At 32.7% G+C, this 72,089-nt stretch overlaps 5 protein-coding genes and 3 pseudogenes across 5 annotated transcripts; all 8 read right to left on the bottom strand.

Moving 5' to 3' along the window:
- Positions 1-2,783: 2,783 nt before the first annotated feature.
- On the bottom strand, positions 2,784-3,305 carry LOC113175337 (olfactory receptor 10AG1-like). The gene has a single exon (XM_026379609.2). The coding sequence runs from the start codon at positions 3,303-3,305 to the stop codon at positions 2,784-2,786; it is 522 nt and encodes a 173-aa protein (XP_026235394.2).
- Positions 3,306-20,167: 16,862 nt separating this feature from the next.
- On the bottom strand, positions 20,168-21,133 carry LOC113175327 (olfactory receptor 10AG1-like). Its single transcript, XM_077797543.1, has one exon. The coding sequence runs from the start codon at positions 21,131-21,133 to the stop codon at positions 20,168-20,170; it is 966 nt and encodes a 321-aa protein (XP_077653669.1).
- A 7,975-nt stretch (positions 21,134-29,108) lies between these two features.
- Positions 29,109-30,080, bottom strand: LOC144254210 (olfactory receptor 10AG1-like; annotated as a pseudogene).
- An 8,482-nt stretch (positions 30,081-38,562) lies between these two features.
- LOC113175336 (olfactory receptor 10AG1-like) lies at positions 38,563-39,528 on the bottom strand. Its single transcript, XM_026379608.2, has one exon. It carries the CDS (start codon positions 39,526-39,528, stop codon positions 38,563-38,565), a length of 966 nt encoding a protein of 321 aa, XP_026235393.2.
- Positions 39,529-47,777: 8,249 nt separating this feature from the next.
- Positions 47,778-48,503, bottom strand: LOC144254209 (olfactory receptor 10AG1-like; annotated as a pseudogene).
- Positions 48,504-54,559: 6,056 nt separating this feature from the next.
- On the bottom strand, positions 54,560-55,525 carry LOC144254393 (olfactory receptor 10AG1-like). Its single transcript, XM_077797544.1, has one exon. The coding sequence runs from the start codon at positions 55,523-55,525 to the stop codon at positions 54,560-54,562; it is 966 nt and encodes a 321-aa protein (XP_077653670.1).
- A 7,877-nt stretch (positions 55,526-63,402) lies between these two features.
- LOC144254208 (olfactory receptor 10AG1-like) lies at positions 63,403-64,128 on the bottom strand (annotated as a pseudogene).
- Positions 64,129-69,981: 5,853 nt separating this feature from the next.
- On the bottom strand, positions 69,982-70,926 carry LOC144254391 (olfactory receptor 10AG1-like). Its single transcript, XM_077797540.1, has one exon. The coding sequence runs from the start codon at positions 70,921-70,923 to the stop codon at positions 69,982-69,984; it is 942 nt and encodes a 313-aa protein (XP_077653666.1). The 5' UTR covers positions 70,924-70,926.
- Positions 70,927-72,089: the final 1,163 nt, after the last annotated feature.

The following is a 72,089-nucleotide window of genomic DNA, read 5'->3' as shown; positions in this document are numbered from 1 at the left end:
GTCCATGTTAATTGTACTACACTCCCAGCCTTTATATCTAAAAAACATTTTTTAAAAATTTGTTCTAATTAGTAATACTTCACAGTAGTATGCATTTTGACACATCATACATAAATGGCATATGACTTCCCAAAATTCTCCCTGTTGTACATGATGTAGAATTACACTGGTCATGGAATAATACATGGACACAAAGTAATGATGTCTGACTCGTTCTACTATATTTCCTACACTTATACACCCTCCTCTTCCTTTCTCTCCCCTCTAAAACATATTAATGGGGTACCACAGTATGTTTTGATACATGTTCACATTGTGTAATATTTAAGTCATGTTACATATTTATTTCCCAAAGCAATATTCCTTATTGTGAAAATTTTCATGATCATTCATTCATATTTTTGTAAATATAGAATACATTTTTATGTGGCTATTTCACATCTCCATATCCTCCCATCACTTGATTTTAACATAAATGCCTTAACATAATTCATAATTACATGAATTTGGAAAAAAAAAGAGAATATTTTATTGAAAAAAAGGAAAAAAAATGTATCCTTCAGTAGGATAGTAAGTGGGAACAATTGGAGGATTATATTTAGTATTGCAGCATAGATCTAGATAGAATCATTTAAGAATGTACTGAAGTAAACCAAGGTGGTCAGTGAGGTATGCAACAGTGCATAAGTGTGTGGCACAAGTGAAAAAAATATATTGTCCACTAAAGTAAACTCCATGTTCATGATGCCACACAAGTCTTTGCTGTTCCATGAATAAAAATAAAATAAAGCCAACAGAACCCCCCAAACAAACCAAAGAACTCTACAAACTTTTCTATTTTCATGTTTTGGGAAATTAACATATTGAGACTCAATAAGAATAGGCAATTTTTTAATTTTCTCATTGAAAAATTTTTTATTGAAATTGGGTTTGAATACTAACTCAACTATTTATTTTCTGTGATATATGAAAAAGCTATTTAACATTTCTAAGTTACCTTACTGGGGACAAGTAAATGATATACTATTGGCAAAATATCCCTTTTGAAGAATTGTCATCTATTTATGGTTCTATACATATAATTGTGTAGAATATAGATATTTTTATTAGGCTAATATATCATTAGCCCCTTGGTTGGTAACACATTGCTTAGAAAATTTTATTTTCATAGTGTTATCTGCTTACTTTTTATGTACTTTGTCCCATTCTTATTTTTTTTTCTTTTGTGTCAGAATGATGGAAAGTTGCAGTTGACTCTTTGATAAAATATTAAAGAAGGGCTCACTCATTCTTAGGAGGCATTTAGTAAGTGTACAATTCTGAAAGTGAAGGCTACTTTAGATATTGCACCCAAGGTTTCTGGATTTTTACTAATCCCAGCTTTGTTATCATCCCTCCAAACCTGGTGCTTTGGACTTGGTCCCCCCCCCAACAGTAGGGACAGAGTCCTACCAAGATGAACTGGAATTGAATTACAGATACTTTTCCTGCTGGCTGTGAGATTCATACAAATTACTGTATTCCCTGTGTCACAGGAATAAAAAAAAAAATACAAACTAACAAACAAAAGCCAAACAAACAAAACAGTAGACTAAGAATTGTTCCCAGATTTAGAATTAGTATGTAGATTACTGATCTTAATAGCTGTAAGAGGTTATGGCATTTATGCAAATCTACATAAATGCTATTTATTAATATTCTTTTAAGTTTATTGGCTGTTTCAAGCAAATATTTTTCAAGGAAAAATATTCTATAAATCATTTTTTTTCTTTATATGATATGTTTATTGTAAGAATAGAGAGATCTTATAGCAATCTTATAAAGTTATGCAATTCCCAAAGTCTCAAGATGAAATATCCAGAAGTTCTCTGTCACATTTTGTTTATATTCTCATCTTTATTATGTGGTTCTAATATGCAAAATACAAATCACTCCTCAGCCCAGTGTGTTGAAATTTGGCCTAATCTTTCTATAGTGCTCAGTAATTTTTTGGAAATTATTCCAAGTAAGAAATACTATTAAAATTATTCCTCCAAAGGGAAAAAAAAAACAAGACAATAATTTACACTTTATGTATTTTTATGGTGAATGGCAATATTTAAAAATTAATTGTACTATTAAAATAATTTTCAGTGATACATAAAATGTAATTGAATATAATACAAAACCAACATTTTGTTTTGAAATAATTAGTACATACAAAAAATAAATATTATTTTACTCAAAGGGAGCAAGGTAGAAAGAGAAGAAATGTCCTCAATATCTTCAAATAAGATTTTATTTATTTATTTATTTTGGCAAATGTTTGTTTTTCTTAACCAAAAGAAAAATGTTCTGATTTTTCTATTTTAAATTCAAGTTCTTATATTCTCAAAAAATCCAAAAGATTAAAGTATTATGTAATAATGTTTAAGTTCACAGAACTATTACATGCTACCTAAGATTTTCTCTGTGTGTGTATTTCTTGTATATTAACAACTTAAACCTTAAACTAAAATTTAAAAAAAATTTTGATCCTATGAAATTTTATATCATAAATTATTATTTTAAAAATTATACATCTACAGTACTATTTATTGTATTTCTCAATGATTATAAGTTTTTTTCATAGATTCTTTTACCTCACTGTAAAGCTTAACTCTTTTGATATTTAAATTGCTTAAAATGTCATCATATATATTCCTTCTGCTTTTAAGATAATTGTTCTTTACAAAATGCTTTTTAAATATCAGCTGTTTTGTCTACCCCAAGGACTTCTTCCACCTACACATTTAAATTTCTAATTAAGAGTAGCTCTTAGGCTTCTGCTTATTTGTTTGCCCTATCTGGACTGGCACTCCCCCAAACCAGGAGCCAGCTGCCAGGTGATGACACTTCTTTGGGTTCATGACTAGAGGATAGTACAGAGGGTTACAGATGGCCACATAGCGGTCATAAGACATCACAGCCAGGAGGAAACATTCTGTTGCTCCAAACATTAGGAAGAAATACATTTGTGTGGCACAGCTCAGTAGGGAGATGCTCCTATCCTGAGTCCAAATGCTGACCAGAATCCTCGGGAGAGTGACTGAGACATAACAGATTTCCAGTGAAGAAAAATGTGCCAAGAAAAAGTACATGGGTTTGTGCAGTGCAGGGTCCAGCCTGGTTATTATGATTATGAGGAAGTTCCCAATGAGGATAACCATGTAAATGATGGAGAACACCCCAGGTAGGAAACCTTGGATGTTTGGAAATTCAGAAAATCCCAGCAAGACAAACCGTACCACTGTGGAGACATTGTCTTCTATCTCTTCATGCTTCATCTATGGGGAAGAGTCAATCAGAAGTAGAAAATTAACTACATTTTCCTTTGGTTTTCTTATGTGTATACTGAAGATGGCCTGAATTCAAATTTCCCAGTTACCTTTAAGATAAAGACCTATGTCTTCTATTTGGTCTGGAATTGTCATAAATATTTTTTAAAATTATTCCTAAGTATATCTACATGTAAGTTGTAGTATTTTTTTTTTCTGTTGAAGGTTATTGCACATTTTTTTTCTGTTTCTGTGATGAAGCATGCCACATTAATTCTCATTTGAACAGTCAGAAAATCTAAGTGTGAGTCTAGGCTCAAGTAGAGCAAATTCTACTCTTTTAGTTTATATTTTTCTGCTCTCCCAACATTGTTTTGTGTACAATGATCAATTCAAAATTACCTTAAATTTATGAGAATATGTTCTTTAAGACATTTCTAATACTTTTAGAGAAGAGTGTATTTCATCTTTGAAATTGATTTTTGTATATTTCCCATGATCATTTTAGCATTGATATTCTGTAAAATCCATTAAAAAATAATGATTAACTGTCCATGAAATATAATGCAATACTATTTAATCTTTAAAATTGTGTATTCATTTAACTGTAAGTTTATGAAATCAGAAGTCACAGATTTTGTTCAGATTTTCTAGTACAATTGAAATTCAGAAGGATACTGAGGATGAGGGACACTTAACATGTTTTTCCTATAGAAGGAAGCTCAATAGTCAAGAAGCAATCTCATTTACATCTGCAGTCAGGAAACAGGTCCTAGCTACATTATGCACCTCTTTATTCTGAATTCAGATCTATGCATAAAAAAGACATTTAGCACATCTCTTCTCCTGGACATTTTCCTAGATCACTCATATCCTCAGGAATGACTGCTATTCTATAACTGAGTTCATTTGCTCCATTGAGTCTATTCCCTTGCTTTTATGTGTGGGTTCATGCATGAGTGTGTTTGTATGCTATTATTTATTTACATTATGAATGAATTCCTTTTATTTTTAGACCTATGAAATATATCATATTTGATATTATAAACACTATTTTATATGTGGTATAGCATAGTTTTCCAAACATTTTCATTGGCCAAATTTTTGCATAAATTAAAATGAGTCAAATAATTGAAGTAATGCCCAAGACTTAAGTACATGTTCCCTAATTTCTGAGTTTCTATGCATGCCTTGTATGTGTGTGTGTGTGTGTGTGTGTGCACGCATGTGTGTTTGTGTGTGTGTGTGTGTACATATGTTTGTGGTTTTGGTGGTTATATGTGAATTATTATACCTCATTAACTCTTTTAGAAGAGGTCTATCATCTCATTATTTGCTAAGTAATTTCCATATAAGTAATAAATAATTTAAATGCAAAGAGACTATATGCAACAATGATGAATACCTCTAATCTTATTATAAGATTGTTAAGTTTGCACAGTTGTTAAGATTTCAACTTCAAATACAGTTGCAAATGGGGAAAGATCAACAGTTCATGCTGAACTTGGGCATCCTGTGGACTTCATAATTGACCATGGCAACGTTACATAAGTATTTCTTGCTACATCTCCAATATTATACCAAATATTAAAGTGCTAAAGGTACTTCAAACTTCTTCAATAATTATAAAATTACTCTAAATGAAAATTTGATATTCCAGTGTAAAAAGTTAGAACTGAGACTCAAAGTGGCTCTAGTGCAATTATAAGGATATGAAACTTTTACACAAAGTATTTTATTTTTCAACATAAAAATATTTTAAGCAGTTATTCTTGTATCTAATTAACCTGAGAACTCAATAAATTGACTCTTATAAAAACCATTGATCGAATCTACAATTTATTGGGGACTTTCATATATTTGAGCCCACATTTGATTATCTAATGTTAACCTTTAGAAATTGCCACCTTCTTCTATCTGTTTGCTATACCAGTTCACTAACTTTTTATGCTTTTTACACACTGTAATCTCCTTTTGCTCTCATTTCCCTCAGTTCAAGTTGGAGGGTACTTTTATAAAGCAATTTACAACTGAGCTTTCAAAATGTAATAAAGAACAAAAATCATTCTGAACACAACTTGTGCTCTATCTATACCTACTGAAATGTAAACTTTCTTTTCCATTTATTTTCTTTTCTTTTCTTTTTCCTAGGTGAGGGAGTCTTAAATTTCCATTTATAAAATGAACCAACAATTTTATGAATATTTAATGTAATTCTTTGTGTCCAACTCTATATAAAGGAAATAATATTATAATCCCTGCTACTCAGAGGGCTGAATTGGGAGGAGGAAAATTTTGAGATCAGCCTGGGCAAATTAGCAACACTTTTCTCAAAATAGAAAGGAATAAATCCCTGGGTGTGAAGCTCAGTGGCTGGGTACCCCTGGATTCAATACTCAATACCTAAAAAGAGAGAAATGTTATAATTACTTATAATTATTCAAATTGTTCTTAAATTCTAGACAGAATTGGGCATACCAAGCTTACTGAAATCACTCAACATTCTTGCTTATTTCTCAGACTCTGGGAAATCTTTAGAAATTTCTATTTATACTACTGAGAGAGAAAATGACTAGTAATTCAGTTAGATGTAGCTACCTGTTGTTTTTTTTTTTTCAGAAACTTCTAGTTTATTTAACAGCTATTCCCTTTGAACAATGAAACAATGATTTCATTTTGTATAAATATTGTGGAATTAATCAGAGCTTCTCTCATACATATAATATTCTTAGCAAGTTGATGGAACCACTTTAAAAATAAGATATAAAAGGAGATATGAATTTTCAGAAGTCAGAATGATGTCCTTCTGCCAGAAATCTCTGAAAATAAAAATATATAAAAAAGCCAATATTTCTCCAGCAGTTTTAGATTCATTTATCATGGATTTGACCCTTCAAACAGGAACCTCTTTTAGTAGCAGAATGCAGAGCCATTTTATTACTCTGTATTGACTATTTTGCTCACCTAGTATATATAATTTGGTTTGAAACAGATAAGAAGTCCAGGTCTTGTTGATGTAAAATAGTTAAAAACATGCTTATCACATAATTATTTAGCAAATATTAGCACATAAGAAGATGATGAAAATACTTTAAGGATGTCTCTTTTTATTGAAAAGAATTTTCATTTTGCTTTCAGTTCACCTAAAAATGGCAAAAATCACAATAATACAAATGTAATCTGAAAGACATCTTGGAATTGAAAAAGTAAGCAACAACAAATGGTTCCTTTAAATTTTAAATATTTCTTCTTGCTCAGGTTCTTAAAAGTAGACATGAAAATACATGCTATATTTGTCAAAGTACTCCATGCTTATCTATTTTAGGATTGGGTTAGACATAATGCTTACCTTTAGTGATTCCAGAAGACCGAAATAATAAACAAGTGTGTCCTTTTGAAAGTTTAGAAATTTACCTGCATAAATATCAAAGGGTAAGCCTTGTCTAATATATATTCAATACCAGGAAAAAAAAAAAAAAAAAGCAGTGCTCCTGAGGTAGGAAATAGTGTCTGCCTTGGGGATAAGTCTTTTCCCACGTAACTTCCTAATTGAGGAAAACATTTCATGATATTCAAGGAGTTTAGTATAACACACTAAAACATGCCTGGTTATACCACCCCTCATATTCTCAGTTTCTCTTCCTTTTTGTGCTTATTAATAAATATGAAGATTGGAAAATCTACAGTTAATAATTGCATATTAGTTATGATTCAAACAAAAATATTTTTATCAAAACTGCAAATGGTCAGTGCCTTCGATTAGAATTAAATTTTATGTGCCATTAAATGTTTTCAAGAGGGATGGGGATATAGTTCAGTGGGTAGAGAGAGTGCTTGCATCCCAAGCATAAAACATCACAAATAAATAAATAAATAAATAAAGGTTTTTAAGAGGTTCAAGTCTCTTCAGACATTCCTGTCATCGTCAACACAAGTCTGCCTCCTATAAATCCACGTTGGACAGTTAGACCTCATCATCCCCCACACAAACAAAAAAGGAGAAGTAGAATTAATGCTAGTATTCACTTTATCTTTTCAGGTGCACAAACTGAAAAAGTCATGCAGACTTTCCAGAAGTAATCCCCAATGTAAAAATTTAGTGACAGGACTATAGCAACCTGGAAAAGAGGCTGTAAAATGTAACTTCTAGTGAGATTGCCAAGTAACCAACTATTTACTATTTTATCATTAATTGCCCTATTTTGACAAAATATAGAATTTTAAGAAGTTATTGCTAATTTTTGATTCAATGAGCTCCTCCAATTGAGTGTTAAGTAATAAGATAGGTTTTTATAACTTGCCCAATCATCCACAAAAGCACACTTAGACACACTCACAGGTTCAAGGGAGACAATAAAAGATGAAGTCACAGGAACCTGGAATATATGTATATAAACATAAGGAATAATGAATACATAAATGGAAAATATACTTTAGAACATATGTGTTTCTCATTTCCAAATGTTGAAAGCTATAACTGTTATGCACCTACCTATTTTTGAGTGATAATATTTGTGATTAATTTAAATTTAACATTAAAATTTACATGCAGATCCACCTCCACTGTCCATCTGCTTGTTAGACCAGGCCCAAGGTAGGCTCGAGTCTGCCACCCCTCTCCACCAGGGAGCCCAGGCCTAAAACACTTCCATCTTGGGATACTGCAGCCATTGCCATAGCTGTCCCTCTGCAGTAGTCTCTACCTTGCCACAACAGACAGGGCCTAGAAGCAGCTACATCTTGGAGCAGGCATACCAAAGTCAATGTAAGGTTCACCTTTTCAGCTCCATCTCTGAGAGAGACTGCATTCATCTTGGAGCACCTGCACTGCTATCTCAAGTTACTACCACTATTGCCAAAACCACCTTTAGTTGCGGTAGCATCCATTGTGGGACACCTGCGGAGTCTGGAAGCCCAATATCAAGGCGATACATATAATCTGTGTGGATACTACAATGTTATAGGGTAGAAACTGTAATATCTCAGATCCATAATGCAAGAAAGAAAGACACATAGACAACATGAAAAAAAAAAAACAAGGGAGGAAATTGCGCCAAACAAACTGGTATACTACAATAACAATCCATGGGCAGTACATTTACAGAAAAGGAGGTCAAAATGTTCATAATATGATCAGTGAACTAAATAATGACCTAAATGATCAAATACAGGCAAAAATTGATCACTCCAACAAAGGGATAAAAGAGCAAATGCAGGTAACAAAAGATTACTTCAAGAAAAAGATAGAGACTCTTACAAAAAACAGTCAAAAATCCTTGAAATGAAGAAAAAATAAAGCAAATAAAAAACTCATTAGAAAGCATCACCAACAGGCTAGATTACTTGGAAGAAAGAACATCAGATAATGAAGACAATGTATACAATCTGGAAGATGTTGACCACACAGTGAAGAAAGTTAGAAACTTTTATAAAGAGAATATTCAAGAAATATGGGACAGCATCAAAAGACCAAATATAAGAGTTATTGTGATAGAAGAAGGAACAGAGTTTCAAACCAAAGGAATATACAATCTTTTCAATGAGATAACATCAGTGAATTTCCCAAACATTAAATGAATTAGAAAATCAAATAGAAAAGACTAATAGGACACCAAATGTACAAAATTACAATAGCTTTACACAAAGGCACATTATAATGAAAGGATGAAATCTTAAAGACCTCAAGAGATCAGACGAGATCGGGCGCGTTCAGGGTGGTATGGCCGTACATGGAAATGGTAGGAGACCTACAATGATACACAAAATTATAAGAGGTTATGAGGGGCAAGGGGGAGGGGAAAAAAGGGAGAGAATTGAACAACAGCAGAGGAGGTAGAGAGGGAAGATGGGAGGGGAGGGGAGGGGAGGGGGGATAGTAGGGGATAGGAAAGGTAGCAGAATACAACAGTCACTAATATGCCATTATGTAAAAATGTGAGTATGTAACAGATGTGATTCTGCAATCTGTATTTGGGGTAAAAAAGAGAGTTCAAAACCCAATTGAGTCAAATGTATGAAAGATGATATATCATGAGCTCTGTAATGTTTTGAACAATCAATAAAAAAAAATGTTTATTGAAAGATAGTTTCTAATTCCTTACTTTACATAATTATTTTGAGGCCTTCTTCTGTCAGCAAGTACATGCCTGTAGTCCTAGTAACTCCTCAGACTGATACACGAAGATTGCAAGTTAGAGGCCAGCCTCAGCAAATTAGAGAGACAGTTCAGCAATTTTGGAAATTACTATCTCAAAATAAAAAACAAAAAAGAACTGGGCAAGTAGCTCAGTGGTAAAGTGTCCCTAGGTTAAAGCACTGTGGATAGAGAGAGAGTGAGGGAGAGAGGGAGGGAGGGAGGGAGGGAGGGAGAGAGAGAGAGAGAGAGAGAGAACCTTTTATATATGTCCATTTCTGCACCCATTCAATTTGTATAAGTATGGACTTGTGAATCCATCTTTTACTGTATAATGTACACTACACTAGAATGATTATTACTTTTGATGCTAAATAAACTGAAATTTGAGCATAAAAAAATACTTAGCTATATCATCTCTGTGCTGTGATATCTCATGCAAGTTATTTGAAGTCTGTGTCTCAGTCTTCTCTTTTATAATTTAATTCTGTGATAATAAGTCTTCAGTAACTACTATCCACTAACATTGTTACGAGAGCAAGTAAAAACATATGAAGTTACCTATGATTCCTTTTCTCATATTTTCTTGTAAACATTTTAATTGTTCATTATGGTTGCAAGAATTCAGAAAAAGACTGGCAAACAATGGATTTCTTCACACATCCATCCTAAATTTAAACTGAGCTTCTGGAACAGTTTTCTAGTACTGAATAGTTTTCTGTGATAACTAATGCATTAAATTCTATTGAGCATTTGAACTATAAAAAAAAAAAAGACCTCAAGAGAGATGAATCAGATTACATATAGGGGAACCAAGTCTTATCTCAGCAGATATTTCAACCCAGACACTCAAAGCAAGGAGATCATGGAACAACATGATATGAAAGAAAATAAAAGCTCTGAAAGAAAATGGATGCCAAACAAAAATATTCTATCCAGCCAAATTAAGCATTAGAATTGATGATGAAATAAAAACATTTTTTGGTAAACAAAAGTTAAAAAAAATTACAACTAGAAAGCCCACACTACAAAACCTACAAAACATCATTGGTAAAATATTCCGTGAAGAGAAAATTAAAAAAAAAAAAAAAACAATGATGAAAATCAGCAGAGAGAGGTATTACACTAAAGGAAAAATTAAACAGAGAAGAAACAAAGTCAATTTATGCCAAAGTCTCGGCTTGGCACTGAATCACGAGCCACTCACAGCTTTGTAGATTCAAACAGCAATTCTTTATTCCTGAAACTCACACCGGCCTCTACACAAACACGTTCTGGGGAGATCCAAGTTCTGCCCGCCCAATTCACCTACTCCACAAGGCTTTTTTCCAAATCCCATTTGAATCTCAGGAGAACACAGCAGGAACTCAGGCAACAGGCATGCCCTACTCCCAGCAGGAATAACCTTCAACCTGCAACTTCCCTAAACCCGGATTATCTTAAACCAGGAACGCCCTAAACTTGTCTTAAACCAGGAATGCCCTAGACCCAAATTGTCTTAAACCCGGATACTTCCTAAAACCTGCAGGATACACCCTAATCCTGGATCCACCCTGGTCCTTGATCAGGGTCACCTTTCTCAAAGACACATGCAATGTCCAAGGCAAGTCCATTTAACATGGGGTATGCTGGCAAGGAAATATCCATGCATCATTCCTACTTGGCAATGGCCCTCAGCAAATTTAAATACCAAAAATAAACAACAATAGCTGGGAATACAATCATGTCTCAATAATAACTCTGAAAGTTAATGGCCTAAACTCACCAATCAAAAGACATACACTAGCAGATTGGATTTAAAAAGACTCAATGATATGCTGCCACCAAGAGATTCATTTCATAGGAAAAGATATCCAGAGACTGAAGGTGAAAGGTTCAGAAAAATCATACCACTCTAATGGACTGCAGAGACAATCAGGGGTTTCCATCTTCATTTCAAATAAAGTGGACTTCAAGCTAAAGTTAATCAAAAGGGATAAAAAAGAACACCTCAAATTTTTCAAGGGAACCATACACCAACAAGACATAAAAACTATAAACATATAGGCCCCAAACAATGGAGCATCTATGTTCATCAAACAAACTCTTCTCAAGTTCAAGAGTCAAATAGACCACAACAAAATAATTCTGGGTGACTTTCACACACCTCTTTTACCACTGGATAGATATTCCAAACAAAAGCTGAACAAAGAAACTATAGAACTCAATAATACAATTAATAACTTTGACTTAACTGACATATATACAATATTTCACCCTTTAATGAGTGAATACACTTTCTTATCAGTAGCACATGAATCCTTCTCTAAAATAGACTATGTATTATGCCAGAAAGCAAATCTTAGCAAACATAAAAAAGTAGAGACACTACCCTTCATTCTATCAAATCATAATGGAATGAAATTAGAAATCAACGATAAAATAAGAGATAAAAGCTACTCTAACATCTGGAGACTAAGTAATATGCTACTGGTTGAACAATGTGTTGTAAAAGATATCAAATCAAGGAGGAAGTTTAAGAAATTTAAGAGGTGAATGAGAACATTGCTATAAATATCAAAATCTCTGGGACACTATGAAGGCAGTACTAAGAGGAAAATTCATTGCATAGAATTCATTCCTTAAAAGAAAAAGTCAACAAATAAATGACTTAACTCTACATATCGAAGCCCTAGAAAAAAAGAACAAATCAACACCAAAAGCAGCAAAAGACAAAAAAATAATTGAAACCAGGGCTGAAATCAATGAAGTTGAAACAAAAGAAAGAATTGAAAAAAGTTGACAGAACAAAATGTTGGTTCTTTAAAAAAATAAATAAAACAAACCCTTAGTCATGTTAATGAAGAGAAGAAGACAGAAAACTCAAATTACTAAAATATGTGATGAAAAAGGCATCATCATGACAGACACTACAGAAATACAGAAGATAATTAGAAATTATTTTGAAAACCTGTACTCCAATAAAACAGAAATATTGAAGGCATCAACAAATTTCTAGAGTCATATAATTTGCCCATTTTTGTTTAAATCAGGATGATACACACAATTTAAACGGATCAATTCCAAGTGATGAAATAGAAGACACCATCAGAAGCCTATTAACAAAGAATGGGGATGGATACACAGCTGAATTCTACATGGCCTATTAAATAACTAATACCAATACTGCTCAAATTATTTTGTGAAATAGAAAAAGAGGAAACACTTCCAACGTAATTCTATGAGGACCGTATTACCCTGATTCCAAAACCAGGCAATGACACATCAAAGGAAGAAAACTTGAGATCCTTATCTCTAATGAACATACATACAAAAATTCTTAATAGCATTCTAGCAAATTGAATACAGGAACATATGAAAAAGATAGTACAGCAAGATCAAGTGGGGTTCATGCCAGAAATGAAAGGTTGGTTCAACATATGGAAATCAATAAATGTAATTCATCACATCAATAGACTTAAAGATAAGAATCATCTCAATAGGTAAAGAAAAACTTTCAACAAAATACAGCACCCCTTTAAGTTAAAAACACTAGAGTAACTCAGGATAACAGGAATGTATCCCAACACTGTGACAGCTATCTATTCTAAACTACAGGCCAACATCATTTTAAAAACATTAAACATCATTTAATGTTTTTAATTAAAAACATTACCTCTAAAAAATGGAACAAGACAGGGATGCCCTCTTTCATCACTTCTATTTAACATAGTTCTTGAAAAATGAGCCAGAGCAACTAGAAAGATGACAGAAATTAAAAGGATATGGATAAGAAAAGAAGAACTCAAATTCGCCCTATTTGCTGGTGATATCATTCTACATCTAGAAGACCCAAAATTTTCACCAGAAAACCTCTAGAACTAATAAATCAATTCAGCAAAATAGCAGGATATAAAATCAAAAACACCCATAAATTAAAAGAATTTTTGTATATCAGTGACAAATCCGCTGAAAGGGAAACAAGGAAAGCCACCCCATTTATAATACCCTCAAAAAATAAAATACTTGGAATCAACAATGAAAAAGGTGAAAGACCTCTATAATAAAAACTATAGAATGCTAAAGAAATAAATTAAAGAAGACCTTAGAAATGGAAAGTTCTCCCTTGTTCTTAGATAGGCAGAATTAATATTGTCAAAATGATCATACTACCAAAAGCACTATATAGATTTAATGCAATTCCACTCAAAATCCTTATGACATTCCTCATAGAATTAGAAAAAGCAGTCATGAAATTCATCTGGAAAAATAAGAGACCCAGAATAGCTAAAGCAATCTTTAACAGGAAGAGTGAAGCAAGTGGCATCACTATACCATACTTTAAACTACACTACAGAGCAATAGTAACAAAAAAGAGCATGGTATTGGCACCAAAATATACTGCAGACCAATGGTATAGATTACAGGACACAGAGAAAAACCCATATACCTACAGTTATCTTATATTAGATAAAGTAGCCAAAAACATACACTGGAGAAAAGATAGCCTCTTCAACAAATGGTACTGGGAAAACTGAAAATACATATGCAACAAAATGAAATTAAACCTTTATCTCTCACCATGCACAAAACTCAATTCAAAGTGGATGAAGAACCTTCGAATTAAACCAGAAACACTATGTCTATTAGAAGAAAAAGTAGGCCCAAATCTCCATCATGTGGAATTAGGCCCTGACTTCTTTAAAAAGACTCCTATAGTGCAAGAGTTAAAATAAAGAATCAATAAATGGGATGGATTCAAACTAAAAAGTTTCTTCTCAGCAAAAGAAACAATCAATGAGGTGCATTAAAAGCCTACATTTTTGGAGCAAATTTTTATTACACACACCAGATTGAGCACTAATCTCTTGGATATATAAAGAATTCAAACATCTTAACACTACATAAATAAATAAAGAAAGAAAGAAAGAAAGAAAGAAAGAAAGAAAGAAAAAAAGAAATAAAATAACCCAATTAATAATTAGGCCAAGGAACTGAACATATACTTATCAGAAGATGGTATACAATCAATCAACAAATATATGAAAAAATGTTCAGCATATCTAGCAATTAGAGAAATGCAAATAAAAACTACTTAATTCTCACTCCAGTCAGAATTAAGAATACAAACAACAATAACTGTTGCCTAGTATGTGGGGAAAAAGGCACATCCATACACTGCTGGTGGGACTAAAAAAGTGGTGCAGTCAATATGGAAAACAGTATGGAGATTCCTTGGAAAACTGGGAATGAAACCACCATTTGACCCAGCTATACCACTCCTTGGTGTATACCCAAAGGTCTTAAAAACAGCATACTACAGGGACACAGACACCTCAATGTTTATAGCAGCCCAATTCATAATAGCTAAACTGTGGAAGCATTCCAGATGTCCTTCAGTAGATAAATGGATAAAGAAAATGTGGTATATATACAAAATGGAATATTATTCAGCATTAAAAGAGAATAAAATCATGACACTTGTAGATAAATGGATGGAATTGGAGAATATAATGCTAAGTGAATTTAGCCAATCCCACAAAAGCAAATGCCAAATGTTTTCTCTGACATAAGGATGTTGATTCATAATGGGTTTGGCGGGGAGCATGTGAGGATTAATAGAACTCTAGATAGAGAAAAGGAGAGGGAGGTAAAGGGAAGGAGCATGGGTGTAGATAAGATAGTAGAATGAGATGGACATCATTACCCTAAGTACATGTATGAAGAGACATGATGGTGTGACTCTACTTTGTGTACAACCAGACTTATGCAAAATTGCCCTCTATATGTCTGATATTAATTGAAATGAATTCTGCTGTCATATATAACAAATCAGAATTTTTAAAATGCAGTATTAATTTTTGTCTTAAATTTCACTTGACTCTTATACATTGTTTAATTAGGCCATGCCTTTCTCATACTGTTCAGTTACACAGATCTTCATGTATTTTATGTATATTTCCTTTGAGAGATATGTGCTTTGCCAATATTTTCCTGAGACTGTAGCCTATATTTTTATTTTCCTGACAATGTTGACACTAAACAAAATATTTAATATCGATGAAGTATGATTTATAAAGATTTTCCTATAAGGTTTGTGCTTTTGGTAACATTTATTGATATATGGTTATACAGGGTCATGCATATTTTCTGAAACATATTCTTCCAACCACTCTGAATTTTTAGCATTATATATGGCTAAGTAAATAATAATGAGTCAATAATTTCTTAAGACAAGAATTTTAGTTTTAGGGTTTTCTGCATAGAAGTTCAAATTTTTTTTCAAGAAAAGTCTTTGTATCCTTCTGAACTATGTTTCAATAATAAAATGCTTATAAAAATTAAACCAAACTAAATAAGAATAGTAAAAATTCACTGTGTTTTGTATGAGACAGTTTCCATTACCACTTTCAGTTACATGGAATGGAAGATCTACCTGGACACTGTATGCCAGATAGGTTAGCAGCTCTCTAATCTTCAGAGGTAGGTTCCTGTGATTTCAAGTAGCATATTGGAAAGAAATTTCCAGAATTATTACAAATGCTGTCAAATTAAATAGGAAGTCATTGTCCCGGTGGGGCCAAGATTATAGCTCTGCTTGAGTGTGCACAGACTTTGGTACAGATTAGCCAACAATTTAATAGGAGTTTCTGGTGAATGAGAAAATAAAATGGGTACTATTGAAATACTAATCATTGTAGTGATTTGAATGACTGGATGCAAGTGCAAGGCCACACATACACTCATGGCTGTCCCAAGAGGGATCCCAGTGAATGGGACCATGTAAATGCAGGGAGTATAATCCATCAAAAACTTGCATAGTTCCTGAAATTTTAATACATTTTCCAAGTTTCCAAGCCAGCCACAAGTTCATCTATAAATAAATGTTGTTGGAAGTCTTCCTGGCAGGGCTATTAAAATATATAATAATTATCATTGGCTGGTCACTAAGCTATACTGACCAATGAGAAAAACTTAGGAATTCAGGCACTGGAATAACAACAACAACAACAACAACAACAACAACAACAACCAGATTTTACCAGTAGTTTCACAGCATAAATTGATTTCACAAAATTAGCCCAGGCAAGAGACTAAACAAACAAATAAACAAACAACAACAACACCCCTTTCTAAATGGTACTAAAGTCTGGAGTTGCTGAAGTATCAAAAATCAATTTTTCAGTGTTAGCCAGACTTTATAAGATATGTAATGAAACAAAAAAGTATGACTTGTACAAAGAAACAAAATCAATAACATTGAAAATAGCAGGTTGGTGCTAGGAGTCCTGTGATCTGAGGAATATGAAATAAAGTCGTTGAGTTGACAGGAAGTGACACCATAGATCAAGTCAAAATTATAAAAAAAAAGTGAGAGCCTTTGTGAAGCTAATTATACCAGTGATTATAAAGCATGGCATTTGCATATTTTTTATTTTCCCTTAAAAAACTTTAAGTAGTTTTTAAAACAACAATCTAAATCTATGATTTTGTATATATTAGAAATGATTTTGAAAGTATTAAAATTATTGTAAAAGATAATATGAACAATTTTATAGAAAACAATCAGTCAGACAAATCAACTTCAAGAATGACATCACATCCAAAATGATGGGCAATAATATGAAATCAAATATTTACATAAAGTTCTAATGAGCAATTGAATTAAAAATCAATAAATCTCTACACAAAAAAAGACAAATACAAGAGGGCTTCACTAATGATTGTATTTTTCTTTTCACATTCACTTTTGTATTTCACCAATTTTAATGCTTTTTTTACTGAATTATAGTAATACATAATAGTTGGTTTTATTTTGATATACTCATACTAGCATCAATTTAATTCCATCCATTTGAATTCCTAGTGCCTCCTCTTTCCCTCACCTCCTCCATTATGTATTAGGCTTCCTTTAATCTATTGTTCTTTATTCTACATATTTTTTAACATACATACATGTGGAAACTTAGAGAAAGAAAGATAATCAAAACAAAAAAAATATATAAGTATATTTTTTATGACATACAGTAATATATATGAATGTATATTATGATTGATAAAGTTAAAACGAGACAAATCCCAAATGTAGATATGAGGATCAGAAGGAAATTTTACATGGAAACTCATAGACATTATTGAAATACTAATAGAAATATTCCTAATAACTTTCAAACTAAAAATATGCCAATTAGATAAAAATGATTCCTTAAAATCCACAAAATGTGGATCCTTTCTCAAGATGAAATAGAAAATTTGTATAGTATACCTAACTAGCAGAAAAATTGAACATTATTTTTTTAATCTAAAAGGCTGGTCACTAAGTATCATATGGAAGTGGTGTATAATGACTTCAACAGGTCCAGTTGACACAAGTAATTTACTTGAGAAAAAAGTCCAAATTCTCAGGGTCCTTTTTCCTTCTACATTTTTTTCTCCCTAATTCTGTATTAATGACCTCATGAAAGCTGACTTAACAAAATAAAAAAATAGGCCTAGTTTACCTGTTTCTGTGTGACATTTTGAAGCCATCCCAAAACTCACCTATGCAACACTGTAGCCACTTCCTGGGACATCTCTGAAGGATACTGGTGCAGAGATATGTCCCCAGGGGGGAGAACTCGGAGCAGAATTTCTGGTTGTTCATTTAGTTCTGAAGGAAAATAGCCAGATGTCTTATTGGGTACCTATCCATTGGTTAAAGTTAATGGTTTGAGGGAACAATGAGGAATTTGGAAAAAGTAAAATTTAAAAATTTTATCATTAAGAGGTCTTCAGAAAAGATACATGAATAGACTTCTCCAAATGACCCAAAAAAGTAAAGATATTTGTGATCAATGTGAATGTTTATCAAAGGTTGAACTCAGCTGAGGAAGTTTTGGGTAATCAAATGGGTAAGGAAACCTATTCTGTGGTTTCTTCTCAGCCTCTTTCCTCAGTTATCATTAGCATTATCCAATGGGCTGCTGTGCCAAGAGACCACTCAGACATAGGGAGAGGCTATGCATGGACACAGCAGCGTGCACTTCCAGTTAACATCATCAATCTGATTAGAGTCACTGATGAATATCTAATCTGTCAGGAGAAGTGATTAATTTGAAATTCCTGGCATGCCATCATTTTCTGGGATGTCCTCCAACACCCTAGTGGCAGACGAATTACACTGTACCTGTTCCATCACAAAAAGAGACGCACTGTGTTCTTACTAAGAGATTGTTTCTTCCAAAACTGTTTTCTCTCAAACAATATTTTTTTCTATATTTCACAGGAGGGAGGGTGAGAAAAAAAAAGGACTCAATTTCTGTCTCAAATCATTTTAAATGCAATAACTTGTGATTTTCTAATTTCTGCCTGTAAATTATTTTCCTGGAATTAGACTTACTATATTTTTCTTTCTTTTGCCATTCTTCTATTACCCATATTTATGTTTGATTTAATAACTTCTTATTGAGGCTTTATGTAAAATTATTGGTGATTTATTCATGCTTTTCTTTGATCTCAGCTAGGGTAGATTTTGGGAGCATGTCATTTGACTTGTTAACACGTATTCTGATATCTTCTACTAGTCAGAAAGTAGTACCACATTTTGTCTTTACTTTGTTTTAGGTATCTCCATGTAAATGTGATAAAGACAGACATTATTCACTGAAGACAAGTGTTCTTAAGAGAAGTTACAAACATTACAAAATTCTTATTTAATCATAAATCTGGTGACAGATCAGATGTCTCAGAAATGTTATTTTTGTATATAATAACAATGATGTTTAACTATATCAATAGGAATGAGATAATAGCACAAGAAACTGTTTAGATTTTTCTTATTCACAAGGCATATAATTTACCACTTGCTTTTATCTTTTTTACATAAATAACCAAGGCAATAAACTCAATGTAATGCATTCCATTGTCATTTATTTTAAAAAATCAATTAAAAAATAAAAATTATTCTGAGATAGCTACATTGAACATCAATTACATTTTAATTCATCATTTTCAGTGACTACAGTGTAAAAGTATGTGTGATATATTTGTGAGTCAATTCAAAAACATGATTTTAGAAAATATTATATCTTCTTCCCTAATTCTACTATAGCTTTTATCTCCCCAAGAAAATTTATACTTTGAAAAATAACTTGTTGATATTCAATATAAAACTTGTCAGTTATTCACAAATTTTTTTCCAGTTCTCCATTTTACTTGCGTACATTTTAATAATATTTATTATACTATGATACAATAACCATATAGGAATATTAACTTTTAAAGGTAAATAAGCAAGGCATAATATTCCCCAACATCATTTATGAAACTACACATTTTTTCTCTAAAGTTTTCTCTGTATAGTCATTATTTAGGTCAAAATACATGTGTATGTGTGTGTGTCAGTGCTTTTGTTCTTCAGTTAATGTCCATTTTCTACCTTTTTTTTAAAAATAGCCTGTCACAAATCTATGGATGTCAATGGCATAATAAGTGATACAACAGAGACTGCAATATTACAAATTCAATTAAAATTATTGCTGTCAATAGTGTGTAGCTAGTAAGTGTTGCACACGCACACAAATATAAATATCAATAAAATGATTTGGAATATTGTGGCACATATAGAGCTTAAAACAGAAGAAACTGTCTACATCAGAAATAAAATTTAATTTAAAAATAGTTATTCAAGAGAAACATAAGTCGCAGAGCTAAAGAAACATACCACTGGATACAGGAAAAATAAATAAGTCCTACAAATGCAAATTGCATTGATTTTCAATTATTTTCCTAATAGTTTTCCCAATGCCATTATAACATCCTTATTCCTTAGGCTATATATCATGGGGTTGAACATGGGAGTCACAACAGTATAGAAAAGAGAAAGCACTTTGTCAGTTTCTGCTGAATGACTAGCCTCAGGTCTTAAATATGTAATAATAGCTGATCCAAAGAATAACACCACCACTGTAAGATGAGAGGAGCAGGTGGAGAAGGCTTTGGCTCTGCTTGTGGCTGATGGCAATTTAAGGACTGTGGAGATGATTTTGATATAGGAGATGAGTATTAACAGGAATGGGGCCGAAACAAACAGCAGAGCAGCCACATAGACCATCAGTTCTTTGGTGAAGGTTTCCCCACAGGCCAGCTTAAGTATTGGGGGGATGTCACAGAAGAAGTGGTTGATTACATTGGAAGAGCAAAATGATAGAGAGAAAATCTGGAAGGTCAGCCCTACCTGCACAGGAATTCCACTGATCCAGGAGGCAACCACCAGCTGGACACAGACCTTGTGGTTCATGAACAGAGGGTACTGCAGAGGGTTACAAATGGCCACATAGTGGTCATAGGCCATCACTGCCAGAAGGAAGCATTCTGTGGCTCCCAGTACAAGAATGAAGCACATTTGTGTAGCACAGGCAACCAAAGAGATGGTCCTTCTCTGGGTCCCGAGATTCACGAGCATTCTGGGGAGAGTAACTGAAACATAGCAGATCTCCAAAAAGGAAAAATTGCCAAGGAAAAAATACATGGGGGTCTGGAGAGCAGGCTCTACTTTTGTTATTACCAAAATGGTTCCATTGCCCAGCAGGATAATCATGTAGATGACCAAGAACAGTCCAAACAGAAACCACTGGAGCTGGGGCACCTCAGCAAACCCCAAAAGGACAAATTCCTTCCATGCAGTTAGGTTTCCTTCTGGGGGTTTTCCATGGTGTTTCATCTGTGGAAAGCAAAAACTGATCATGTGCTTCTCAGAGACCTTCAGGGACAGGTGTGGGCTATCTAAGTGAATCTGGTCATCCACATCAATACTCAGGACCACTGCAATTGTTTGCACTGTAAGAATGTGATATTCCTTGCACATTCCACCTTTTTTTTTTTTTTTTAACCTTAGATCCTATACATGGTCACTCACACATTTCCCTAAGATTATTCAGAATAATCCCATGGTATCTCCTGTCAAAGCCCAGCATAATCCAAATTATTCACAGGCACCTGGACATTTGGCAACTTCTGAAGATAAATCCACAGCTCTGCCATGGCATATCAGGTTTAATTAATTACATTTAATTACGTTTAATTAATTCAACTTTTTGAAAATCCTATTCTTGGGTTTCTCTGAACTTTCTGAAGCATTTTGAATAACACTCTTTCATAGATTTTCTTCTCTCACACTTTTGAAATTTTCATTTATTTATTTTTTTTAGTGGTGCTTGGGCTCAAGCCCAGGTTAATTGTGTTAAGCCCCCAGCCCTCATTTTAAAAACATTTTTATTTGTTCTAATTACATATAGGTGACAGTAGTAATGCATTTTGATATCCTACATAAATGGCATATTATTTCTCATTATTATGGTTGTACATGATGTAGAGTTACACTGGTTGTGTAATCATATATGCACATGGGATAATAACATCTGAGTCATTCTACTTTCTTCCTACCCTTTTAGCCCCTCCCTTCCCGTTTACTCACCTCAAAAGCATAAATGGTACATATCAATGGGACACCACATTATGTTTTGACACTTGAATACATTGCATAATATTTAAATCATGGTACATATTTATTTCCCCAAACATTATTTCCTAATGGTGAAATTTTCATGATCCTTTATTCTAGCTTTTTGAAATAGAGAGCACATTTTTGTGGCTATTTAAACTCTTCATATCTTCCCATCACTTAATTTTAACATAAATGCCTTTATTACATAATTCATAATTATAGAAAGTTGGAAAATGGAGAATATTTTATTGACAAATGGAAAAATGTATCCATCCATAGGATATGAAGTGGGACATATTAGAGGATTTTCCTTAATATGGGAACATGGATCAAGATAGAATTAATTAAGAATTTACTGAGGGAAACCAAGGTGGCCTGTGAGGTATATGATCATATGTATGTATGGGGTGGAAGTGAAAAAAACAAATTTTGCCACTGGGTTAAACTCCATGTGCAGTGTGCCCCACCACAGACTTTGCTGTTCCATAAACAAAGACAAAACAAACAATAAGTCCCAAAGAACCAAAAAAACTCTACAAACTTTTCTATTTTTTTATGTTTTTAGAAACTAACACATTGAGATAAATAACAACAGACATTTTCTTCATTTTCCCATAAGTTTGATGGTTGAGATTATTGTTTTTTATTAAATTTGGGTTTGAATCTTAACTCTACTATTTATTGTCTGTGATATAAGAAAAAGACATTTAACATTTCTAAGGTACCTTATTTGTCAGAATTTAATGAGACAATACTGGCAAAATATCAGTGATCCATTTTTAAGTAATTGTTATCTAGTCTTCTTCTATACATATAATTATGTTGATTACAGAAATTGGGCTTTAGGCTACTAGGACATTAGCCCCCAGGTTGATAATATATTATTGCTCAGAACTTTCATTTCAGAGTTATCTGCTTACTTTTTAGGCAGTTTATTCCCTCTTACTCTTCTTTTGGGTCACAATGATGGAAAGTTGAACTTGATTCTTTGAATAAATATTTAAGAGGTACTCATTCATTCTCAGGGGACATTTAGTACATGTACAATTCTAAAAGTGAATGCGATTATGCATATAATATCCAAAGTATCTTCTGGTTCTTCCTCTTCATGAATCTCAACCTTGCCTATCATTCCTCCATACCCGTGGCTTTGGACCTGTTCCCCCAGACACAGAATAAGGGTAGTCATGGAAGTGAGAGAGAGTCCTACAAAGATGGCTAGAGTCAAACTACAGCTCCCCTTCTTGCTGGCTGAGATTCACACAAATTGCTCTATTCCTGCTGCCATAGGATTAAAAAAAAAGTAACACAGGCTAAGAATTTTACCCAGTTTTAGGATTACTGATCTCTATATATGTAAAACTGCTTTAAGAGTGAATGGCATCTATGCAAGTCTATATACTTATTCTTATTAATATTGTTTTAAGTTTATTTAATGTTTCAGATAACAAAAATATACTCTAAATAGTTTTTTCTTTGTATGATCTTTTTAATGTGAAACTAGAAAAAGATCTTAATGTAATCTTATAATGTTATCAAATTCCCAAAATCTTAAGATAAATATCCAGAGTTCTCTGTCATATTTTTGTTTATATTCTCATATCTATCTGTGGTTCTACTATCCAAAATACAAATCATTCCTCAGCCAAGTGTGTTGATATTTGCGTGATCTCTCTTATGACTTTTATTTTATTATCAATAAATGATCTGGAAGGTAAAGACTGAACTATTTAGTACTGATGATCAGTACAGATCATAAAAAAATGATTGTTCACCATGTATAGTGCTTAATATTTTATTCAAAAATAATTCAAAGTAAGACATACTATTAAAAGTATCCCTCATAAGAAGGAAATAAATGAACAAGATTCCAAACTTTATGTATTTTTATGGTGAATGGCAATATTTAAGAACTAATTTTACTATTCCAATAACATTCAGTGATAAATAAAATATAATCTATGTTATATAAACCCAATATTTTGTTGTGAAGTAAGTAGTATATAAAAGAGATAAATACTATTTTATTCATTGGTAGCAAGGTATAAAGCACAAATTTCCTCAATATGCTCAAATAAGATTTTATTACCCTTCTTTTTTGCAGTTGTTTATGTTTTTATTAACCAAAGTTAAAAACAACAAAAAAACTTAATGCTCTTATTTTTCTATTTTAAGTTCAAGACCCTGTTTCCTCCAAAAATCCAAAATATTAAAGTAATAGGTAATAATATTCAAGTTCAGCCAACTATTATAAACTACCTAAGCTTATCCCTGGGTGTTTATTTCCTATAAATTAACAACGTAATACTTAAAGAAAAAATTGACCATATAAGTATTTTATTTCTCAAAAAATTATCTTAAAAATATTATCTTACATTTCTATACTACTATTTCATGTATCACTTAATGATTATAAGTTTTTCATGGATTGTTTTACTTTCAGTCATCAATTAAAATATAATCTAGGGCTGGGTTTGTGGCTAAGTGGTAGACTGCTTGCCTAGCATTTTTGAGGCACTGGACTTACCACATATAAATAAATAAAAATAAAGGTCTATTGACAATTAAAAGAAAAAATTAAAACATATATTTTAAATATTTGCCATTTTTAAATCTGCCTGATTAGGTACAGATGAAAATAATTTGTAACAAAGTGTTAACTTAAAAGCAAGTTTTCCTATAATATTATCTATTCTTAAAATACAACAGTTTGTACAGTTTTTTCCCTCATATAACTTCATATCATTGTTTTATAAGTATTATTTCATTGCAAGTTATATTTATTTAATATAATAAGAATTATATATGAGCTGCTTTAATGAAACATCCATTTTCCCACTATGTTCTGAATATCAATTTTGAGTTTGTATTATTAATTAAATTTCACCAGGATAAAAAAAGTTCATATTTACCTTTCTTGATTGGGTTGATTTTTTCCTTACTGTAAGGCTTAAAGATTTTGATATTTCAGTTGCTTAAGGTAAGACCACTTACATCATTATAGATGTTCCGTCTGTTTTAAAGATATTTGTTCTTTAAAAAGTGCTCTTTAAATATCAACAATTCTGTGTACCCAAGGGACTTCTTCCACCTACACATTTAAATTTCTAATTAAGAGCAGCTCTTAGGCTTCTGCTTATTTGCTTTATTGCATTTTGCCCAGATAACTCTCATTGTAGCCAGAATACGCTCTTTTCAGACTCCCTATGGAATAGAGTGCACAGAATATTTTCTTTCTTAATATGAATTGTTTACTGATCAAAACCACCTGAAACCGTCATAGATTGACACATATCCACTTATTAATTTTGTAATGAAGAGTTATTTGCATGTGTGCATATGTTTCCCTGTGTGTGTAGCGCTGGGAATTGAAACCAGACCTCACACATGCATTCATCTTAGGTTCACAGCCACTCAGGTTACCCTTCTATCAAGTAACAAAAATAGGTGTTATGTTAATAAATTTTTACTTTCAGTTCCAAAAATTGCATGTGCCATAATGTGCTGACTTTAGTTTTAAATTAAATAAATAACATTATGATATGTTTTATATCAGAATGTTACATAGAAATGAGAATGAATGAATTACCTGCAAATCAGTCACATCAGGAAATGTCACCAATATAATGTACTGTAGAAGAACACAAACAAGCAAAGAAACAAAACAAGCAAAGAAACATGAAATAGTATCAAAACTACATGATAAAATATACATAAAAAATACAAAATTGATTGAGAATATATGATGAATTGGTGTAGACCAGTGTCTAGTAATTTTTCTGTATTTACCTACTTCTCTGTAAAAAGAATATGTAAGAAACTTCCCAAACTCAATAGCAAAAACTACAAATGTCCCAATTAAAAATGGACAATAGAAATGAATAGATGTTTTGCAAAAGAAGACAAATGATCAACAAATATGTGAGAAAATACACAACCTTATCAATCATGGCAAAAATGCAAAGTAAAACATCACCTCACCTCAGTAGAAGTGACAAAAGATAGCAATTGTCAGTGAGGATGGGAAGACAAGGGAATACTTGCACACTATTGGTGAGTTTGGAAATTAGTGCAGACATTATAAAAAAGTGTATGGAACCTCCTCAATAAATTAGAAATAGAACTACTATGGGATCTAACAGTTCCTTTACTGAATATATATATTCAGAGGAAATGAGACCAGAATATTGAAGGGAATGCACATTTATCTATGTGTTCATTTCAGTTCTATTCACAACAGCCAAGAAATATAAACCATCTAAAGTCCATAAACTGACAGTTGAGTAACCAAAATATATTACATACATACAATGGACAATGAATCAGCCACTAAAAAAAATGGAATTCTGCCATTTGTTACTTTGTAGACTGATTTGGAGATAATTATATGAAGTAAGATAATCCAAGAAGAGAACAGGTACCACATGGTCTCCCTCACAAGTGAAATCTTTAAAAAGGTTGATCTCATAAACATTTTTAGTACATTGCTGGTTACGAGAAATGGGGAATTTTAGGGGATTCTGGATAAAAGAGAAAATTTTATTAATAAATACTCAGATTTACATGTGAGAAAGAATTCTGGAGTGCTATTGCATATCATGATGAAGTGAGATACCAATATTATACTCCACATTTCAATAAAAAAGGGATTTTGAAATTATTCCCAGAGAGAAATGATAAAAACTTTTGGAGATAGATAGATTTATCATAATGTAAAAATTGAACGAACAGTGTGACTCTGCATCGTGTACAGCCAGAGAAATGAGAAGTTGTGCTTCATTTGTGTACAATGAGTTGAAGTGTGTTCTACTGTCATGTATAACTAATTAGAATAATTTTTTAAAGAGAGAGAGAAAGAGAGAGAGAGAGCGATTTTTAAAATATTTATTCTTCAGTTTTCAATGGACACAACATCTTTATTTTATTTTTATATGGTCCTGAGTATCAAACCCATCACCCTGCGCATGCCAGGCAAGCACAATACCACTTGAGCCACATCCCCAGCTCAAATTAGAATAATTTTTAAAATTATCTAATTTATTTATGTATCAAAGCATTACATGGTACCCCATCCATAGGTAAACGTTTGTGTATTTACATATCATTTAAAATTTCTTAAAAATAAAATATAGTCATAAAGCTATATTGTTTCTAGTGACTATACTCAAAATTAAATACAGTCAGTCTCTTCAACTTGTACCTCCTCTCAGTTGTTCTTCCTGCTCTGTTCAGCATCTCTGCAATCCCTCCACTGTACTCTCACGACCTCCATTCTACTCTTTGCTTCTGAGTTCATAGTTTTAGATGATATATAGGAGTGAGATTGTGATGGGTTTTTCATTCTGCATCTGGCTTATGTCAACTACTCTAATGTCCTCCAAGTTATTCCATATTACCATAAATGCCAGGATTTCCTTCATTTATTAAGTAATAATAATACCACATTATGTTTATGCCAGATTCCATGCCTATATTCGGTTGCTGATGTACAGTTAGGCTTACTCCATGTCTTCACTTGGAATACATGGTGAAATGAGCATGGCAGTGCAGATATCTTGTCAACCTACAGATTTCTCTCTGTTGCACACATACACAGTAGTGTGACTACTACATCCTAGGGTAATTCTATTTTTATTATTCTGAGGAACCTCTATGATCTTTTCTACAATGCATGAATTAATTTATATTCCCACAGTAAGTGTTCAAAGTTTCATTTTCTCCACATCCTGACCAACGCTTTTGTCTTTCATTTTCTTCATACCATCACTCTGCTCAAGTGAAGTGATATCACCTTGTACCTTTAATTTATACTTCTCTGATGATTAGTGATGTCGAATACTTGCCTTACATAACTGTGGCCACTTTTATGCCTTAAGTAAGGAATACTCATTTTTCTCCCACTTTTAAATTTGGATTGTTTTCATTGTAATGAGCCATTTCAGTTCTTTGTATGCTTTGAATATTAACCCGTTCTGATTTGAAAATATCTTTCCCAGTCTGTAGGCTGTTTATTCACTCTGTTCATATAGTTCTGAGCTGAAATTAAGCTATTCTATAGCTCCAGTGGTCTCACTGCCTGTTTTCAGGAGGATATCCTGGGAAATTCATTTACTTGCTCAATTATATTATTGGAAGAACTCTGTTCTTTGTATATGTTGAAATGTAATACCTGTTTTATTAATGAATATCAGCCTAATGTCCTTAGTGGCTTCTCACAGTCACCACTTTGGCATATGGCTCATTCATGGAAAGGCAGAAAAAGCAAACTGCGTCCTTCTTATGCTTCCTTTACCCTTCCTCTTTTGTCATTGCATATATATGACATACTCTTCCTCTTCTGCTGATTTTTAAGGGCTCATGTCATCTATTGGGTTATCTGGATAATATCCTAATCTAATAGTTTGTAATATGGCACACCTGTGCAAAATTCCATTTATTATAGAATTATTACATGCACAAAACCCATGAATTAAGGTTTTTAGTCTATCATAATGTTCCAGTAAAATGGGATGGCAGGTTTACATGATATTTAATTGATCAGTTAAAATTATTAACTGACACAACATATGATACTGCATTCCAGGCAAAGTTGATTAGGTTACCTAGGACTAAATACTAATGTATTCATATTAATCAATAACTTTAGATGTTAAACTGAATGAATAACTTACCAGATAGGAGTGTTATATTTTATCATGTTCTCAGATAGAGTGTTGAGAAAGAGATTAAATGCTCATAAGCTTTTTTCCCCCCTTTTGGTATTGTCTGTGCAGTAAATCTACAATGACACACAGTGAGTTAAATAAATGAGCTACCAGTGCTTAGTGATGCTGTAAAATATCTAGAGTTTGCCCAGAGTCTAAGGTAGAAAATGGAAGTATCTTTTATTCATTTCTCATTTAATTACTCACTTAATATCAATTAATATTCATCTGCAATTGGCAAGTCTATAAATTAAGAATCAAAGGAGAAAACCAACACCAATAACTGTGGATACATAAGAAATTATTTAGGTAAATAACCTTCCAGTTTATATCAGTGGGAAGTCATAACATTGGATTCTGCTCTTTAATTTTAGAAGAGATTTCTGATATATTTTGTAATTTTATTGAAGCGAAAATAATTTTCTTTAGATATGAAGTATGAAAAACATAAATGTATTTTCCCCAATGCATGACCAGCAATTCAAACATTTATACAAAGATCTCTGATACTATCACTTAAGCATGAATATTTTCAGTGCAGCAATTCCATCCTTATTCTTTAGGCTATATATCATAGGGTTAAACATTGGAATCACTGTAGTGTAGAAAAGAGAGAGTAATTTATCAGTTCCTTCAGAATAGATGGATTTGGGTCTGATGTAGGTAATGGAAGCTGATCCAAAAAATAAAACCACAAACAGCAGGTGAGAGGAGCAAGTGCCAGAATGCCTTAGCCTGTCCTTGGGCTGTTGGCAACCTCAGAATGGTGAAAACAATTTTGCTGTAAATGTCAAGTATCAACATAAAAGGGACTACAACAAATAGCATAGCCACTACGTAGCAGACACCTCATGCACACAGATGTCCCTACAAGCTAGCTTGAGAATGGGGAATATGCAAGTAGAAGTGGTTGATTTGGTTAGAATGACAGAAATGCAGAGAGAATATCTGGCACATTTGCCCTATCTGGACTGGCACTCCCCTGAGCCAGGAGCCAGCAGCCAATTGATGACACTTCTTTGGGTTCATTACTACTGGATGGTGCAGAGGGTTGCAGATGGCCACATAGTGGTTATACAACATCACAGCCAGGAGGAAGCATTCTGCTGCCCTGAACATAAGGAAGAAACACTTTTGCTTAGCACAGCCCCAGTAGAAAAATTCTCCTACTCTGACCAGAATCCTAGGGAGAGTAACTGAAGCAAAATATGCAAGGAAAAAAAAAAAAACATGCGTTTGTGCAGCACAGGGTCCAGCCTGGTTATTATGTCTATGAGGCTGTTCCCAATGAGGATAACCGCAAAAAGGATGGAGAACACCCCAGATAGAAACCCTTGGAGATTTGGAAGTTCAGAAAATCTCAGCAGGACAAACTGCACCACTGTGGAGACATTGTCTTGTTATTCTACCTCTTCATGCTTTGTCTGAGGGAAAGATTCCATCAGAAGTAGAAAGTTAACTTCATTTTCCTTTTGTTTCCTCATGTGTACACTAGAGATGGTGTGATTTCAAATTTCCCAGTCACCTTTAAGATAAAAGCATGCAACTTCCATATGATCTGAAATTGTGAAGATATACACTTTTTTAAAATTTCAAAGTATATCTATAAGAAATTCATAGTCTTTATTTTTGCTGAGAGTTGTTGCACATCTCTCCTCTTTCTGTGATGGGACATATTTAATTTTCTTTGAACACTCAAATAAAATCTAAATCTGAATCAAGGTTTAAGTGAAGCAAGAATTGTACTCTTTTAGTTGACATTTTTCTGCTCTTCCAACATTGTGTTATGTGTAAGTATCAATTGAAAATTCAATTAAATTTATGAGAAATAACACTTTAAAACATTGCTAATAATATTAAAGAATATATTTAATCTTAAAAATTGATTTTTTACATTTTCAAAGACCATTTTAGGTCTGATATTCTGTACAGTCCATTATAAAAATTAATGTTTATCACTCCACCAAATATAATGCAATACTCTATAATTTTTAAAAGTCTATATTCATTTAAATGTAAGTTTATGAAATCAGAAGTCAAGCATTTATTCAGATTCTTTTGTCCAATTAATGTTGAGAATGTTACTGAGGCTCTCAAGACATAGGAGGGACATTTAAGATGGTTTTCCTATCCAGAGAAGCTCAATAGTCAAGAGGCAGACTCATTAACATCTTTGTCTACCAGTTCTTGCTATAATATGCATCTCTTTATTCTTAATGGAGATCTACTGCATACATAGGACAATAAGCACAAGGCTGCTCTTTGGGATTTCCTAGATCTTTCATGTCCTGAGGAATGGCTGCTATTCTACTGTGTTCATTTATTCCAGTCTATTCCCTTGCTTTATTCATTTTATAAATGAATTAATTTTTATTTATTGACATATAATATTGGCTATTTTCATATTATTTTACATGAAGTCTAGTATATTTTTTAAAAAAATTTTGATTTTCTGATTTTTTGGATAAATTACAAGTGAGTCCAAAAAAAAATCAAACAAACAAAACAAGAAGTAGTAGAAGAAGAAGTAATGCAGAAGACTAAAGGACAGATTTCTGGATTTCTGGGTTTCTGTGCATTTCTGTGTGTATGTACATGTGTTTGTGTCTTTGGTGGTTTGTGTGTAGGAATTATTATATTTCCATTCACTCTTCCAGAAGAAGTCCACTATCTCATTATTTGCTAAACACTTAGCATATTAGTAATAAAAAATTTCAATACAAAGAAACTAAAGGGAAAAGGATATGTACTTCTAATCTTATTCTAAAACTGTTACATGTGCATAGTGGTTAAGATTTCAGCTTCAAAACTAGATGCAAAAGGAGAAAGAACAACAGTCTATGTTGGACTTGGTCATCCTGTGGACTTTCTATAATGGAACATGGGAAAGTTAAACAAGAATTTCTTGTTAAATCTACAATATTCTACCAAATATTGAAGTCCTAAAGGTAATTCAAACTTATATAATTATAAAATTACTCTAAATGAAAATTTGATATTATAATTAAAAAGGGTTAACTGATGGGGCTGAGGATGTGGCTCAAGTGGTAGCGCCCTCGCCTGGCATGCGTGCGGCCCGGGTTCGATCCTCAGCACCACATACAAACAAAGGTGTTGTGTCTGCCGAAAACTAAAAAATAAATATTAAAAAATTCTTTCTCTCTCTCTCTCACACACTCTCTCTTAAAAAAAAAAAAAAAAAAAAAAAAAAAAAAAAAACAGTTAACTGAGACTCTAAGAGGAATACAAACTACCAGATAAGAAGTGGCTTTACTGTGATTATAAGGATATGAAATTCTACCACAAAGTATATTTTCCTGCTGTACCAGTATAAAATGTTTTAAACATTTATTCTTGTATTAAATTAAGTATAGATCTTAATACATGGACAATTATAAAAAGCACTGATTGCATCATCACTTCACTGTGGACTGCCATGTTTTGTATGACAACATTTGATTATCTGACACTAACTTTTAGGAATTGCAATCCTATTCTTTCTCTTTGTTACATCAGCTCACTCTTTTCTCATGCTTTTCACATTTTTTACTCTCCATTAGCTCTTATTTCTCTCTGTTCAAGTAAGAGTGTACATTTATAAAACAACTTACAACCAAGTTTCCAAAATATAGTGAACAAGAAAAGGCAGTATGAACAGAACTGGTGCTTCATCTACACCTACTGAATTTTTACCATCCCTTCCCTTCTTTTCTTTTTCGTAGGTGGGAAAGTATTATATTTTCATTTGTAAATGGACCAGCAATTTTATGAATATTTAGTGTACTTCTCCATGAATAACTATATGTAAAATAAATAAACTATTATCATTCTTGCTACTAACCCAGCTTTGGCTGGAGGATGCAAAATTTGAAACCAGCTTGAGCAATTTATCAAGACCATATCTCAAAATAAAAAGGAATAAAGATGTGCAGATGAAGTTCAGTGGTACAGTGCCTCTGGATGCAATTTATAAATAAGACAATTCCAATTGTCTTATACTCTAAATACAATTTTGTTTGAGAAGCTTCCTCAAATAACATTGTTGATGATTTCTTCAACTTTTGGAAACTTTATAAAATTTTATTTATACTTCTAAGAGAGAAAATTACTAATAACTCAGCCTGATGTAGCTATGTTTGTTTTGTTCAGATACTTCATGTTTATTTAATGGTTATTCCCTTTGAAACAATGATCTTCTGTGGTGTAAATAGTGTGGAGTTGAATTAGAGCTTCCATCATACATAATAATTATATCAAGAGCAAGTGGTTGGAATCAAATTATAAATAAGAAATAAAAGTAGATACCAGTGTGCACAATCAGAAGGATGATTTTCTTCCAGAAATCTCTGATAAAAAATGTTCATGCTAACATCTTTATGTCATTTTATTTTATTTATTTGCTTATTTTTTTTAGTTGTAGATGGACACAATACCTTTATTTTATTTATTTATTTATTTATTTATTTATTTATTTATTTATTTATTTTTAGGTGGTGCTGAGGATCAAACTCAGTGCCTCACATGTGTGAGGCAAGCACTCTACCACTTAGCCATAACACCAGCCCCTCTCTGTCATTTTAGATACACTTATCATGGATTGTGACTATTACCAAGCAGTAACCTTTTGAATATTGGTACAATGCAAAGCCATTTTAATACCGTGTATTCAATATTTTGCTCAACTACTATATATAATTGGGTTGGCACAAGATAAGATGTCTGGATCTTGTTGATGCAAAATAGTTCAATACATGGTTATCACATGATTATTTAGCAAATATTAACACATAAAATGGTAATAATGACAATAATCTTTCATGCTGCTTTATTTTCTTGAAAAGGATTTTCCATTTTGCTCCCAGTTTACCTAATAATAGCAAAAATCAGAAGAGTACAAATGTAATCTGCAAGAGTATCTTGGAATTGAAAAAGTAACCAACAACAAATATTTTAAATATTTCTTATTGTTCATGTTAATAAAGATAAAAAGTAGATATAAAAATAAATTCTATACTTGTCAAAAGTAGTCCATGCTTATCTATTTTACAATTAGGTTAATTATAATGCTTACCTTTATTGATTGGTAATAGAAAGCAATAAAGACTTCTTTAAGTCTGTCATCTTTATAGTGTGGGAATTTACCTTTATTTGTAAAAAGGTATAAGCCTCTTCTAATATATATTCAACTTTTGGGAAAAAAAATAAAACAAAAAAAGCAAACTAACAACAACAACAACAAAATAAAAACAAACAAAAACCAGAAAAAAAAGGAGTGCTCTTGATGTAATAAATAGTGTCTGCCTTGGAGATAAAACTTTTCCCAGGTAACTTTGCAATTGAGGAAAGCATTTTCCTTCTATTGAAGGATTCTAGTATGACAAACTATGATCTGCATGGCGGTTCTACTTATATCCTCAGTATCTCCTTGTTCTTTTGCTTACCAATTAATATAAACTCTGAAAACTTTTTCTTTTGTCATTTGTGATTTCAGTAACATTTATGATATATGCCTAAACATGATCATAAATATTTTCCCATATTTTTTTCCAACAATTCTAATTTTAAAGAAATCTACAACTAAATCCATAATGCATTTTGACTTTGATTTCTTGAAATAAGAATTTTATGTTTTAGGGTTTTTGTGTGCATAAAATGTTTAAGAAAAGTAAAGCCACCTAAATAAGAATAGTGAAAATTTGTTTTGTTTGGCACAGGAATTTCTTATTAACCACTTTCAATTACATGGAACAGAATATCTACTAGGACTCTACTTGCCAGACAATTTAGCTGCTTTCTGATTTATACAGTGGAAGTTTCCTGTAACTTCAATCAGCATATATGAATAATTTCCACAGTTCTTATTAATCATCAATTGGAGGGGGCAAGATTATAGCTACTCCATGGTGACCGTAGACTTTGGGACAGAATAGCCAACAATTTAACAGAAGTTTCTGGAAATAAGAAAATGAAAGTGGGTACTGTTGAAATCCTAATTATTGTAGAGATCTGAATGACTGGGTGTGAGTGCAAGGCCAAACGCCCACTAGACTGCCCGAAGAGGGATTCAGGTGAATGTGAGTGTGTAAAAGCAGAGAGTAAAATGCAGCAAACCCTTTCAAAATTCTGAAATTTTAATACATTTTCTCAAGCCAGCCACAAATCCATCAATAAATAAGTATTGGAAATCCTCCTGGTAGTGTATTTAAGGACACTCTCATTGGCTGATCACTAAGCTGTACTAACCAATGGGGCACAGATACTTGTGAATTCAGACATTGGAACATAATTAATCATAATAATAATCATAATAAGAACAACCAGGTTTTATCAGTAGTTTCACAACATCAATAAAACAGATCCCACAAAATTAGTCCAGGCAAGACACTAAACAAACAAACAAAAGACAACAACAACCTTTCCTACATGTACCAGAATCTGGAGTTGCTATAGTATGTCAGACAAATTGTCCAGTTTTAAACAGAACTTATGAGATGTAGAAAACAAGAAAATATGAGCTATACACAGAAACAAAATTAATATGAACAACAGCAAGTTGCCGTTTACGAGCCCTGAACTATGAGGAATATTAAATAGAGTCTTTGAGTTGAAAGGGAGTGACACCATATGTCAAGTTAAAATTAAAAAAAAAAAACAAAGAAAGCCTCTGTGGTGGTAATTATACCAGTAAGAAATAGTGTTTAAATACTATTTCTATTTCCCTTTGAAATAATTTAAAGTACTAATTTAAAAACAATAATTATAATCTGTGATTTTATATATATTACAACAGATTCTGAAAAAAATTAAAATTACTATAAAAATAATCTGAGCAATTTTATAAGGAAACAATTGATTTAGACAAATCAACTACTAGAATGACAATAAATCCCAAATGGCATGCTATAATATGAAATAAAATATCTATGGAGACTTTAAATAAGTAAATGAATTAATAATAAACTAATCACTATGCAAAAAGCCAAGTAGTAGAGGGTTTCACTAATATTGTATTTATCTTCTTACTTTCAGGTTTTTGTGTCATCAATTTTAATGGTTTCATAACTGCATTACAGTTATAGGTAATAGTTGGGTTTATTTTGACATTATCCTACTTGCATGGATTCATTTTTCTGTCTCCAGTGCCTCCTCTTTCCCTCCTCTCCTGCTATCTGTATTTGGCTTTCTCTATTCTACTGTTCTTCCTTCTCTATATTTTTAATATATAGAAAATTGGAAACTTAGAAAAAGAAAGATAATAAAAGCTACATATTGTGTTTATAAAGTTTAATAATATATGTGCCTATATAGTAGGTGATTAAGAAGATTAAACGAGATAAATTACAAATAGTAAAAGAGAGAAACAAAAGAAATTTCACATTAGAACTCATAGATATTATTGAAGTGCTAATTACAACACTCCTAATAACTTTATAAATATGCCAATTAGATTTTTAAATTTCCTTAAAATCCACAAAATGGCATCCTTTCTCAGGATAAAAGAGAGAATTTGTAGTGTCCATCCAAATAGCAGGAAAATTAAACTTTTATTTAAAGGCCTAAGTATCATAAGGAAGTGGTGTATACAAGACTTTAACAGGAACTAATGGCACAAGCCATTCACATGAAAATAAGGTCCAAATTATCAAGGTCTTTTCTCTTCTTACATCATTTTCTCTCTAATTCCATATTAATGACCTCATAGAAGTTCACTTTGCAAAAGAAAGTATGGATCTATGTTACCTGGGTTCTATGTGACATTCAGGTATCACCCTAAAGCTAACTATGTAGCTACTTTCTGGGACATGCATCAAGGAGATTGGTGAGGGGAAGAACTCTGAGCAGTACTACTGGTTGTTCATTTAGCGGGGAAGGAAAAATGACCAGATGTGTGATTTTGTACCAATCCATTGGTTAAAGGTAATGGTTTGAGAGAACAGTGAGGGATTTGAAAGAAACAAAATTGAGAAATAATCATTAAGAGATTTTTAGAAAAATACACAAATAGACTTCTCCAAATGATCCCCCCAAAGTGAAGATATTTGTGAACAATGTGAATATTTATCAAAGGTTGTCTTCAGCTGAGGAGGTTTTGGATAATTACATGGGTAGGGAAACCCATTCTGTGGTTACCTCCCAGCCTCTTTCCCTAGTTACCATTAGCATTGTCCAGTGGGTTGCTGTGCCAAGTGACCAGACAGACACAGGGAGAGGCTATGCATGGACACAGCAGCATGAACTTCCAATCATTACCTTCATTTTTATTAGATCTGCTGATGACTATACAATCTGTCAGGAGCAGAGATTAACCCTATATTCCAGGTATGACATCATTTCCTGGACTGGCCTTCTAGCTCTCCAGTGGCAGGCTGATATACACTGGACCCATTCCATCATGGAAAGTGCATCACTCTGTTATTACTAGGATAGACATTGTTTCTTCCAAAACTCTCTTCTATCAAATAATATTTTTATTCTATATTTCACAGGAAGTCCAGTGAGGAAAAAAAAAACTCCTCAATTTCTTTTGGACCCCCATTCTAAATGCAATAGCTTGTGGTTTCTCCAATTTATGCCTGATTTTTTTTCTGAAATTATTCTTAGTATATTTTCTTCTATTACCAATCACTTATTTTAGGTGTTAGTAACTTCTGATAGAGGCTTTATCTGAGGTCATTAGTGATTTATTTACTCTTTTCTTTGATTTCAGCTGGGGTATAATTCTTATTTGGGTAGGTCATTTGGGTTGTTAACACATATTCTGGATATCTTCTGGTAGACAGAGAGTAGTACCACCTTTTCTCTCCACTTTGGGTTAGGTATCTCCTTGTAAATGTAATAAGAACTCATATTATTAATCTGAAGACAAATGCTTTTAAGAACAAGTGCAAACCTTACAATGTTCTTGTTTAGACATACACTCTTTTAATAGGTCATAGTTTTCAGAAATATGTTACCTTTGTATACAGTATTAATAATAAGTTTATTTATATCAATATGTATGAGACAAAAAAATAAATTTTTCTTATCCACAATGAGTTTTTACCATTGCTTTTATCATTAAATAAATAACACAAATTACTTAACAAACTCCAAACTATCAGTTAAATAAAAGAAACGTAAGAGAAATTTTTATTGAGATAGCTACAATATAACATTAGTAACATATTAATTCATCATTTTCAATGTGTAGAGTGAAAAGTATTTGTGATGTATTGGTGATTTGATAGCAGATACATGCTTTTATAAAATATCCTCTTTCTGAATTCTGCTACATATTCTACCTCCCCCCAAAATTTCTGTTTTGAAAAAACAACTGGTCCATATTCAATAGAAAAATATTAGTTATTCAAAAAAGTCTTTCTTCTTCTATTTTTCCATATTATTTGTGTATATTTTATTAATTATAATAAAAACTGATTACCATAAAGGAATGCTAACTTTTAAAGTAATTAACCATGCACAATATTCACTAACATTATTCATGAATCTACATACTCTTATCAAGGAAGTAATTTCTCTAAAAAATCAGGCTAGGTCCAAATATCTGTGTGTATGTGTGTGTGTTTTGTGTTTTTCATTTAATATATCCACTTTCTACCTATTTTGAAAACTGTTAGTCACAAAACTATGGATATGAATGACATGATTTTCAATATTTGTTACAACAGAGACTGTGATATTATCAAGAAAATTACAACCAGCTCTGTCAATAGTAATTTGACACTGAACACACATACAAAAATAGAATTATCAATGAAATGATTTGCTATTTGGTGACACAAGTATTACTCCTATAAACAAAGACAGAATAATTCCTCAATGTCACAGATAAAATTTAATTTGAAAATAGTTATTATTGAAGAGATAGATAAGACACAAATCTAAATACACATACCACTTGAAATGTTGTTATACATGCAGAAAATAACAAGTCCTACAAATATATCTTACATTTATTCAACTAGATTATTTCCCTAATAATCTTCTCAATGCCATTATAACATCCTTGTTCCTTAGGCTATATATCATGGGGTTGAACATGGGAGTCACAACAGTATAGAAAAGAGAAAGCACTTTGTCAGTTTCTGCTGAATGACTAGCCTCAGGTCTTAAATATGTAATAATAGCTGATCCAAAGAATAACACCACCACTGTAAGATGAGAGGAGCAGGTGGAGAAGGCTTTGGCTCTGCTTGTGGCTGATGGCAATTTAAGGACTGTGGAGATGATTTTGATATAGGAGATGAGTATTAACAGGAACGGGGCTGAGACAAACAGCAGAGCAGCCACATAGACCATCAGCTCATTTGTGAAGGTTTCCCCACAGGCCAGCTTAAGTATTGGGGAGATGTCACAGAAGAAGTGGTTGATTACATTGGAAGCACAATATGGCAGGGAGAAAACCTGGAAGGTCTGACCTACCTGAAAAGGAATTCCACTGATCCAGGAGGCAGCCACCAGCTGGGTACAGACCTTGTGGTTCATGACCAGAGGGTACTGCAGAGGGTTACAAATGGCCACATAGCGGTCATAGGCCATCACCGCCAGAAGGAAGCATTCTGTGGCTCCCAGTACAAGAATGAAGCACATTTGTGTAGCACAGGCAACCAAAGAGATGGTCCTTCTCTGGGTCCCGAGATTCAAGAGCATTCTGGGGAGAGTAACTGAAACATAGCAGATCTCCAAAAAGGAAAAATTGCCAAGGAAAAAATACATGGGGGTCTGGAGAGCAGGCTCTACTTTAGTTATTACCAAAATAGTTCCATTGCCCAGCAGGATAATCATGTAGATGACCAAGAACAGTCCAAACAGAAACCACTGGAGCTGGGGCACATCAGCAAACCCCAAAAGGACAAATTCCTTCCATGCAGTTAGGTTTCCTTCTGGGGGTTTCCCCTGGTGTTTCATCTGTGGAAAGCAAAATCTGATCATGTGCTTTCATAGACCTTCAGGGACAGGTCTGGGCTATCTAAGTGAATCTGGTCATCCACATCAATGCTGAAGACCACTGCAATTGGTTGCACTGTAAGAATATGACATTCCTTACATATTCCACCTTTTTATACATTAGATCCTATGCATGGTCACTTCACACATTGCCCTAAGATTCTTCAGAATAATCCCATGGTATCTCCTGTCAAAGCCCAGCATAATCCAAATTATTCCCAGGCACCTGTACATTGGCCAATTCCTGAAGATAAATCCTCAGATCTGCCATGGCATATCAGGTTTTATTAATAACATTTAATTAGGTTTATTTAATTTAACTCTGAAAATCCTATTTTGGGGCATCTCCGAACTTTCTGAAGCATTTTGAATAACACTCTTTCGTAGCTTATCTTCTCCCACACTTTTGAAAATTTCATATATGTATATTTTTAGGGGTGCTTGGGCTCAAACCCAGGTTAATTGTGCTAAGCCCCCAGCCCTCATTTTAGAAACATTTTTATTTCTTCTAATTACTTATACATGACAATAATATGCATTTTGACATCATACATATCTGGCATATTTCCATTTTTCTGGGTGTACATGATATAGATTTACACTGGTTTTGAAATCATATATGCACATGGGATAATAAGATCCGATTCATTCTACTTTCTTCCTACCCTTGTAGCCCCTTCCCTCCCTTTCACTTCCCTCAAAATCATTAAAATGGTACATATCAATGGGACACCATATTATGTTTTGACACTTGAATACATTGCATAATATTTAAATCATGGTAAATATTTATTTCCCCAATCATTATTTCCTGATGGTGAAATTTTCATGATCCTTTCTTTTAGCTTTTTGAAATAGAGAGTACATTTTTGTGGCTATTTCTCCATATGTTCCCATCACTTAATTTTAACATAAATGCTATTATTACATAATTCATAATTATAGAATGTTGGAAAATGGAGAATATTTTATTGACAAATGGAAAAATGTATCCATCCATAGGATATGAATTGGGACATATTAGAGGATTTTTCCTTAATATGGGAACATGGATCAAGATAGAATTAATTAAGAATTTACTGAGGGAAACCAAGGTGGCCTGTGAGGTATGTGACCGTTTATATGTATGTGGTGGAAGTGAAAAAAAAATTCTGTTACTAGGTTAAACTCCATGTGCAGTGTGCCCCACCACAGTCTTTGCTGTTCCATAAACAAAGACAAAACAAACAATAAGTCCCAAAGAACAACAACAACAAAAAAAAACACTACAAACTTTTCTATTGTTTTATGTTTTTAGAAACTAACACATTGAGATAAATAACAACAGACAATTTCTTCATTTTCCCATAAGTTTGATGGTTGAGATTATTGTTTTTTATTAAACTTGATTTTGAATCTTAACTCTACTATTTATTGTCTGTGATATAAGAAAAAGACCTTTAACATTTCTAAGGTACCTTATTTGTCAGAATTTAATGAGACAATACTGGCAAAATATCAGTGATACATTTTTAACTAATTGTTATCTAGTCTTGTTTCTATACATATAGTTATGTTGATTACAGAAATTGGGCTTTAGGCTACTAGGCCATTAGCCCCCAGGTTGATAATATATTATTGCTCAGAACTTTCATTTCAGAATTATCTGCTTACTTTTTAGGCAGTTTATTCCCTTCTTACTCTTCTTTTGGGTCACACTGATGGAAAGTTGAACTTGATTCTTTGAATAAATATTTAAGAGGTACTCATTCATTCTCAGGGGACATTTAGTACATGTACAATTCTAAAAGTGAATGCGATTTTGGATATTATATCCAAAGTATCTTCGGGTTCTTGCTCTTCATGAATCTCAACCTTGCCTATCATTCCTCCAAACCTGGGGCTTTGGCTCTGTTCCCCCAGACACAGAATAAGGGTAGTCATGGAAGTGACATAGAGTCCTACAAAGATGGCTAGATTGGAACTACAGCTCCCCTTCTTGCTGGCTGAGATTCACATAAATTGCTCTATTCTTGCTGCCATAGGATTAAAAAAAAGTAACACAGGCTAAGAATTTTACCCAGTTTTAGGATTACTGATCTCGATATATGTAAAATGCTTTAAGAGTGCATGGCATCTCTGCAAGTCTATATAAATGGTACTTATTCTTATTAATATTGTTGTCAGTTTATTTAATGTTTCAGATAACAAAAAAATATACTCTACATAGTTTTTTCTTTGTATGATCTTTTTAATGTGAGACTAGAGAAAGATCTTAACGTAATCTTATAAAGTTATGAAATTCCCAAAATCTCAAGATAAATACCCAGAGTTCTCTGTCATATTTTTGTTTATATTCTCATATCTATTTGTGGTTCTACTATCCAAAATATAAATCATTCCTCAGCCCAGTGTATTGAAATTTGGCGTGATCTCTCTGTATGACTTTTATTTTATTATCAATAAATGATCTGGAAGGTAAAGACTGGACTATTTACTATTGCAGATCAGTACAGATCATAAAAAAAAGTTTGTTCACCATGTATAGTGCTTAATATTTTATTCAACAATGATTTAAAGTAACACACACTATTAAAAGTATCCCTCATAGGAAGAATTTTTTTAAAAAAGAACAAGATTCCAAACTTTATGTATTTTTATGGTGAATGGCAATATTTAAAGACTAATTTTTACTATTCCAATAACTTTCAGAGATAAATAAAATATAATTTTATATTATACAATTCCAATGTTTTGTTGTGAAATAATTAGTATATAAAAGAGTTTAATACTATTTTACTCAGAGCTAGCAAGGTACAAAGCACAAATTTCCTCAATATGCTCAAATAAGATATTACTACCCTTCTTTTTTGCAGTTGTTTATGTTTTTATTAACCAAACTTAAATACAAAAAACTTAATGCTCTTATTTTTCTATTTTAAATTCAAGACCCTGTTTTCTCCAAAAATCCAAAAGATTAAAGTAACATGTAATAATATTCAAGTTCAGCCATCTATCACAAGCTACCTAAGCTTCACCCTGGGTGTATAGTTCCTATAAATTAACAATTAAAAACTTAAAGAAAAAAAATGATCATATAAGTATTTTATTTCTCAAAAATCTTATTTAAGAAAGTATTATCTTACATTTCTATACTACTATTTCATGTATTCCTTGATGATTATAAGATGGTTTCATGGATTGTTTTACTTTCAGTCATCTATTAAAATATAATCTAGGGCTGGGTTTGTGGCTAAGTGGTAGACTGCTTGCCTAGCATTTGTGAAGCACTGCGTTTATCACATATAAATAAATAGAAATAAAGGTCTATTGACAATTAAAAGGAAAAATTTAAAACATATATATAATCTAGACTGAATAGGCACATATGAAAGTAATTTGTAACAAAGTGTTAGCTTAAAAGGAAGTTTTCCTATAATATTATCTAGCCTTAAAATGCAACAGTTAGTACAGTTTTCTGGACTTCACATAACTTCATATCATTGTTTTATAATTATCATTTCATTGCAAGTTATATTTAATATAACAAGAATTATATATGAGCTGCTTTAATGAAATGTCCATTTCCCCACTATGTTCTGAATATCAATTTTGAGTTTGTATTATTAATTAAATTTCACCAGGATAAAAAAGTTCATATTTACCTTCTTGATTGGGTTGATTTTTTCCTTACTGTAAGGCTTAAAGATTTTGATATTTAAATTGCTTAGGGTGAGACCACTTACATCATCATAGATATTCCATCAGTTTTTAAGATATTTGTTCTAAAAAGTGCTCTTTAAATATCAATAGTTCTGTCTACCCCAGGGACTTCTTCCACCTACACATTTAAATTTCTAATTAAGAGCAGCTCTTAGGCATTTGCTTATTTGCTTTATTGCATTTGCCCAGATAACTCTCCTTGTAGCCCGAATACACTCTTTTCAGGCTCCCTATGGAATAGAGTGCACAGTACATTTTCTTTTTTAATATGAATTGGTACTGAGCAATACCTTCTGCAACCATCATAGATTGACACATATCCACTTATTAATTTTGTAATGAAGAGCTATTTGCATGTGTGCATATGTTTCCCTGTGTGTGTAGTGCTGGGAATTGAAACCAGACCTCACACATGCATTCATCTTAGGGTTCAGAATCCTGGACTTAATCACATCCACTCAGGTTACCCTTCTATCACATAAACAAAAATAGGTATTATATTAATAATTTTTTCTTTCAGTTCCAAAAATTACATGTGCCATATTGTGCTGACTTTAGTTTTAAACTAAATGAATAACATTAAGATATGTTTTATATTACGTGGAAAAATGAGAATTCATACCCCATTTGAATCAAATGTATGATATGTCAAGATCATTATATTTCAATGAGCAATTCATAAAAAAATATGTTTTATATCAGAATGTTACATAGAAATGAGAATGAATGAATTACCTGCATATCAGTCACATGAGGAAATGTCACCAACATAATGTACAGTGGAAGAGAACAAAACAAGCAAAGAAACAAAAAATAGTACCAAAACTACATGATAAAATATACATAAAAAATACATAATTGATTGACAATATGTGATGAACTGGTGTAGACTAGAGTCTAGTAATTTTTCTGTATTACCTACTTCTTTGTAAAAAGAATATGTAAGAAACTTCCCAAACTCAATAGAAAAAACTACAAATATCCCAATTAAAATGGAGAATAGAAATAAATAAATGTTTTGCAAAGGAAGACAAATGATCAACAAGTATGTGAGAAAATACATAACCTTATCCCATCATGGCAAAAATACAAAGTAAAACATCACCCCACCTCAGTAGAAGTGAAAAAAGATAGCAATTATCAGTGAGGATGGGAAGACAAGGGAATACTTGCACACTATTGGTGAGATTGGAAATTAGTGCAGACATTATAAAAAAATGTATGGAACTTCCTCAATAATTAGAAATGGAACTACTGTGGGATTTCACAGAATATTGAAAGGAATGCACATTTATCTATTGCTAGGAGCCACAGCAAAAGTATTATGATATATGGCACCTTTGGTTTAGATGACTGCCAGCTAGCCATTGAGATGATATGATTATGTTAAGCTTTACATTCATATGGAAATTGGACTCCTGCTGTTCACCTCAGCCTGTTAAGGGACTCACATTATGGGACTCCCAGAGAGTTCCCATTGGTTGGGGAAGGATAGTAGGAGGGAACTTCCAGGGGAGGTCCCGGCGCCCGGTTCTGGGGGCAAGACACATGTGTCCACCAGCTTGCTAGCAGGGCGCACATGGGACTCTGGCGGCTTTTTTAAAATAAAAGCTTTGTTTCCTGCTTGAGTGGCTTGTGTTTCTGTGCCCAGCCGGGTTACAGCAATCTATGTGTTCATTGCAGTCCTATTCACAACAGCCAAGAAATACAAACCATCTAAGTGTCCATCAACTGACAGTTGAGTAACCAAAATATATTACATACATACAATGGACTATGATTCAGCCACTAAAAAAAAAAATGGAATACTGTCATTTGTTACATTGTAGACTTATTTGGAGATAATTATGTTAGGTAAGATAATCCAAGAAGAGAATAGGTACCACATGGTCTCACTCACAAGTGAAATCTTAAAAAGGTTAATCTCACAAACATTTTTAGTACATTGCTGGTTAGGAGAAGTGGGGAATTTTAGGGGATTCTGGGAGAAAGAAAATATTTTATCAATGAATACTGTTACACTTACATATGAGAAAGAATTCTGGTGTACTATGGCATATCATAATGAAGAGAGATACCAATACTGTGTTCCACATTTAAATAAAAAAGGTATTTTGAAATTATTCCCAGAGAGAAATGATGGAAACTTATGGAGAAAGATAGATTTATAATGATGTAAAAATTGAATGAACAGTGTGACTCTGCATCGTGTACAGCCAGGAAAATGAGAAGTTGTGCTTCATTTGTGTACAATGAGTAGAAGTGCATTCTACTATCATGCATAATTAATTAGAACAATTTTTTAAATTACCTAATTTATTTATGTTCAAAGCATTACATGGTACATGGTAAATTTTGTGTATTTACATATCATTTAAAATTTCTTAAAAATAAATTATAGTCATAAAGCTATCTTGGTCCTGGTGACTATACTCAAAATTAAATACAGCCAGTCTCTTCAACTTGTACCTCCTCTCAGTAGTTCTGCCTGCTCTGTTCAGCATCTCTGCCATCCCTCCACTCTACTCTCACGACCTCCATTCTACTCTCTGCATCTGAGTTCATATTTGTAGATGAGATATAGGAGTGAGATGGTGATGGGTTTTTCATTCTGCATCTGGCTTATGTCACCTACTCTAATGTCCTCCAAGTTATTCCATATTACCATAAATGCCAGGATTTCCTTCATTTATTAAGTACTAACAATATTGCATTGTGTTTATGCCAGATTCCATGCATATATTCAGTTGCTGATGTACAGTTAGGTGTTTTCCATGTCCTCACTTGGAACACATGGTGAAATGAGCATGGCAGTACAGATATCTTGTCAACCTACTGATTTCTGTCTGTTGCACACATACCCAGTAGTGTGATAGCTGCATCATATAGTAGTTCTATTTTTATTATTCTGAGGAACCTCTGTGATCTTTTCCACAATGAATGAAATAATGTATATTCCCACAGTAAGTGTTCAAAGTATCATTTTCTCCACATCCTGACCATCGCTTTTGCCTTTCATTTTCTTCGCAACATCATTCTGCACAAGTAAAGAGATGTCACCTTGTGCCTTTAATTTATACTTCTCTGATGATTAGTGATGTTGAATACTTGCCTTACATAACTGTGGCCACTTTTATGCCTTAAGTAAGGAAAACTCATTTTTCTCCCATTTTTTTAAAATTTAGATTGCTTGTTTTCATTCTATTGAGCTATTTCGGTTCTTTGTATGCTTTGAATATTAACCTCTTCTGATTTAAAAATATCTTTCCCAGTCTTTAGGCTGTTTATTTACTCTGTTCATATAGTTCTGAGCTGGAATTAAGCTATTCTATAGCTCCAGTGGTCTCACTGCCTGTTTTCAGGAGGATATCCTGGGGAATTCACTTACTTGATCAATTATATTATTGGAAGAACTCTGTTCTTTGTATATGTTGAAATGTAATACCTGTTTTATTAATGGATATCAGCCTAATGTCCTTAGTGGCTTCTCACAGTCACCACTTTGGGGTATGGTCCATACATGGAAAGGCAGAAAAAGCAAACTGAGTCCTTCTTATGCGTCCTTTTCCCTTTGTCTTTTGTCATTGCATATATATGACATACTCTTCCTCTTCTGGGGCTATTTAAGGGCTCATGTCATCTATTGGGTTACCTGGATAATATCCTAATCTCAAAGTTTGTAATCTGGCACACCTGTGCAAAATTCCATTTATTATATAATTAATGTTTTCACAAAACCTATGAATTAAGGTTTTTAGTCTATCATAATGTTCTAGTAAAATGGGATGGCAGGTTTACATGATCTTTATTTGATCAGGTCTCTGTTAAAACTAGTAACTGACACAACATATTGTGTTGTTAAAATTAGTAACTGACACAACATATTGCATTCCAGGCAAATTTGGTTAAGTTGCCTAACACTAAATACTAATGTATTTATATTAATCAATAACTTTAGATGTTAAACTGAATGAATAACTCCAGATAGGAGTGTTATATTTTATCATGTTCTCAGATAGAGAATGTAGAGAAAGAGATTAAATGCTCATAAGCTTTTTTTTTTTTACCTTTTGGTATTTTCTGTGGAGTAATTCCACACTGACATACAGTGAGTTAAATAAATGAGCTATCTGTGCTTAGTCATGCTGTAAAATCTCTGGAGTTTGCCACGTGTCTGAGGTAGGAAATGGCAGTACCTTTTATTCATTACTCATTTAATCACCCAGTTAACAACATTTAATATTCATCGACAATTGGCAAGTCTATATATTAAGAATCAAATGAGAAAAACAACAACAACAGCTATGGATACATAAGCAGTTATTTAGGTAAATAACCTGCCAGTTTATATCAGTTGCAAGTCATAACATTGGATTCTTCTCTTTAATTTTAGAAGAGATTTCTGATATACATTGTAATTTTATTGAAGACAAAATAATTTTCTTTAGATATGATGTATGAAAAATATAAATTTATTTTCCCCAACTGTGCGACCAGCAATTCAAATATTTATATATAAATCTGTGATACTATCATTTAAGCATGAATATTTTCAGTGCAGCAATTATATCCTTATTCTTTAGGCTATATATTATAGGATTAAACATTGGAATCACTGTAGTGTAGAAAAGTGAGAGTAATTTGTCAATTCCTGCAGATTAGATGGATTTCAGTCTGAAGTAGGTAATCAAAGCTGATCCAAAAATAAAACCACAACCAGTAAGTGGGAGGAGCAAGTGGCAGAATGCCTTAGCCCTTTATTGGGCTGTTTGCAATCTCAGAATGGTGAAAACAATTTTACTATAAGTGTCAAGTATCAACATAAAAGGGACTACAACAAATAATATAGCTACTATGTAGACAGACGCCTCATGCACACAGGTGTCTTTATAAGTTAGCCTGAGAATGTGGAATATGTAAGTAGAAGTGGTTGATTTGGTTAGAAAGACAAAAATGCAGAGAGAATATCTTGCACACTTGCCCTATCTGGACTGGCACTCCCCTGAGCCAGGAGCCAGCAGCCAATTGATGGCACTTCTTTTGGTTCATGACTAGTGGATAGCACAGAGGGTTGCAGATGGCCACATAGTGGTTATACAACATCACAGCCAGGAGGAAGCATTCTGCTGCTCTGAACTTAAGGAAGAAACACTTTTGCCTATCACAGCCCAGTAGGAAAATTCTCCTACTCTGACCAGAAGGCTCGGGAGCGTGACTGAAACATAACAGATTTCCAGAATAGAAAAATGTGCCAGGTAAAAACAACAACAAAACAACACAAAACAAAACCATGGGTTTGTGCAGCGCACAGTTCAGTGGTACAGTGCCTCTGGATGTCTAAATACAATTTTGTATAAGAAGCTTCCTCAAATAACATTCTTGATGATTTGTTCAACTTTTGGAAATTTTAGAAACTTCTATTTATACTTCTAAGAGAGAAAATTACTAATAACTCAGCCTGATGTTGCCATGTTTGTTTTGCTCAGCTACTTCATGTTTATTTATTTAATGGTTATTCCCTTTGAAACAACGATCTTCTATGGTGTAAATAGTGTGGAGTTGAATTAGAGCTTCTATCATACATAATACTTATATCAAGTGCAAGTGGTTGGAATCAAATTATAAATAAGAAATAAAAGTAGATTGCAGTGTAAACAATCAGAAGGATGAATTTCTGCAAGAAATCTCTAATGAATAAAAAAAATCATGCTAACATCTGTCATTTTAGTTATTTTCTTAATTTTTTTTAGTTGTAGATGGACACAATACCTTTATTTTGTTTATTTATTTTTAGGTTGTGCTGAGGATCAAACTCAGTGCCTCACATGTGTGAGGCAAGTGCTCTACCTCTGAGCCACAACCCCAGCCCCCTTCTGTCTTCTTAAATATATTTATCATGGTTTGTGACTATTACCAAACCGGAAGCTTTCTAATATTAGTAGAATTCAAGGTCATTTTAATACTGTGTATTCAATATTTTGCTCAACTACTATATATAATTTGGTTGGCACAAGATAAGATGTCTGGAACTTGTTGATCGAAAGTAGTTAAATACATGCTTATCACAGAATTATTACCAAATATTAACACATAAGAAGATGATGATGACAATAATCTTTCATGCTACTTCCTTTTATTGAAAGGATTTTCCATTTTTGTCTCAGTTTACCTAATAATAGCAAAAGTCACAAGAGTACAAATGTAATCTGCAAGAGCATCTTGGAATTGAAAAAGTAACCAACAACAAAGGGTTCCTTTTAAATTTTAAATATTTCTTATTTTTAATTTTAATATAGATAAAAAGTAGATATACAAATAAATTCTATACTTGTCAAAAGTAGTCCATGCTTACCTATTTTAAAATTAGGTTAATTATAATGCTTACCATTATTGATTGGTAATAGACAGAAAGCAATAAAGAAGTCTGTTGTTTTTATAGTTTGGGAATTTGCCTTTATTTGTAATAGAGGGTAAGACTCTTCTAATATATATTCAACTTTCGGGAAAAAAAAATGAAAGAAAACAAAACCAAAAAAGCAAACTAACAACAACAACAACAAAATAAAAATAATAATAATAAAAAACCCCGAGTGCTCCTGCAGTAATAAATACTGTATGCATTAGGGATAAATCCTTTCCCAGGTACCTTTCCAATTGAGGAAAGATTTTTCCTTCTATTGATGGAGTCTAGTATAACAAACTATGACCTTCATGGCTATTCTACTTATATCCTCAGTCTCTCCTCGTTCTTTTGCTTACCAATAAATATAAACATTGAAAACATTTTCTTTTGTCATTTGTGATTTCAGTAACATTTATGATATATGCCTAAACATGATCATACATATTTTCTCATATATTTTCTTCCAACAACTCTAATTTTTAAAAAGTTCTACAACTAAATCCATATTGCATTTTGAGTTTTATTTCTTGAAATAAGAATTTTATATTTTAGGGTTTTTGTGTGCATAAAATGTTTAAGAAAAGTAAGGCAACCTAAATAAGAATAGTGAAAATTTGCTTTGTTTGGCACAGGCATTTATTATTACCACTTTCAATTACATTTAACAGAAGATCTACTGGGACTCTACATGCCAGAAAATTTCGCTGCTTTCTGATTTATACAGTGGAAGTTTGTGTAACTTCAATCAGCATACATAAATAATTTCCACAGTTCTTATTAAAAAATTATATCAACTTCTGTAACAAATCATCATTTGGTGGTGTGGTGGGGGGAAGCAAGACTATAGCTACTCCATGGTGTCCATAGACTTTGGGACATAATAGCCAACAATTTAACATAAATTTCTGGAAATTAGAAATGAAAGTGGATACTGTTGAAATCCTAATTATTGTAGAGATCTGAATGACTGGGTGTGAGTGCAAGGCCAAACGCCCAATAGACTGTCCCAAGATTGATGCAGGTGAATGTGACAATGTAAAAGCAGAGAGTAAAATCCAGTAAAACCTTTCAAAGTTCCTGAAATTTTAATACATTTTCCAACCCAGCCACAAATCCATCAATCAATAAATATTGGAAGTCCTCCTGGCTAGTGTATTTAAGGACACTCTCATTGGCTGATCACTAAGCTATACTGACCAATGGGGGACAGATACTTGTGAATTCAGACATTGGAATATAAATAATCATAATAATAATAAGAAAAACCAGGTTTTATCAGTAGTTTCACAACAAAAATAAAACATATCCCACAAAATTAGTCCAGGCAAGACACTAAAGAAACAAACAAAAGACAACAATCACCATTCCTACATGTACCAGAATCTGGAGTTGCTATGGTATGTCAGACAAATTGTCCAGTTGTAAACACAATTTATGAGATGTAGGAAACAAGAAAATATGAGCTATACACAGAAACAAAATTAATATCAACAATAGCAAGTTCCTGCTTACCAGCCCTGCACTATGAGGAATATTAAATAAAATCTTTGAGTTGAAAGGGAGTGACACCATATGTGAAGTCAAAATTACACAAAACAGAAAGCTTTTGTGGTGGTAATTATACCAGTAAGAAATAGTGTTTAAATACTTGTTCTATTTTCCCTTTTAAATAATTTAAAGAAGTAATTTAAAAATAATAATTATAAAATGTGATTTTGGATATAATACAACAGATTCTGAAAAAAATCAAAATTACTGTAAAAATAATCTCAACAATTTTAGAGGAAGCAATTAATTTAGACAAATAAACTACTAGAATGACATTAAATCCAAAATGACATGCTATAATATGAAATAAAGATATCTATGGAGACTTTGAATAAGTAAATAAATTAATAATAAACAAATCATTACACAAAAAGCCAAGTACTAGAAAGTTTCACTAATATTGTATTTATCTTCTTTCTTTCAGTTTTTTGTATCATCAATTTTAATGGTTTCATAACTGCATTACAGTTATAGGTAATAGTTGGGTTTATTTTGACATTATCCTACTTGCATGGATTCATTTGGGTCCATTTCAGTTCCCAGAGCCTCCTCTTTCCCTCCCCTCCTCCTTTCTGTATTGGGCTTTCTCTATTCTACTGTTCTTCCTTCTCTATATTTTTAATATATAGAAAATTGGAAACTTAGAAAAAGAAAGATAATCAAAACTTCATACAGATTTTATAAAGTTTAATAATATATATGTTAATATATAGTAGATGATTAAGAAGATAAAACGAGATAAATTACAAATAGTAAAAAAGAGAAAGAAATTTCACGTTAGAACTCATAGATATTATTGAATTGCTAATTCCAACTCTCCTAATAACTTTATAAAGATGCCAATTAGATTTTTAAAATTCTTTAAAATCCATAAAATATCATTCTTTCTCAGGATGAAAGAGATAATTTGTGGAGTCCACCTAAGCAGCAGGAAAATCAATCTTTTATTTAAAAGTCCCAAGTATCATATGGAAGTGGTGTATATAGGACTTCAACATGACCTAATGGCACAAGCAATTCACAGGAAATAAAAAAGTTCAAATTATCAAGGTCTTTTCTCCTCTTACATCATTTTCTCTCTAATTCAATATTAATGACCTCATAGAAGTTCACTTAGCAAAGAAAGTATGGGCCTATATTACCTGGGTTCTATGTGACATTCAGGTATCACCCCAAAGCCAATCTCTATAACCCTGTAGCTACTTTCTGGGACATGCATCAAGGAGATTGGTGAGGGGAAGAACTCTGAGCAGTACTTCTGGTTGTTCATTTAGCTTGGAAAGAAAAATGACCAGATGTGTGATTGTGTAGCCATCCATTGGTTAAAGGTAATGGTTTGAGAGAACAGTGAGGGATTTGAAAGAAACAAAATTGAGAAATAATCATTAAGAGATTTTTAGAAAAATACATAAATAGACTTCTCCAAATGATCCCCCCAAAGTGAAGATATTTGTGAACAAGGTGAATATTTATCAAAGGTTGTCTTCAGCTGAGGAGGTTTTGGATAATTACTGGGTAGGGAAACCCATTCTGTGGTTACCTCCCAGCCTCTTTCCCTAGTTACCATGAGATTGTCCAGTGGGTTGCTGTGCCAAGTGACCACACAGACACAGGGAGAGGCTATGCATGGACACAGCAGCATGAACTTCCAATCATTATCTTCAGTTTGATTAGACCTGCTGATGACTATACAATCTGTCAGGAGCAGAGATTAACCCTATATTCCAGGTATGACATCATTTCCTGGACTGGCCTTCTAACTCTCTAGTGGCAGACTGATATACACTGGACCCATTTCATCATGGAAGGAGCACCAATCTGTTATTACTCGTTAGTATAGACATTGTTTCTTCCAAAACTCTCTTCTCTCAATCAATATTTTTAATCTATATTTCACAGGAAGTCCAGTGAGGAAAAAAGGCTTTTCAAATGCAATAGCTTGTGGTTTCTCCAATTTCTGCCTCAAAATTATTTTTCCGAAATTATTCTTAGTATATTTTTCTTTCTATCATCATTCTTCTATTACCAATAATTCATTTTAGATGTTAGTAACTTCTTATAGAGGCTTTATCTGAGGTTTTTAGTGATTTAATCATGCTTTTCTTTGATTTCAGCTGGGGTATAAGTCTTATTTAGGTATGTCATTTGGGTTGTTAACACATATTCTGGATATCTTCTGGTAGACAGAGAGTAGTACCACATTTTCTCTTCACTTTGTTTTAGATATCTCCTTGCAAATGTGATAAGAACACATAATATTAACCTGAAGACAAATACTTTTAAGAACAAGTGAAAACATTACAATGTTCTTGTTTAAACATAAATTATTTTCACAGGTAATAGTTTTTCAGAAATATGTTACATTTGTATACAGTAGTAATAATAAGTTTACTTACATCAATATGTATGAGACAATAGCTCACACAAAAACAGATTTTCCTTATCCACAACGAGGATTTGCTTTTATCATTACATAAATAACAAAAATTATTTAACAAACTCCAAACTATCAGTTAAATAAAAGAAACATAAGAGAAAATTTTATTGAGATAGCTACAATGAACATTAGTTATATATTAATTCATCATTTTCAGTGTATAGAGTGAAAAGTATTTGTGATATATTTGTGATATATCTTCTTTCTGAATTCTGCTATATTGTCTATCATCCCAAGAAAATTTCTATTTTCAAAAAACAACTTGTCCATATTCAATAAAAAATACTTGTTATTCACAGAAGTCTTCCTTCTTCTAGTTCTCCATGTTAGTTGTGCACATTTTATTATATTATTTAATGTACAAAATTATTATCATAAAGGAATACTAACTTTTAAAGGTACATAAACCATGCACAATCTTCACTAACATTATTCATGAAACTACATGCTCTTTTTTTTTAAGAGCTGATTTCTCTAAAATATCAGGCTAGGTTCAAATATCTGTGCATATGTGTGTGTCAGTTTTTATGTTCTTCATTTAATGTCCATTTTCTACCTGTTTTGAAAAATGATTGTCATAAAACTATGGATATGAATGACATGATTTTCAATATTTGTTACAACAGAGACTGTAATATTATCAAGATGATTACAACCTGCTCTGTCAATAGTAATTTGACACTGCACACACATACAAAAATAAAGACTTTTCAATGAAATGATTTGCTATTTGGTGACCCATGTATTTCTCATATAACTTGAGACAGAATAATCCCTCAACATAACAAATATGATTTAATTTGGAAATAGTATCTACTGAAGAGATAGTTAAGACACAAATCTAAATATACATACCACTTGAAATTTTCTTACAGATGCAGAAAATAACAAGTCCTGCAAATATAGCATACATTTAATCAAGTAGATTATTTCCCTAATAATTTTCTCAACACCATTATAACATCCTTGTTCCTCAGGCTATATATCATGGGGTTAAACATAGGAGTCACAATAGTATAGAAAAGAGAAAGCACTTTGTCAGTTTCTGCTGAATGACTAGCCTCAGGTCTCAAATATGTAATAATAGCTGATCCAAAGAATAACACCACCACTGTAAGATGAGATGAGCAGGTGGAGAAGGCTTTGGCTCTGCTTGTGGCTGATGGCAATTTAAGGACTGTGGAGATGATTTTGATATAGGAGATGAGTATTAACAGGAACGGGGCTGAGACAAACAGCAGAGCCGCCACATAGACCATCAGCTCATTTGTGAAGGTTTCCCCACAGGCCAGCTTAAGTATTGGGGAGATGTCACAGAAGAAGTGGTTGATTACATTGGAAGCACAATATGGCAGGGAGAAAACCTGGAAGGTCTGACCTACCTGAAAAGGAATTCCACTGATCCAGGAGGCAGCCACCAGCTGGATACAGACCTTGTGGTTCATGACCAGAGGGTACTGCAGAGGGTTACAAATGGCCACATAGCGGTCATAGGCCATCACTGCCAGAAGGAAGCATTCTGTGGCTCCCAGTACAAGAAAGCAGCACATTTGTGTAGCACAGGCAACCAAAGAGATGGTCCTTCTCTGGGTCCCGAAATTCAAGAGCATTCTGGGGAGAGTAACTGAAACATAACAGATCTCCAAAAAGGAAAAATTGCCAAGGAAAAAGTACATCGGGGTCTGGAGAGCAGGCTCTACTTTTGTTATTACCAAAATGGTTCCATTGCCCAGCAGGATGATCATGTAGATGGCAAAGAACAGTCCAAACAGAAACCACTGGAGCTGGGGCACCTCAGCAAACCCCAAAAGGACAAATTCCTTCCATGCAGTTAGGTTTCCTTCTGTTGGTTTCCCCTGGTGTTTCATCTGTGGAAAGCAAAATCTGATCATGTGCTTCTCATAGACCTTCAGGGACAGGTATGGGCTATCTAAGTGAATCTGGTCATCCACATCAATACTAAGGACCACTGCAATTGTTTGCACTGTAAGAATGTGATATTCCTTGCACATTCCACCTTTTTTTTTTTAACCTTAGATCCTATACATGGTCACTCACACATTTCACTAAGATTCTTCAGAATAATCCCATGGTATCTCCTGTCAAAGCCCAGCATAATCCAAATTATTCACAGGCACCTGGACATTTGGCAACTTCTGAAGATAAATCCACAGCTCTGCCATGGCATGTCAGGTTTAGTTAATTACATTTAATTAGGTTTAATTAATTCAACTTTTTGAAAATCCTATTCTTGGGTGTCTCTGAACTTTCTGAAGCATTTTGAAAAACACTCTTTCATAGATTATCTTCTCTCACACTTTTGAAAATTTCATTTATTTATTTTTTTACTGGTGCTTGGGCTCAAGCCCAGGTTAATTGTGTTAACCCCCAGCCCTCATTTTAAAAACATTTTTTATTTGTTCTAATTACATATAAGTGACAGTAGTAATGCATTTTGATATCCTACATAAATGGCATATTACTTCTCATTATTCTGGTTGTACATGATGTAGAGTTACAGTGGTTGTATAATCATATATGCACATGGGATAATAACATCTGATTCATTCTACTTTCTTCCTACCCTTTTAGCCCCTCCCTTCCCATTTACTCACCTCAAAAGCATAAATGGTACATATCAATGGGACACCACATTATGTTTTGACACTTGAATACATTGCATAATATTTAAATGGAACCATTTTGATAATAACAAAAGTAGAGCCTGCTCTCCAGACCCCCATGTATTTTTTCCTTGGTAAATATTTATTTCCCCAAACATTATTTCCTAATGGTGAAATTTTCATGATTCTTTATTCTAGCTTTTTGAAATAGAGAGCACATTTTTGTGGCTATTTAAACTCTTCATATCTTCCCATCACTTAATTTTAACATAAATGCCTTTATTACATAATTCATAATTATAGAAAGTTGGAAAATGGAGAATATTTTATTGACAAATGGAAAAATGTATCCATCCATAGGATATGAAGTGGGACATATTAGTGGATTTTCCTTAACATGGGAACATGGATCCAGATAGAATTAATTAAGAATGTACTGAGGGAAACCAAGGTGGCCTGTGAGGTATGTGACCGTGTGTATGTATGTGGTGAAAGTGAAAAAAACAAATTCTGCCACTGGGTTAAACTCCATGTGCAGTGTGCCCCACCACAGTCTTTGCTGTTCCATAAACAAACACAAAACAAAGATTAAGTCCCAAAGAACCAAAAAAACTCTACAAACTTTTTTATTTTTTTATGTTTTTAGAAACTAACACATTGAGATTAAATAACAACAGACAATTTCTTCATTTTCCCATAAGTTTGATGGTTGAGATTATTGTTTTTTATTAAACTTGGGTTTGAATCTTAACTCTACTATTTATTGTCTGTGATATAAGAAAAAGACATTTAACATTTTTAAGATATCTTATTTGTCAGAATTTAATGAGACAATACTGGCAAAATATCAGTGATACATTTTTAACTATTGTTATCTCGTCTTGTTTGTATACATATAATTATGTTGATTAGAGAAATTGGGCTTTAGGCTAATAGGCCATTAGCCCCCAGGTTGATAATATATTATTGCTCAGAACTTTCATTTCAGAGTTAACTGCTTACTTTTTAGGCAGGTTATGCCCTTCTTACTCTTCTTTTGGGTCACAATGATGGAAAGTTGAACTTGATTCTTTGAATAAATATTTAAGAGGTACTCATTCATTCTCAGGGGACATTTAGTACATCTTTAATTCTAAAAGTGAATGGGATCTTGCATATTATATCCAAAGTATCTTCGGGTTCTTCCTCTTCATGAATCTCAACCTTGCCTATCATTCCTCCAAACCTGTGGCTTTGGACCTCTTCCCCCAGACAGAGAATAAGGGTAGTCATGGAAGTGATATAGAGTCCTACAAAGATGGCTAGATTGGAACTACAGCTCCCCTTCTTGCTGGCTGAAATTCACACAAATTGCTCTATACTTGTTACCATAGGATTAAAAAAGAGTAACACAGGCTAAGAATTTTACCCAGTTTTAGGATTACTGATCTCGATATATGTAAAACTGCTTTAAGAGTGCATGGCATCTATGCAAGTCTATATAAATGGTACTTATTCTTATTAATATTGTTTTAAGTTTATTTAATGTTTCAAATAACATAAAAATATACTCTAAATACTTTTTTCTTTGTATGATCTTTTTAATGTGAGACTAGAGATAGATCTTAATGCAATGTTATAATGTTATTAAATTCCCAAAATCTTAAGATAAATATCCAGAGTTCTCTGTCAAATTTTTGTTTATATTCTCATATCTATCTGTGGTTCTACTATCCAAAATACAAAACATTCCTCAGCCCAGTGTGTTGAAATTTGGCGTGATCTCTCTGTATGACTTTTATTTTATTATCAATAAATGATCTGGAAGGTAAAGACTAAACTATTTAGTACTGAAGATCAGTACAGATCATAAAAAAATGGTTGTTCACCATGTATAGTGCTTAATATTTTATTCAAAAATAATTCAAAGTAAGACATACTATTAAAAGTATCCCTCATAAGAAGGAAAAAAAATGAACAAGATTCCAAACTTTGTGTATTTTTATGGTGAATGGCAATATTTAAAAACTAATTTTACTATTCCAATAACATACAGTGATAAATAAAATATAATTAATGTTTACAAACCCAATATTTTGTTGTGAAGTAAGTAGTATATAATAGATATAAATACTATTTTATTCATTGGTAGCAAGGTATAAAGCACAAATTTCCTCAATATGCTCAAATAAGATTTATTACCCTTCTTTTTTGCAGTTGTTTATGTTTTTTATTAACCGAAGTTAAAAACAACAACAAAAAAAAACGTAATGCTCTTATTTTTCTATTTTAAATTCAAGACCCTGTTTCCTCCAAAAATCCCAAATATTAAAATAATAGGTAATAATATTCAAGTTCAGCCAACTATTATAAGCTACCTAAGCTTATCCCTGGGTGTTTACTTCCTGTAAATTAACAACGTAATACTTAAATAAAAAATTGACCATATAAGTATTTTATTTCTCAAAAAATTATCTTAAAAAGTATTATCTTACATTTCTATACTACTATTTCATGTATTACTTATTGATTATAAGTTTTTCATGGATTGTTTTACTCTCAGTCTCAATTAAAATATAATCTAGGGCTGGGTTTGTGGCTAAGTGGTAGACTGCTTGCCTAGCATTTTTGAGGCACTGGACTTACCACATATAAAAAAAAATAAAAATAAAGGTCTATTGACAATTAAAGGAAAAAAAATTAAAACATATATTTTAAATATTTGCCATTTTAAAATCTGCCTGATTAGGTACATATGAAAATAATTTGTAAAAAAGTGTTAGCTTAAAATCAAATTTTCCTATAATATTATCTATTCTTAAAATACAACAGTTTGTACAGTTTTCTGCTTTCATGTAACTTCATATCATTGTTTTATAATTATCATTTCATTGCAAGTTATATTTATTTAATAGAATAAGAATTATATATGAGCTGCTTTAATGAAACATCCATTTTCCCACTATGTTCTGAATATCAATTTTGAGTTTGTATTATTAATTAAATTTCACCAGGATAAAAAAGTTCATATTTACCTTTCTTGGTTGGGTTGATTTTTTCCTTACTGTAAGGCTTAAAGATTTTGATATTTAAATTGCTTAAGATGAGACGACTTATATCATTATAGATGTTCCATCTGTTTTTAAGATATTTGTTCTTTAAAAAGTGCTCTTTAAATATCAAAAGTTCTGTCTACCCCAGGGACTTCCACCTACACATTTAAATTTCTAATTAAGAGCAGCTCTTAGGCATTTGCTTATTTGCTTTATTGCATTTTGCGCAGATAACTCTCATTGTAGCCAGAATACGCTCTTTTCAGACTCCCTATGGAATAGAGTGCACAGAATATTTTCTTTCTTAATATGAATTGGGTACTGATCAAAACCACCTGAAACAATCATACACATATACACTTATTAATTTTGTAATGAAGAGCTATTTGCATGTGTGCATATGTTTCCCTGTGTGTGTAGTGCTGGGAATTGAAACCAGACCTCACACATGCATTCATCTTAGGGTTCAGAATCCTGAACTTTATCACAGCCACTCAGGTTACCCTTCTGTCATCTAAACAAAAATAGGTGCTATATTAGTAATTTTTTTACTTTCAGTTCCAAAAATTGCATGTGCCATATTGTGCTGACTTTAGTTTTAAATTAAATAAATAACATTAAGATATGTTTTATATCAGAATGTTACATAGAAATGAGAATGAATGAATTACCTGCATATGAGTCACATCAGGAAATGTCACCAATATAATGTACAGCAGAAGAACACAAACAAGCAAAGAAACAAAACAAGCAAAGAAACATGAAATACTATCAAAACTACATGATAAAATATACATAAAAAATACAAAATTGATTGAGAATATATGATGAATTGGTGTAGACCAGTGTCTAGTAATTTTTTTGTATTTACCTACTTCTCTGTAAAAAGAATATGTAAGAAACTTCCCAAACTCAATAGCAAAAACTACAAATGTCCCAATTAAAAATGGACAATAGAAATGAATAGATGTTTTGCAAAAGAGGACAAATGATCAACAAGTATGTGAGAAAATACACAACCTTATCAATCATGGCAAAAATGCAAAGTAAAACATCACCTCACCTCAGTAGAAGTGACAAAAGATAGCAATTGTCAGTGAAGATGGGAAGACAAGGGAATACTTGCACTCTATTTGTGAGATTGGAAATTAGTGCAGACATTATAAAAAAGTGTATGGAACTTCCTCAATAAATTAGAAATAGAACTATTGTGGGATTTCACAGAATATTGAAGGGGAATGCACATTTATCTATGTGTTCATTGCAGTGCTATTCACAACAGCCAAGAAATACAAACCATCTAAGTGTCCAACAACTGACAGTCCAGTAACCAAAATATATTACATACATACAATGGACTATGATTCAGCCACTAAAAAAAAAAATGGAATACTGTCATTTGTTACATTGTAGACTTATTTGGAGATAATTATGTTAAGTAAGATAATCCAAGAAGAGAATGGGTACCACATGGTCTCACTCACAAGTGAAAACTTAAAAAGGTTGATCTCACAAACATTTTTAGTACATTGCTGGTTAGGAGAAGTGGGGAATTTTAGGGGATTCTGGGAGAAAGAAAATATTTTATCAATGAATACTGTTACACTTACATATGAGAAAGAATTCTGGTGTACTATGGCATATCATAATGAAGAGAGATACCAATACTGTGTTCCACATTTAAATAAAAAAGGTATTTTGAAATTATTCCCAGAGAGAAATGATGGAAACTTATGGAGAAAGATAGATTTATCATGATGTAAAAATTGAACGAACAGTGTGACTCTGCATCCTGTACAGCCAGGAAAATGAGAAGTTGTGCTTCATTTGTGTACAATGAGTTGAAGTGCATTCTACTATCATGCATAATTAATTAGAACAATTTTTTAAATTACCTAATTTATTTATGTTCAAAGCATTACATGGTACATGGTAAATTTTGTGTATTTACATATCATTTAAAATTTCTTAAAAATAAATTATAGTCATAAAGCTATCTTGGTCCTGGTGACTATACACAAAATTAAATACAGCCAGTCTCTTCAACTTGTACCTCCTCTCAGTAGTTCTGCCTGCTCTGTTCAGCATCTCTGCCATCCCTCCACTCTACTCTCACGACCTCCATTCTACTCTCTGCATCTGAGTTCATATTTGTAGATGAGATATAGGAGTGAGATGGTGATGGGTTTTTCATTCTGCATCTGGCTTATGTCACCTACTCTAATGTCCTCCAAGTTATTCCATATTACCATAAATGCCAGGATTTCCTTCATTTATTAAATACTAACAATATTGCATTGTGTTTATGCCAGATTCCATGCATATATTCAGTTGCTGATGTACAGTTAGGTGTTTTCCATGTCCTCACTTGGAACACATGGTGAAATGAGCATGGCAGTACAGATATCTTGTCAACCTACTGATTTCTGTCTGTTGCACACATACCCAGTAGTGTGATTGCTGCATCATATAGTAGTTCTATTTTTATTATTCTGAGGAACCTCTGTGATCTTTTCCACAATGAATGAAATAATGTATATTCCCACAGTAAGTGTTCAAAGTATCATTTTCTCCACATCCTGACCATCGCTTTTGCCTTTCATTTTCTTCGCAACATCATTCTGCACAAGCAAAGAGATGTCACCTTGTGCCTTTAATTTATACTTCTCTGATGATTAGTGATGTTGAATACTTGCCTTACATAACTGTCGCCACTTTTATGCCTTAAGTAAGGAATACTCATTTTTCTCCCATTTTTTTTAAAATTTAGATTGCTTGTTTTCATTCTATTGAGCTATTTCGGTTCTTTGTATGCTTTGAATATTAACCTCTTCTGATTTAAAAATATCTTTCCCAGTCTTTAGGCTGTTTATTTACTCTGTTCATATAGTTCTGAGCTGGAATTAAGATATTCTATAGCTCCAGTGGTCTCACTGCCTGTTTTCAGGAGGATATCCTGGGGAATTCACTTACTTGATCAATTATATTATTGGAAGAACTCTGTTCTTTGTATATGTTGAAATGTAATACCTGTTTTATTAATGGATATCAGCCTAATGTCCTTAGTGGCTTCTCACAGTCACCACTTTGGTGTATGGTCCATACATGGAAAGGCAGAAAAAGCAAACTGAGTCCTTCTTATGCGTCCTTTTCCCTTGGTCTTTTGTCATTGCATATATATGACATACTCTTCCTCTTCTGGGGCTATTTAAGGGCTCATGTCATCTATTGGGTTACCTGGACAATATCCTAATCTCAAAGTTTGTAATCTGGCACACCTGTGCAAAATTCCATTTATTATATAATTAATGTTTTCACAAAACCTATGAATTAAGGTTTTTAGTCTATCATAATGTTCTAGTAAAATGGGATGGCAGGTTTACATGATCTTTATTTGATCAGGTCTCTGTTAAAACTAGTAACTGACACAACATATTGTGTTGTTAAAATTAGTAACTGACACAACATATTGCATTCCAGGCAAATTTGGTTAGGTTACCTAACACTAAATACTAATGTATTTATATTAATCAATAACTTTAGATGTTAAACTGAATGGATAACTCCAGACAGGAGTGTTATATTTTATCATGTTCTCAGAGAGAGAATGTAGAGGAAAAGATTAAATGCTCATAAGCTTTTGTTTAACCTTTTGGTATTTTCTGTGGAGTAATTCCACACTGACATACAGTGAGTTAAATAAATGAGCTATCTGTGCTTAGTGATGCTGTAAAATCTCTAGAGTTTGCCAAGAGTCTGAGTTAGGAAATGGCAGTATTTTTTATTCATTACTCATTTAATCACTCACTTAACAACATTTAATATTCATTGACAATTGGCAAGTCTATAAATTAAGAATCAAATGAGAAAAACAACAACAACAGCTATGGATACATAAGCAATTATTTAGGTAAATAACCTGCCAGTTTATATCAGTTGCAAGTCATAACATTGGATTCTGCTCTTTATTTTCAAAAGAGATTTCTGATGTACATTGTAATTTTATTGAAGAGAAAATAATTTTCTTTATATATGTTGTATGAAAAATATAAATTTATTTCCCCAACTGTGTGACCAGCAATTCAAATATTTATATATAAATCTGTGATACTATCATTTAAGCATGAATATTTTCAGTGCAGCAATTACATCCTTATTCTTTAGGCTATATATTATAGGATTAAACATTGGAATCACTGTAGTGTAGAAAAGAGAGAGTAATTTGTCAATTCCTGCAGATTAGATGGATTTCGGTCTGAAGTAGGTAATCAAAGCTGATCCAAAAAATAAAACCACAACCAGCAGGTGGGAGGAGCAAGTGGCAGAATGCCTTAGCCCTTTATTGGGCTGTTTGCAATCTCAGAATGGTGAAAACAATTTTACTATAAGTGTCAAGTATCAACATAAAAGGGACTACAACAAATAATATAGCTACTATGTAGACAGACGCCTCATGCACACAGGTGTCCTTACAGGTTAGCCTGAAATGTGGAACATGTAAGTAGAAGTGGTTGATTTGGTTAGAAAGACAAAAATGCAGAGAGAATATCTTGCATATTTGCCCTATCTGGACTGGCACTCCCCTGAGCCAGGAGCCAGCAGCCAATTGATGGCACTTCTTTTGGTTCATGACTAGTGGATAGCGCAGAGGATTGCAGATGGCCACATAGTGGTTATACAACATCACAGCCAGGAGGAAGCATTCTGCTGCTCTGAACTTAAGGAAGAAACATTTTTGCTTAGCACAGCCCAGTAGGAAAATTCTCCTACTCTGACCAGAATGCTCGGGAGCGTGACTGAAACATAACAGATTTCCAGAATAGAAAAATGTGCCAGGTAAAAACAACAACAAAACAACACAAAACAAAACCATGGGTTTGTGCAGCACACAGTTCAGTGGTACAGTGCCTCTAGATGTCTTATACTCTAAATAAAATTTTGTATAAGAAGCTTCCTCAAATAACATTCTTGATGATTTCTTCAACTTTTGGAAACTTTAGAAACTTCTATTTATACTTCTAAGAGAAAACATTACTAATAACTCAGCCTGATGTTGCCATGTTTGTTTTGTTCAGATACTTCATGTCTATTTATTTAATGGTTATTCCCTTTGAAACAATGATCTTCTATGGTGTAAATAGTGTGGAGTTGAATTAGAGCTTCTATCAAACATAATACTTATATCAAGTGCAAGTGGTTGGAATCAAATTATAAATAAGAATTAAAAGTACATAGCAGTGTAAACAATCATAAGGATGAATTTCTGCAGAAATCTCTAATGAATAAAAAAAATCATGCTAACATCTCTCTGTCATCTTATTTTATTTATTTTCTTATTTTTTTTAGTTGTAGATGGACACAATACCTTTATTTTGTTTATTTATTTATTTTTAGGTTGTGCTTAGGATCAAACTCAGTACCTCACATGTGTGAGGCAAGTGCTCTACCTCTGAGCCACAACCCCAGCCCCTCTCTGTCTTCTTAGATATATTTATCATGGTTTGTGACTATTACGGAGCAGGAACCTTTCTAATATTAGTAGAATTCAAAGCCATTTTAATACTGTGTATTCAATATTTTGCTCAACTACTATATATAATTTGGTTGGCACAAGATAAGATGTCTGGATCTTGTTGATGGAAAGTAGTTAAATACATGCTTATCACAGAATTATTACCAAATATTAACACATAAGAAGATGATGATGACAATAATCTTTCATGCTACTTCCTTTTATTGAAAGGATTTTCCATTTTTGTCTCAGTTTACCTAATAATAGCAAAAGTCACAAGAGTACAAATGTAATCTGCAAGAGCATATTGGAATTGAAAAAGTAACCAACAACAAAGGGTTCCTTTTAAATTTTAAATATTTCTTATTTTTAATTTTAATATAGATAAAAAGTAGATATACAAATAAATTCTATACTTGTCAAAAGTAGTCCATGCTTACCTATTTTTAAATTAGGTTAATTATAATGCTTACCATTATTGATTGGTAATAGACAGAAAACAATAAAGAAGTCTGTTGTTTTTTTATAGTTTGGGAATTTACCTTTATTTGTAATAGAGGGTAAGATTCTTCTAATATATATTCAACTTTCGGGAAAAAAAGGGAAACAAAACAAAACAAAAAAAGGAAACTAACAACAACAACAAAAAAATAAAAATAATAATAATAATAAAACGCGAGTGCTCCTGCAGTAATAAATAGTGTATGCATTAGGGATAAATCCTTTCCCAGGTACCTTTCCAATTGAGGAAAGATTTTTCCTTCTATTGAAGGAGTCTAGTATAACAAACTATGACCTTCATGGCTATTCTACTTATATCCTCAGTCTCTCCTCCTTCTTTTGTTTACCAATAAATATAAACATTGAAAACATTTTCTTTTGTCATTTGTGATTTCAGTAACATTTATGATATATGCCTAAACATGATCATACATATTTTCTCATATATTTTTTTCCAACAACTCTAATTTTTAAAAAATTCTACAACTAAATCCATATTGCATTTTGAGTTTGATTTCTTGAAATAAGAATTTTATATTTTAGGGTTTTCGTGTGCATAAAATATTTAAGAAAAGTAAGGCAACCTAAATAAGAATAGTGAAAATTTGCTTTGTTTGGCACAGGCATTTATTATTACCACTTTCAATTACATTTAACAGAAGATCTACTGGGACTCTACATGCCAGAAAATTTCGCTGCTTTCTGATTTACACAGTGGAAGTTTATGTAACTTCAATCAGCATATATAAATAATTTCCACAGTTCTTATTAAAAAATTATATCAACTTCTGTAACAAATCATCAATTGGTGGTGTGGTGGGGGAAAGCAAGATTATAGCTACTCCATGGTGTCCATAGACTTTGGGACACAATAGCCAACAATTTAACATAAATTTCTGGAAATTACAAATGCAAGTGGATACTGTTGAAATCCTAATTATTGCAGAGATCTGAATGACTGGGTGTGAGTGCAAGGCCAAACGCCTAATAGACTGTCCCAAGATTGATGCAGGTGAATGTGACAATGTAAAAGCAGAGAGTAAAATCCAGTAAAACCTTTCAAAGTTCCTGAAATTTTAATACATTTTCCAACCCAGCCACAAATCCATCAATCAATAAATATTGGAAGTCCTCCTGGCTAGTGTATTTAAGGACACTCTCATTGGCTGATCACTAAGCTATACTGACCAATTGGGGACAGATACTTGTGAATTTAGACATTGGAATATAAATAATCATAATAATAATCATAATAAGAACAACCAGGTTTTATCAGTAATTTCACAACAAAAATAAAACATATCCCACAAAATTAGTCCAGGCAAGACACTAAAGAAACAAACAAAAGACAACAACCACCATTCCTACATGTACCAGAATCTGGAGTTGCTATGGTATGTCAGACAAATTGTCCAGTTGTAAACAGAATTTATGAGATGTAGAAAACAAGAAAATATGAGCTATACACAGAAACAAAATTAATATCAACAATAGCAAGTTGCTGCTTACGAGCCCTGCACTATGAGGAATATTAAATAAAATCTTTGAGTTGAAAGGGAGTGACACCATATGTGAAGTCAAAATTACACAAAACAGAAAGCTTTTGTGGTGGTAATTATACCAGTAAGAAATAGTGTTTAAATACTTGTTCTATATTCCCTTTTAAATAATTTAAAGTAGTAATTTAAAAATAATAATTATAAAATGTGATTTTGTATATAATACAACAGACTCTGAAAAAAATTAAAATTACTGTAAAAATAATCTCAACAATTTTAGAGGAAGCAATTAACTTAGACAAATAAACTACTAGAATGACATTAAATCCAAAATGACATGCTATAATATGAAATAAAGATATCTATGGAGACTTTGAATAAGTAAATAAATTAATAATAAACAAATCATTACAGAAAAATCCAAGTACTAGAAAGTTTCACTAATATTGTATTTATTTTCTTTCTTTCAGGTTTTCGTATCATCAATTATAAAATAAATTACAAATAGTAAAAAAGAGAAAGAAATTTCACATTAGAAATCATAGATGTTATTGAATTGCTAATTCCAACTCTCCTAATAACTTTATAAATATGCCAATTAGATTTTTAAATTTCCTTAAAATCCATAAAATATCATTCTTTCTCAGGATGAAAGAGATAATTTGTAGAGTCCTCCTAAGCAGCAGGAAAATCAATCTTTTATTTAAAAGTCCCAAGTATCATATGGAAGTGGTGTATATAGGACTTCAACATGACCTAATGGCACAAGCAATTCACAGGAAATAAAAAAAGTTCAAATTATCAAGGTCTTTTCTCCTCTTATATCATTTTCTCTCTAATTCAATATTAATGACCTCATAGAAGTTCACTTAGCAAAGAAAGTATGGGTCTATATTACCTGGGTTCTATGTGACATTCAGGTATCACCCCAAAGCCAATCTCTATAACCCTGTAGCTACTTTCTGGGAGGTGCATCAAGGAGATTGGTGAGGGGGAAGAACTCTGAGCAGTACTTCTGGTTGTTCATTTAGCTTGGAAAGAAAAATGACCAGATGTGTGATTGTGTAGCCATCCATTGGTTAAAGGTATTGGTTTGAGAGAACAGTGAGGGATTTGAAAGAAACAAAATTGAGAAATAATCATTAAGAGATTTTTAGAAAAATACATAAATAGACTTCTCCAAATGATCCCCCCAAAGTGAAGATTTTTGTGAACAACGTGAATATTTATCAAAGGTTGTCTTCAGCTGAGGAGGTTTTGGATAATTACATGGGTAGGGAAACCCATTCTGTGGTTACCTCCCAGCCTCTTTCCCTAGTTACCATGAGATTGTCCAGTGAGTTGCTGTGCCAAGTGACCACACAGACACAGGGAGAGGCTATGCATGAACACAGCAGCATGAATTTCCAATCATTATCTTCGTTTGATTAGACCTGCTGATGACTATACAATCTGTCAGGAGCAGAGATTAACCCAATATTCCAGGTATGACATCATTTCCTGGACTGGCCTTCTAACTCTCTAGTGGCAGACTGATATACACTGGACCCATTTCATCATGGAAGGAGCACCAATCTGTTATTACTCGTTAGTATAGACATTGTTTCTTCCAAAACTCTCTTCTCTCAATCAATATTTTTAATCTATATTTCACAGGAAGTCCAGTGGGGAAAAAAGGCTTTTCAATTTCTGTTGGACCCCATTATAAATCCAATAGCTTGTGGTTTCTCCAAATTCTGCCTCAAAATTATTTTTCCGAAATTATTCTTAGTATATTTTTCTTTCTATCATCATTCTTCTATTACCAATAATTCATTTTAGATGTTAGTAACTTCTGATAGAGGCTTTATCTGAGGTTATTAGTGATTTAATCATGCTTTTCTTTGATTTCAGCTGGGGTATAAGTCTTATTTGGGTATGTCATTTGGGTTGTTAACACATATTCTGGATATCTTCTGGTAGACAGAGAGTAGTACCACATTTTCTCTTCACTTTGTGTTAGATATCTCCTTGCAAATGTGTTAAGAACACATAATATTAACCTGAAGACAAATGCTTTTAAGAACAAGTGAAAACATTACAATGTTCTTGTTTAAACATAAATTATTTTCACAGGTAACAGTTTTTCACAAATATGTTACATTTGTATACAGTAGTAATAATAAGTTTACTTACATCAATATGTATGAGACAATAGCTCACACAAAAACAGATTTTCCTTATCCACAATGAGGAAAGATTTATCATTTGCTTTTATCATTACATAAATAACACAAATTATTTAACAAACTCCAAACTATCAGTTAAATAAAAGAAACATAAGAGAAAATTTTATTGAGATAGCTACAATGAACATTAGTTATATATTAATTCATCATTTTCAGTGTATAGAGTGAAAAGTATTTGTGATATATTGGTGATTTGATAGCAGATATGTGCTTTTATAAAATATTTTCTTTCTGAATTCTGCTATATAGTCTATCGTCCCAAGAAAATTTTTATTTTGAAAAAACAACTTGTCCGTATTCAATAAAAAATACTTGTTATTCACAGAAGTCTTCCTTCTTCTAGTTCTCCATATTAATTGTGCACATTTTATTATATTATATAAAATACAAAATTGTTATCATAAAGGAATACTAACTTTTAAAGGTACATAAACCATGCACAATCTTCACTAACATTATTCATGAAACTACATGCTCTTTTTTTCTAAGAACTGATTTCACTAAAAAATCGGGCTAGGTTCAAATATCTGTGTATATGTGTGTGTCAGTTTTTATGTTCTTCATTTAATGTCCATTTTCTACCTGTTTTGAAAAATGATTGTCATAAAACTATGGATATGAATGACATGATTTTCAATATTTGTTACAACAGAGACTGTAATATTATCAAGATGATTACAACCTGCTCTGTCAATAGTAATTTGACACTGCACACACATACAAAAATAAAGAATTTTCAATGAAATGATTTGCTATTTGTTGGCCCATGTATTTCTCATATAACTTGAGACAGAATAATCCCTCAACATAACAAATATGATTTTATTTGGAAATAGTATCTACTGAAGAGATAGGTAAGACACAAATCTAAATATACATACCACTTGAAATTTTCTTACAGATGCAGAAAATAACAAGTCCTGCAAATATAGTATACATTTATTCAACTAGATTATTTCCCTAATAATTTTCTCAACACCATTATAACATCCTTGTTCCTCAGGCTATATATCATGGGGTTAAACATAGGAGTCACAATAGTATAGAATAGAGAAAGCACTTTGTCAGTTTCTGCTGAATGACTAGCCTCAGGTCTCAAATATGTAATAATAGCTGATCCAAAGAATAACACCACCACTGTAAGATGAGATGAGCAGGTGGAGAAGGCTTTGGCTCTGCTTGTGGCTGATGGCAATTTAAGGACTGTGGAGATGATTTTGATATAGGAGATGAGTATTAACAGGAACGGGGCTGAGACAAACAGCAGAGCAGCCACATAGACCATCAGCTCATTTGTGAAGGTTTCCCCACAGGCCAGCTTAAGTATTGGGGAGATGTCACAGAAGAAGTGGTTGATTACATTGGAAGTACAATATGGCAGGGAGAAAACCTGGAAGGTCTGACCTACCTGAAAAGGAATTCCACTGATCCAGGAGGCAGCCACCAGCTGGATACAGACCTTGTGGTTCATGACCAGAGGGTACTGCAGAGGGTTACAAATGGCCACATAGCGGTCATAGGCCATCACTGCCAGAAGGAAGCATTCTGTAGCTGCCAGTACAAGAAAGCAGAACATCTGTGTAGCACAGGCAACCAAAGAGATAGTCCTTCTCTGGGTCCCGAGATTCATGAGCAATCTGGGGAGAGTAACTGAAACATAATAGATCTCCAAAAAGGAAAAATTGCCAAGGAAAAAGTACATGGGGGTCTGGAGAGCAGGCTCTACTTTTGTTATTACCAAAATGGTTCCATTTCCCAGCAGGATGATCATGTAGATGACAAAGAACAGTCCAAACAGAAACCACTGGAGCTGGGGCACATCAGCAAACCCCAAAAGGACAAATTCCTTCCATGCAGTTATGTTTCCTTCTGTTGGTTTCCCCTGGTGTTTCATCTGTGGAAAGCAAAAGTGAACATGAGCTTCTCATATGGATGAGCTGTTTAATAAGACATACATCTTCCCACTATGTTATAAACTTCATTTTTGAGTTTGTATACAAATTAAAGCTTGCTATCAGGATAAAAGAATCCATATTTACCTTTCTTGAATGGCTTGATTTTTCTTTCTTACTGCATAAGGATTAACTATTTTAATATTTAAATTACCCAAAGTGAGACCACTTATTATATTCCCTCTGCTTTTAATATATTTGTTCTTCATCATGTATCCTTTAAATATCAACAGTTCTGTCTACCCCAAGGACTTCTTCCACCTACATATTTAAATTTCTAATTAAGAGGAGCTCTTAGGCTTCTGCTTATTTGCTTTCTTTAATTTTGCCCAGGTAACTCCCACTGTAGCCAGAATACACTCTCTTCAGGCCCTCTATGGAATAGAGGGCATAGTACATTCATTTTATTTCTTAATATAAATTGGGCACTGAGCAATACCATCTTTACACATACTAGATTGACATATATCTGTTTATTAATTCTCCAATGAAGAGCTCGCTCTCTCTCTCTCTCTCTCTCTCTCTCTCTCTCTCTCTCTCTCTCTTTCAGTGTGTGTATGTGTGTAGGGGTGTATGTGTGTGTAGTCCTGGGGATTAAAACCAGAGCCTCATGCATGCTAGGGGAGCCCTCTGAAACTGGGCTAGATCTCCAGCTATAAGTAGTATTTTAAATACCAAGGAAAAGCCTAACATAGAAATAACAAAATGAACTGAACAAATTAAATTCACAGAAAGTTTGGAAAAACTCATTCTTTTTCACATTCTTTTTCTTTTCTTTTTTTTTTTTAAAGAGAGAGTGAGAGAGGAGGGAGAGAGAGAGAGAGAAAGAGAGAGAGAGAGAGAGAGAGAGAGAGAGAGAATTTTTTTAATATTTATTTATTTATTTAGTTCTCGGCGGACACAACATCTTTGTTGGTATGTGGTGCTGAGGATCGAACCCGGGCCGCACGCATGCCAGGCGAGCGCGCTACCGCTTGAGCCACATCCCCAGCCCTCACATTCTTTTTCTGACTTCATTCATAAAAGAAGAATTTCAAGGATGTAGTTGAAAAAAAAATCTTAGAAATTCTACTATATATTTTATCTATGGATAGAAATTTGGCATAAT

Source organism: Urocitellus parryii, chromosome 4 (assembly GCF_045843805.1).
Source record: "Urocitellus parryii isolate mUroPar1 chromosome 4, mUroPar1.hap1, whole genome shotgun sequence".
Classification (NCBI taxonomy): Eukaryota; Metazoa; Chordata; class Mammalia; order Rodentia; family Sciuridae; genus Urocitellus; species Urocitellus parryii.
Note: the sequence above shows the minus strand (reverse complement) of the source record. Positions and strands in the feature narration are given on the sequence as shown.

Coding starts and splice junctions, on each gene's coding strand:
- LOC113175327 (XM_077797543.1), bottom strand. CDS start 21,133: ATGATCAGTTTTTGCTTTCCACAGATGAAACACCATGGAAAACCCCCA.
- LOC113175337 (XM_026379609.2), bottom strand. CDS start 3,305: ATGAAGCATGAAGAGATAGAAGACAATGTCTCCACAGTGGTACGGTTT.
- LOC144254391 (XM_077797540.1), bottom strand. CDS start 70,923: ATGAAACACCAGGGGAAACCAACAGAAGGAAACATAACTGCATGGAAG.
- LOC144254393 (XM_077797544.1), bottom strand. CDS start 55,525: ATGATCAGATTTTGCTTTCCACAGATGAAACACCAGGGGAAACCAACA.
- LOC113175336 (XM_026379608.2), bottom strand. CDS start 39,528: ATGATCAGATTTTGCTTTCCACAGATGAAACACCAGGGGAAACCCCCA.